General features: G+C 42.4%; 4 protein-coding genes across 4 annotated transcripts; 3 read left to right on the top strand and 1 right to left on the bottom strand.

Moving 5' to 3' along the window:
* Positions 1–26,545: 26,545 nt before the first annotated feature.
* slc25a47a (solute carrier family 25 member 47a) lies at positions 26,546–30,358 on the bottom strand. Its single transcript, XM_080490327.1, has 6 exons — positions 30,188–30,358; positions 29,582–29,625; positions 29,426–29,497; positions 28,858–29,037; positions 28,493–28,757; positions 26,546–27,909 (listed from the first exon to the last, which is right to left on the bottom strand). The coding sequence occupies exons 1-6, from the start codon at positions 30,222–30,224 to the stop codon at positions 27,602–27,604; spliced, it is 906 nt and encodes a 301-aa protein (XP_080346453.1). The 5' UTR covers positions 30,225–30,358; the 3' UTR covers positions 26,546–27,601.
* Positions 30,359–31,558: 1,200 nt separating this feature from the next.
* LOC308126045 (mitochondrial basic amino acids transporter-like) lies at positions 31,559–38,499 on the top strand. Its single transcript, XM_080490144.1, has 4 exons — positions 31,559–31,989; positions 34,342–34,385; positions 34,539–34,622; positions 35,446–38,499. Exons 1-4 carry the CDS (start codon positions 31,962–31,964, stop codon positions 36,214–36,216), a joined length of 927 nt encoding a protein of 308 aa, XP_080346270.1. The 5' UTR covers positions 31,559–31,961; the 3' UTR covers positions 36,217–38,499.
* Positions 38,500–41,675: 3,176 nt separating this feature from the next.
* Positions 41,676–43,955, top strand: LOC308126186 (uncharacterized protein). Its single transcript, XM_080490370.1, has 7 exons — positions 41,676–41,795; positions 41,906–42,172; positions 42,260–42,556; positions 42,643–42,690; positions 42,774–42,875; positions 43,190–43,236; positions 43,343–43,955. Exons 1-7 carry the CDS (start codon positions 41,738–41,740, stop codon positions 43,451–43,453), a joined length of 930 nt encoding a protein of 309 aa, XP_080346496.1. The 5' UTR covers positions 41,676–41,737; the 3' UTR covers positions 43,454–43,955.
* A 4,103-nt stretch (positions 43,956–48,058) lies between these two features.
* vrtn (vertebrae development associated) lies at positions 48,059–50,780 on the top strand (the record flags this gene model as incomplete). The annotated part of the gene is made up of 2 exons (XM_080491201.1): positions 48,059–48,370; positions 49,032–50,780. The coding sequence occupies 2 exons, from the start codon at positions 48,059–48,061 to the stop codon at positions 50,778–50,780; spliced, it is 2,061 nt and encodes a 686-aa protein (XP_080347327.1).
* Positions 50,781–52,837: the final 2,057 nt, after the last annotated feature.

Here is a 52,837-nt window from a genome sequence, read left to right as displayed (position 1 = left end):
CTTCTCCTTTGACTATAAGAAAGGATTTCAATGTATTGCCCTGAACAATGAACCTTTCCCTCATTACATCATTCATGCCGGTTGGGCTTGGTTTCTACCACCGTTTACAACAATACTGGGCTGGATTTCTCCCCCTCTGGTCCGTGCAGTATTATGCAAGATACTGAGAATGAGTGCCTGATTACAGTTACTGGATACTTCTCTAAAACGTTGTGGAGTTACAACCTGTTACTCTTATTTACCCTGGATGTCGTAATAATGAGCATATAGCTTTATCGTGCAGTCGTTACACATTAGCTGCGCTGTCAGTGAGTACAATAGAGAGGTGGACCGGCGAGGTCCTGGAGAGCCGCTGCGTTGCACGTTTCTAATGTTGTCCTGATCGTAACGAGAAGGTCATTAAAGCATCACGATGACACATCCATTAACTTCAGAAGAGTTGGAGGAGTATTATGACACTCTCCGTCTCTCCCCCCCTCGCCCCCAGAATAATTGATTCAGTCATTTTTTTTTAAGTTTATCACTGAAATTTAAAATGTAACAAAAGTGCTGTTTATCACGAGCAATCAACAAGTGAAACGATGGTAAAGATGCGTTTTGTTTTGACATCTATGTTTTCGGTCCACTCACAATTTATTTAAATGTAGCCAATCGCAAATTCATCTCAATATACTGCTGACAGTAAGCACATCAACCTATTAAAAACCACCTATTTTGAGTTGATTTTCTGTGATTATACGAACCCAAATGCCAAAGTTTATCTTCTCCAGAGCACGTCGCCTACATCTTTGTGCTATACAGGCAGTTAAAGCTAAGATCCTCTATAGTTTCTTGTGAAGTGTGTGAGCAAAACCCGACAAATACACATTGAAGTGAAAAATGTGAAAACCTCTGGGAATACTGGGTGAGCAAAAATACACCGTTCTCGCGGAGGGCGGCCCTCGAGGGCTTAAAGTAACACCATTATATACCCATTTAGGCACATAATACAGTGATAGAAAAACTTACAATTACAATCTAACCTGACATTTCTACATGGCTTCATTACGACGTGCCTCCAAAGGAACATTACTAATTGTAAGTGATTAATATATTTAGTATGACTATTTGGTTGACTGAGATGAGATTAAGATTGCTCAAGACAGCAACGTTTTTATATGCGATTCAAAGTAATGCTGTTCCACATCTGGCCCGAGGCACTCTGGTATTTGCTAAAAAGAACGGGTGTTTCCTGGGTTTTATGTGCCTTAGTGTCTGGCTAAATGTGTCAGATAAACATCTTGCGAGCAGTGGCCGTCGGAGAGAACTGAATAAGGGAACCATGACACTTCCTCCTCCGTCCTACACAGAACTGGATTCCATGTGTGTGCTGTAAATGTCACACAGGGAGTTCATGCAAAGTGGAAAACACAACACACAAGAGTACCTCAGGTTATGTGTCTAATGTCACAGCCGTGACCTGTTTATGAGGATCATTTCTCATCGACCACAAAACAAAGAGGAAATCAACTGCCTCCGAAATCCAGACTGAGGTTCAAAAAGCTCCGCGGACAGCAGCTCTTGTAATAATAGCCTCTAAAAATGATGCACACAGTAAACAGTAAAACAGTCAGATGTCATAAATTTCCAGTCGTGGGAGAAAAAAAAAAAGGTGTTTGGATTATCAGGCTGGAGATGAGTCACAGCGTGCATCATTACGACTGCCTGTGCCCCTGTTTTGTTGTCATGTTTACGAGAACACGCTGTCCCGGTTCTGAGGTCACAATATGTGTGCTTATTCTGAATGACCATCTGACCTCAGCTCACTCCATCTGCTCAGAGGAAATCGGTCAACTGGCTTAAACTCCACCCCCCCCCTCTTATCCAGGGCCAGCATTCAACACCCATCACGCCGACCGTTGCCACCGGTCTCCAAAGAGTTGCATTTAAAAGGTGGGAATTATGTGATTTGCAGGTCTGAGCTAAACAGGAAAGCGAGGATTCGTTGAAACAAGCTGGAGTCTCGGTTCCTTGTTGCTCAACCACTGTAACAAGTAGTCGGGGGCATAGTTAAGGTGCACTCTGGGTTTTCTCTTATTATGCAACAATCCTTTTTTGGAGGAGGAGGAGGAGGATGCCAGGTGGTCTGTGAATGCAGCAGAAAATTACTCAGCTGCAACAGCCGTGAATCCACTGAGCAAACATGCCTTTGCTTTTCCTGTCCTCTTTTCTTATTCTCTGTCCTCCCCTCACCTCTCGTCTCCTCCTTTCTCCGTTTTGTGTCCGGTCACATCCTCTCGTACGCTTTTTTTTTTGGCTTGTCCTCCCCTACCCTTTCCATCCGCACTTTGTCCTCGGCTAACCTTCTCCGCTTCCTCTTGGCTTCTGCCTCACAGACGGCTGAACCGCTCGCTGTGTTACCGAGACCCCCTCAAACAAAAGCACATAAAATGCGACACATGAAATACGGTTCCCACAGAAATCTCATACGCGATGCAATGTTTCATACATCTGTACAACACATATACGAATTCCCGCCGAGGCATTTTAATGGATGTTGAAACATTTGAGGGCCATGTGTAAACTGTGTGGGTGGTTTAACTCACCCACCATTCCTCCTGGACATCCCACCGTCTCCTTCCTTTCCCGAACCTCTCTCTGCTGGAATTCGCGTCTCGTCAGGTTCTCACAGGCCAGATTTTTTTTTTTTTTTTCTTTTTGTTTTGGACCCAACGGGAACACTTTGAGCCAGCCAAGGGGACATGACCCCATTGTTGATTCCTTTGTCAGTTGTTGTGTCCTTTTTATTGATGTGGGTTTTTTTGGGGTTTTTCGAACAGCGTCACCACAGCGGTCCCACGGTTCACCTGAACTGACCCAGGAAAACACACAAACAACAGCGAAGGGAAAACACTCTGACGTAACTCTCCTTTAAGGCAAATTCGTTACTGAAGAACAAGAACTGGGACAACGCATTACTAAATGATTTGATATTACACATGGCAGCACTCTTTCAACAGGGACAGGACATTTAAATGAAAAACATGAGTCAAACGTTTTAATAGAGATCCAAGAGCATCACTGGAAATATTTTCTGTCGGGGGAATTAACTGTAATTTCATTGATATTAACGTTGCAAAAAAAAAGGAATAAATAGAAACACTGAAAGTTTTTTTGTGGTTTCGGATTAAACCACTACAACTACTACTGAAATAAAGACATAGATAAACTTTATTTATCCTACGATGGAGAAATTGCAGCATTACGGTTAATTGGGTGAAACTGATTAATAAGAGCAGAAACCCGAAATAAATATGGAATAGTGTACATAAGAATAAGATAATATGGACAAGGATCCTACAACATTATGTACGTACAGAAATGTGTAGTGGGTGGAAAACCGAAAGGATGACGTCCACCTAAATTAACATTTAACCGAAAGAAACGCTGACACCATAAGAATGGCTCGAGTCCCGACGGAAAAATCCAAATACATGGACTCAGGACGGCAAAATATTAATCAAACTTAGAGTAACGCCAGAAGAGGGGAGGGCGTTCAATGAGCTGGACGAACACAAATAAAGAAAGTTAATGAACAAACACAAGAAACTAATATTCATCCATCTCCATCTGAAGATGGTAAACAACAAACACAGGATGTAGAAAATAGCATTGGTTCAGAAAACCACCCAGTTTGTAGCGTCAGCAAGACGTGCAGTTATTACACAGAAAAATCAGTCCAGTAAAATACTTGAAACAAATCATAAACTGTCAATCATTGACTTAAATGGCATAAGACTATATGCTGACTTCAGATGTCTGGGACAAAATGAAAAATCTATCCAATATCACAGCCATGTCATAAAATTACATTAAAGAGGAGACGGGAGCAAACAGTAGAGACTAGGAACTGGCAGATCTACAATGTTGGCACTTTTTGAAACAAACAGAAGAAATCACAACCTGTATTAAAAAAATAAAAGCTCAATTGACCAAATCTGCAGGAGACGTTTGGACATGATCACTTCATAAGTAAATACACACACACACATACAAAAAAACTTAATACATAAGTTTGACAAACTAACAAATTATCACTAAATTTGGAGACAACAAACATTGTGTTGTTCGGAGAACACAAGACAGGATGATCACCAGTACGCACAAAGAGAGAGTTAAATAAATTCCTTGGCGTGATCGTGGACCGTAAAATATGCTGGAAACCACATGTCGGCCATATTAGAGCAAAGCTGGCAAATTCGACACATATTGGATTTACAACCACTTCTCTCTCCCTCACCGACCCTACCTTACTTGTGCGGAGGTCGGGGGGAATAACCACAAAAGCACCCTGCTGCCGATGTGTGTGTGTCACAGAGAAGCACAATGAGGGCAATTAAAAATGTAATGCGGAGAAAACAAATGAGACAAAGTCAAACGCCGTGAAATATTTGGACTTGATCACATTTAAGAAACAAAGCTCGAAAAAAAATGCAAGATGCAAAAGATATACAAATAATTATGATGGAAGTAGATGGTTGCTGTAATTTGAGGACCCGTACTAATATGTATGTGCAGATTCTACAAATTGTACCGTACTTTTGGAAGTCCAATTTTGATTTACTCTCAGAATGTCACTGCTACACAACCTCTAAGGTTTGCTTTATTCAGGGCAGGAGGTAGAATTTCTACATCATCATTTACATGAGAAAAGATGTAAGACATGCTTTTTTTTAATTTTTTTTTTATAAAAAAATACTTGAAGGGCACATGGCAGGACACTTAATCACAAACAGTAAATACAGTGCACAAACAGAATAGTACATAAAAAGTTAGAAAATCGATTACAAAAACAACAAGCACTGTCAACAGTGTGTTTTTTTTACACAGCCTGTCCTTCAAAATATTACATCATTGTTGCACAACAGAATATATTAAAGAACAAGATAGACTCCCCTACAATCAAGTTCTAAATACTGAATGAAAGCGCTATTACCTGCATTGCTTGCACAATAGTAAGTGACACTGAGCACACCCTTCATTCTTTTTACAGATTTATGAAATGGAGAAGGACACACTTTGGCAGAAGCGTTTCCTCCTCTGGCCGCCGCACTCCAAGCCAGAAAATCTCGCTGAACTTTGCCTCGTTCATTTTATTTACTGTAACGTGGTGTTAGAAGGTACGCTGATACATGTGTTGATGTGGTGATATATGTGGAAGCAGGACTGTAAAATCTGATATCGCTTGCGGCATAAAGTCGTCTCGCTATTGAAACGAGTCTGACAGCCTCATGAAGTTTTTATCGTTCAAACTTTATTCTCGGGGTACGAAAACACATTTTGCTGTCCGTCCTGTTTGCAGGGTCCCTATTGCTCAATTGCCCTGCTGTTTTAAAGAAGTTATGCAGAACTCCCAAGCACTCCGGGCGGTTCACTGACTTTCAAGTAACCGCAACACATCTGGTTATCTTATCTGCCCCACTAACATATGAAGGCACTTGTTCTTTCATGGAGTTTGCATGTGAACCAGATTTCATTCCTGATTCTCGAGTGTGCCGGGATTCCACAACTGAGACGATAACGTGGGGAAAACGTGATCCCTCCCAATAGTAGTCGGCATTCTTGTGCCTTACGTTCTCTGTAATTCACAATGGACGTAAGTGGCGGACACACATGTTTTTGTCTTCACACCACATAAATATGACCCCAAGGAAAGTTACCATGATATCAAGATGTGCAGTACCTCTCCCTGCATGAGGTAGCTTTTCATGGGTCTCCATCATGTGTTATAACTGCCATAAAGAATTTATATGTGGCGAGGACAAAGATTCGTGCACATATATGTTTCTATAAAATCTTACAATTTTTATGAGGACAGAAACACATAAATTCTGAGGCTTTAGAGGAATGTAAAGAGCATTCTTGCTCGTGCAGATGAGGCCCAAGTTTAAACTGTCGGTTTAGCAGTCCCCGCGGCCGACGTTTAACCAAACACTCGCGGACGTTCAGTCCTTGAGCTCTCCAAATCACTCTCATTTAGTGTGGGTGAATTGCTAGTGCAACTTCTGGCTGCTTTAAGAAAGGAAAAATAAACATTTGCAGCAGTCTTTCTATGCTGAAATAGTTCTCCCTCATTCATTGAATGATCTTGTCTGCCTGCAGAGCTTCAAATATAAACGTTTCAAATGATGGAATTGATTGAAAACATCGCCAGTTGCACACAAGAGGCAATCAGAGACGCGTCTGGAAGATAATGACCCTTAAAGTCATCACATATAAAGTGATATCTTTTGGGAGCGCTACACTCGAGACTGGAATTTGCGAACTTTGTTTATGCTGTCGCATATTTTCTGTCTGGAGCAGATGTTTGGCTTTGTGTTGAAGACCATGCTGTTCTGTACATTCAGTTCGTCCAGATATGACAAAACAAGAGCGTGAGTAGTGAGTCAACTCAGGATCCAAACTAACGTGATGCCGGAACTTACGACGCTGCACAAACATGAAGGGTTGAGTCAACGCAGAACAGAAAGTGATCCCTGCGTCTCGGATTAGTCCTTCTTACGTGAAACGTGACTGCAGAGTGCACGGATTCTCTGCCGGGGTTTTATGACACCTCAGCAAAAAGCCTTTTTTTTTTTTTCGAACAAAAATACTTATTAACTGTTGCAGAAGAAGGAAATTCCACATTAATGTTGGTGGGGGGATAAACTAATTAATTTCCTCATGACTATAAAAAAGCTGTGGGAAACAAATTTTCCTCCGCATTAGAGCTACTCTCAATTCTACACATATATATCTAATCAAATAATGTTACAATGTATATGATGATAATTGTTGTTCAGACTGTAATCTTGAAATTGGGTTGGATAAAGGTACAAGAATGAACTCCATTCATGAGCAATAATTTCATTTTTTTTTTAGGGGGGGGGTGATTCAAAGTTTCCATAAAGGGTCAGCCAGGGCCAGTCAAAGCGATTTGCATGTGTATGAAGGCTGCCGGAGACTTGATCCATACAGTTTTAAAGCTTTACATACACACGGCTTTGCGTATCTCATTAATACAAATGCTTTGCATATTTCCCCATTATAATACAGTTATCAGTTTGTCCTATTATTTCTTGTTGTAATTTCTGCCTATGGCTCAGCTTATGGATTCACAAGCGGTGACCTAATTTCGGTATTAAGTTTTAGTAAGAAAAACAAGTAAACTTTGTAATGCACCCAATTGGCATTAATTCCCCTGACAAGTGATTTGAATACCCCCCTTATATTAAACAATTGTTTGCTTTACTAGGTTTTAGCCTAGATTTCAGAAGGCACGCCGGGATTTACGATGTACAGTAGTTCTACTACATAGGTACTTATTTGATAGACGCAGCTAATCACCCTCATTTTAATTCACTTGTGTAAATGTGCTTTAGCAGCATGTTTTCTGGAAACTCATGAAAGCCCTTTAAAACGCATGGAAAACGACAAGGTTTGTGGATTTGATGTCTAAGCGGTTTTCAGCGTTTGCGTTACACAAGATGTAAAGACAAATATCAAATGAAAAACGAGTATCAACACGAGCTGCCACAACAACTGATTTCTATCGCCATCATTTGTGTCAATTTCCTTTTATTTGTTGATGCAATTAGTGGCGTCCATGTTCTTGGCTGAAACCCAACCATGTTGCTGGTGTCCTCAATGACCCCCCCCCCCCCCCCTCTGATGACACACTTCCTGCTGATGTTCTTTGTATTCAGTTGATATCCGTGGAAGTTAAAGCTTTGACCTACTGTATCTTATGTGAACACATGGCCACAGGCTCTGGGTCAGCTGTTCAGAGTGATTTGGATCACTTGCAGTAGCCGTCTAGTTCTGTTACGGAGATAATTTTTATATACTTGGAAAAAAAATCGGGTTGCACTGGCTTGAGTGGACAATTGGAAGCAGATCTGTGAAGTGAAGCAACGCAAACGGCACAAAAACACCAGTCCCGAATGGTGTCATCGTTTTGCTGCAACAGTTTACTTACTGGAAGTGTATTGATCCAAGCGAGCTCTAATGTAAACCAGAGGTTTCCAAAAGCGGTAGATGATGAGGCCGCCCCCAGAGAACATGAAACACTTTGTCCTTCTTCTAAGTAAACTTGTAGGGTTTACTAGCATTTTTTTTTGTTGAAAAGCGAGCAGCTCGTATTTATTTCTTTTTCACAGTGTGTAGGGGTCGCCATCCATCACAAAACACTCTAAACTCTTGAAACCGTTCCAGCCTCCAATTGTTGCTCCATCTCAAAGAATCAAGTAGCTTTATTTTCATTATATGTGTTATATAATACAGGTGCTGCTCCCTTTGTGCTTCGATATAACGTTGAGAAATAGCACACAAAATATAAATCTACAGGTGTAAAGAGTGCACAAAGACAATATTAAATACACCGGAGAGTTTATAAATAAACCAATGAACAGGATTGCATGTGAAGAGATGAAAACACACTAATGTCCGGATCTGATTGCCGAAGAATAAAAAAACTGTTTAAAAGCGTGGATGTGCGGGTCTTCATCGACCTGTAGCGCTGGCCAGAAGGCATCAGTTGGAAGAGGCGATGAGCAGGATGGGAGGGGTCTTCCAGGTCCCTCTCAGAGGACACCGTCTCTCAGTGATTCTCTTGATGACTAATTCACGGATTCTTCCAGTTTTGGTTGTTCGGCATCCAATGTAATTCTTCCAGCTTTTACTCTGGTGGTAAAATATAGTATGGCAGAACTGAAGTCAATGGCACAGCTAAATGTACGTCATCCTTTCCTCTTCTTGTTGAGATGTTCTTTCATCCATAGAAATGTCAGGATGTTCCCCAGGTATTGACGAGTATCCTGCTGTAGTACAGCACTTCAAAAGTCTCTCATTCCGTTTCCTACCTCTGATGTTTGTGTGTGTGCTGCTCTTTTTGTTGTTGTCAGATTTTGTTTTTGCGTTTACCTTTTTCTTTGATGTAAAACATTCAGTTTGACATTTCCGAATCAGAAGCTCCTCTCAGCCGCTCTGCTGACTCCGGGTTCACCTCAGCAACAGCGAAGACACGCTCAAACTTGAAATAAACACATTTTAGGATGTTAATGGGAAATGAAGAATTAATCTGGGTTCCCCTTTTTTGTACGATAAATTCACCGGTGTCTGTTTTTTCAGGGCTTTTGTGAATCAGATCTGAGAAATGTGTTAACATGTGTGCTGTTATAATATCACATACAATTGTAACAAGTTCAAAATTATCACGATTTTATCTATTTATTTTTTAAACACGCAAACCTTCTGTTGCCTTCTGGGTGGTATATAAAACATTACACATCCCTTCATCCAAGCTAGTACTGGGTGTCATCCGCGTAGCAAGTGAAATTGAAAATTATGTCTAGAACTGTTTATCACGGCTGTGGTGTGGGTGCGCGGTAGCAGCATTTCGAAAAGTTTTCACTGAGATGGAGTTGGCGCATTTTCAAAAGGCTTCACCTTGGGAGCCGTTTTCAGAGAGTTGCGTTGTCAGTGACTCCGAGCACGGTTGTTGTCTGATTCCCCAAGACGCGACCGTAGTTTTCCGTTTTCACTTGAAGAGGTTGTCGTGTGAACGGAGCCGACTACCTTTTTCCCACCGACGCCCTGAAAACCCCAGTTTTCTCTCGCTGCTGCGCCCGTAGACAAAACCGCAATGAAGGATTTCCATTTTCTCTCCAGCCAAGATTTTGTACAGGGATCTTTATTGGTCAGCGTGTAATGGTTTTTGTATTCTACTGTGGACCACACACACACACACACACACACACACACACACACACACACACACACACACACACTGTTTAGATGTGTTTGCTGACTTAACTTGGTGTTTAAGACCAGAGTAACGGGGAAAAAAAGTGCATTTCCATAATTGATATTTTTCTTCCAGAATTGAATTGTTTGTGCATTTCATGGAGCTCTAAATGACATGCATGTTTCACTTTAAGTGTAATTTCCTCCCGCTGGGTTGTTTTTCAGTTTGATCCATTATTCCGGCTTTGCAGCGTGGTTGCTGTGAATCGCTCGCCCTGACTCACCACTTTAACACACCATTAGAATATGAATGCTGTGCAAAATGAAATAATGGTAATGTGCTCCAGCACAGTGGACGTGGGTCAATCTTTTTGACAGAATACTCTGCAGATGTAATGCTTCTGAGATATTGGAGAACATGAACTGACGCGACAACCTGCATTTCATGACTTTCACAGTGCTTGCAGTGACCTGTGATGGGAAAGTACACACTATACATACATCTATCAATCATCTCTACTACTGATTCTCAAATTGGAGGATGTGCACTACCGGTAGCACAGAAACTTCCTCTAGTGGCACATGGGGCATTTTATTTACCTCTTTCCAGCCATGACACCCGTCCCTTCCCCTTCCACAAACGCGCCTGCACACAGACAATGTGAGTTTCTCTGAGCAACATTACTATGGCAAACCGAGGCGACTGACAATGACAGCAAAGATACTGTAATGAAGTGATTTGTCATGGCAATGCTACATGGAGACCTCAGCATTTTCCCAGGTGGCACAATCTGGACATGGTTTGAACACTACTGTTCTATACCACTTCATCCAAGTCAGCATTCGCAGCTGACGACAGACAAAGACAGAATACAGTGTGGACAGGTTGCCAGTCCATGACACATATAGTACCTATGTGCGTACACGGAAGCAGCAGAAACTATGAAACAAGTGTCGGAGCTGCTTCGGAATCTGTAAGCAAGTCGTCTTTGTATAATGCAGCCAAATAAATGGAAAGCTTAAGTCAAACAACAACGACTGGTGAGACTTTCAAGTAATGCTCCTCCACTGCATCCTGCTGAAAATAGTTTCATCAAGGGTGTAATTGAGTGAAACTGAACTCTTTATGGGAGTTCATAAGGACTTCTTCCCTAATGAGGCTTGGTGTGGTCTCTTTTGGGGGAAAAAAAAAAAAAAAAAAGAAGTCCCATTGTTGTCAGAGTGATAATTAGAAAATAAAGCATTGCACGTTCAAATACAGGAGACAAATTGAGCAACACAGCAGAGGTTGAATCGGGTCAGAGAGAAAAAGGGGCACTGCGAGTGGGACGCACCCCCACACCAAATTAATTTAGTCCAAATCAATCAGTGTTGCTGTTTGTCTTTGGCCCAAAAAACAACGATTATTACAATTAGAACTAATAAGGCCTCCTGTTAGTTTTTATGTCCACGTGATGAACCAAAAAAAAAAAAAAAAAAAAAGTACCTGCTGGATTGGACGGTGATGAAACCGGGCTTGCACATGTTTTAGTTTGAAAAGAACCATCCAAGCAGATACAGGTTTTTTGGGAGTATTTATTGCCTGGTTGTTTACATGCAGAGTCTTTTATGATTCAAGCCTGCTGCGTCAAGCATGATGTACGAGCGGCGCGTCTGCTTGTGCGGTCTGTTTACTTTTCAAGCTATCTCGCTGGAGCTCGCTGACTTCATCTCAAACTGGAACAGAGAGAGTGCGAGCATTAGGGATAGCTGAGAATCAGAGGAAGATAGCTTAAGAGTGAAAAACCTGCTCACGTACAACTGTACTTGAAATAGGACGAATCCGTGCGTCCCACCTCTGTTATCTTTTTCGGCCAATCAAGTTCTTCTTCCTCATTTCCCCTGCGTGTTATGTCAGCCTGCTTCATTTTCTGTTTACAATTACTGCAAATGTATTTGATGATGCCGGCTTCTTCACACAAACAGCCCATTCATGATGACATGGACACCTTCAACATCTCACAGTCTTGTTCTCTGGCGGTTACTTCTCTGAAATGCCCGAGCGTCATCTCTCTTTTAAACTTGAGTTCAGCTCGTTTGTGGCCGAGGACAGACGAGATCTACTTGTGCTCCTCTGTTTCCTTTTTTTTTAGCGTCCTGGACATTTCGTCCTTTTCCTTAATGTGCACTTTTAGTTTGCTCGCGCTCTTCTGAAATGTCTCCTGCTCCTCTCAGCTCAGATCTCCTCCTGCTGTCGCCCCCTTCAAATCACTCTCTTGTTCGGTTGCCAGGTTCTTCCCTTCAATCCACATTCATTAAATGTCCAGATGTCGTTGTATTTGACATGATTTATATATATATATATATATATATATAAAAAAACAAATAAAGCAACAGTAACAGGTGAACACACAACCTTTTCGTGTTTGCGTATCAGAAAAGTTCCACGTTTACACAGCAATGGTTTGAAAACTACGTCCGTTAACATGGAAAAATGCAGAATTGCTTGAAAAAAATGTAGTTAGCAGATAGGGTCACTAGTGGGTGCTGCTGTTTGTTTTTATAATCAAACCACACACGCATGTGAGCAGAGAACAATGTGCTAGAGACAGTGAGTACATGGACATTTGTATGGACAGACAACAAAGTTATTAACAATTATAAAACTATGGTCTCAGTAGAATATGGACTGGGAGTCATGACACTGGGGATGCCGCTGTGGTGGTTGTTGTCCATCTACCCATGCATGTACAGAAGGACTATTTACTATAACCGCGGTGTGCATGCGCAGTAGCAGCATTTTTAAAAAGTCGCATTTTCTTCCATTTCCAGAAAGACGGAGTCAGAGCATTTCCAGAAATGTTGTGTCTTCTGCTGTTTAGACGGCGGCTGAATTGGAGGTTTTTTGAAAAGTTCCACCCTGGGAGCTGTTTTCAAAAAGTTTTTCCAGTGGCGCCGATCATCTTTGCCATGTAAACAGAAGCTCAAAATGCAATGAAATTTTTCCGTTTTCACTTGAAAACCTAGTTGGGAAATCATGCCCATGAGCACAGTAACTTCTTCTGAAACTATTCTGAAAGTATTACATCGGTGTATTTCCTAACATGATGATTTACAAACATCTGAAGCCATGAGCTTTACAGTTTGTACACTTTTCCAGCTCACTTGGACGTCTTTGGTGCGCTTTCTGGCAAGTGGATTCACCCTGAAAAGAATTAGAGATAAACTATCAGGGTTCTTCCTCTTCAGTTACGATTGTTTAGTCGACATCAGATGGAGAAAATATTGCAAGGCATAATTTAGCGTGTGAGTAAGTGTGAACGTCTCAGATTTGAGGTCAGTGTCCTTGTTTAACCTGCTCCCAGTATAATCTGTCAGCAATGTGCAGACCAAAGAGCAATATATTAAAATGTACAAACCAACTGCAGGTCAGGTGACACACACTGCAATAAGATACTGTAAAATACCATAGTTTACTCAATAAATTACTGTGACTTTCACTGCTGCATTTCTTGTGTACATATAACATGAGCAGTTTCACCGCACTGCTTCATATGTACAGACTTATTTTCATCCATATCTAATACCAATTAATGTATTCATGTACACAGCATTATCTGACTGTGACCATGTGGTGGATTGGAAGCTTTGACATAATCTGGGAAACGTGGGCTCCGAGCGTTTGAACAATAGGAACATGCTAAAAGAGTAAGTGCCGTGCAAATTGGCATTGTTTCGGACTTTAGAAGTGGTCACAGGCAGTCCACCAAAACGTAAATCAACAAAGCCCTCCATCCCGGGCTAAAAATAAACGGGAGCAATATGAACTCGCTCTGCTTATGAAGCGGTTAGTGTTAAGCCTCAAGCTCCTTGCAATTTATACAGATCTGATCTCCAAATGAGTAAAACACAGGCAATTTCCACATTATTGAGCTCCTGCTGTTTGCCCACACAGATGACTCAGTCCTCTTCTTGTCTCATTTTCCCTAAAGGATGAAAGAAATAAAATAAAGTGGCTGTTGGTCAACATTATCCCACAAGTTGTGCCTCGACATTGTGAGACAATGAATAAATCAATTGAAACAAACAATGAACCAACCACATATTTGTATTTATTAATTTGCAAGGTTTTCATTTAGACGTTCAATTCAATTCATTCCCTTATTTTGCTTTGTGAGCTGGACCGCAAACAAAGACACAGAACATGGCGAAGGTCTGAATTTTAATCAGGCTGCCAATACCTCATAATGAAAGCCATCTCTGAAGGAGCGTAATCGTTTTCCTCTGCCAACTTTTACGTCCTCAATCAGCTCTGAATGAACCCTGAAAACTCTGACGTGTATGCCCAATGTATTGTAGGATCAGACTTTGTTCCTTTTTTATCTGTTTATTAACCACTTCACTTGAGCCATTTGGAGATTAATATTATGTAAATGACATGTCCTATTCTTTTATTGAAGAAGAAAAAAAAAAACCCCAATTACTTTAATTCTACTTTAATTCTGTCAAATTTAATGACGTTATTTCAGGATGTATTTTTAGATTCCCTGCTCAGTAAATGTCAGCAGACCACAGGGAATTCTTATATTGGCTGGTATTCCAACTTTACATAAGGTTATTAGAAAAAAAAAAAGATATAAAGTTTTTAATCAAACAATGAGGTCAATTGTACCAGCAGCGGCCCTATAGCTTAGTAAACAGAGAATACTATTGACAGTTGCATGGAACACTGATAATAAAAAATGCATGGGGATGCACTGCCACATAATGACCACACAATAAACTAAATTGATACCGCCGGTGCCAACTGTGTATAATTGAGCATCCCAGCAGTCCGGAGGCATTTGCAGGAGATCTGATATATTCAGTAATTAATTGGGTCCAGATTTTTATTTTGATGTTGAGTGGAGGTCTGCTTCAAACAGACGTTCGAAGCTGCACGGAGAGAAACAAAAGGTTGAGGCCTCACGCGGTCTTCCAAAAGGATACAAGGCTTCTTTGTCAAGAAGCCCAATTTCCTCCTGAGCTGTGTTGGAATTACAGGGTTCATGTGAGTGCAGCAAACCGCCCCTATCCCCGAACACCCTCAGGGAGCCCACCACATCGTGTCCTTTTTCCATTGATTACACCACTGTGCACTGTGTGGAGTAATTTCTATATTAATCGTGATTATGTACAGTGTACTGCAACGGCCGTGGATGTGAATTGGATTTACTATAATCCACTAAAATGCTTAATTTAATAGCATTATAACGGCACATTATGAACCGCAGATAAAACTTTGTGTACTGTACATTTCTGTATTACTGTTTCGCAAGGCTCACATTACTTATCTGTACTTTTGCACGTGGATTGTAAATGAACAGCAAGGTGCCGTTCAGAAAGACCAGATGGAGCAAAGTCCAAAGGAGTCAAAACTGGAACGGAACTCGCAGAAGGTATGTCGGGAAAAACATTGAAAGTAGCGTGGTGAGGACATCCCAGGACCTTCTTGCAGAGAGGAAACTGTTGAGCAACATGCCTCCCACTGTATTTAACAATGATGGGGACAGAGTGTCTCAGCACATTATGAACTATACAGGTCAGGGCTAGAAAATAAACAAGAGAGAGACAAAGAGGGAGGGATGTTGTTGGATTTCAGATGTTACCAAAAATTTGAAGTTGGGGATTCAATGAATGAAGTGAATATTAAAAAAAAATTGAGACGCAAACACGATGCATCATAACGACATAAAGAACTTTCTGCCACTTTAGTTCAGTGGAAATGTTGGTAGTTGTGTATCTGCATTACACCACATGAGAAAATTATTATTTTAATTATAAATATTGTGGCCAGTCAGGGAAACGTGCTCACTGTGAAGCTTTACAAAGTTTAAAAAACTTTATTTGTAAAGCACTTTTCATACAATAACAACGTCTGCAGAGGTTTTTTTTAATGTTAAAAACAGATGCTCCCACCTCCTCCCACCACTCCATCCATACGGAATAAGTAGAGATATGAAGAAAAAAAATAAGGCGGAAAATTTTGTTGTCCATAGCTGAAAAGTTTTGGGAAATATCTTTACTTACTTTTAAACTGTTTTCTTTGAAATATAAAAATTACAGATTTATTCTTATATTTCAGGGTTGTTGAACACATTTTATTTCAGTGGCCACATACAGTCCAATTTTTTATCGAGTCAACCAACCCAGTAAACTAGTACCATAATAACCTTTGAATTTAAACTTTGAAGTTAATCTTTGATGTGGCTCAGAGTATACGTGATGAAAATGTTTTTATTTTTTGCAAAACCAAAGAAAAATCCACCTGGAATTTACTGCAATGACAACATACAGGCAATTCTAATAAATCCTTCTGGAGCAAAATACAGTGAAACGCCATGAAAACCTTCCCAAATAACTGTTGCGTTATGCATGTTTTTACAAACTCGCCCTGACAGCGCAGCTGTGACGGCTCGATAGAGGTAGCAATCTCTCATGGCAGCATCATCGATATCTCAGTAAATAAAAATGATGTAATTATGCATTTTAGAAATACATTTAACATCTATCATGACTTTTTCTGACAATATTAGTATGTCTTACAAACACACAAACGAGGCCGTGTGTGGCTTCTGAACTGACAACTTGACAGTCTCCTCTCGGTGCAATACACACTCTGTCCCAGTCACAGGTTTCACCAAAGACATATAAGTACTCAGGAGACTTTTTTTTTTTCCCTATTCATATGACTTCAAATCCTCGTGTGTGTCGTCTCGATGTGGTTTACAAAGTGAGGTCAGGACCTTACTATGAACACTGAGTTCTTGGCATCAGTGAGTAGGAAAAACAAAAAAAACGCTCCTTTAACAGGAAGAAACCTCTGACAGAACCAGTCTCAGGGTGGGCGGCCATCTGCCCCGACCAGTTGGGGTGAGAGGAGAGCGGAGACAGAAAAGATGGGAGTGGGTGGGAGGGGGTGTAATTTCTATTCTGGATTTCACAGAGAGCTGGTGCACAGAGGCTAATATTGGAGAATGGATATCTTCTCTTTTTAGTACAGTCAGTACATTTTGTATGATCCGCAGACGTTTAATAAAACATGTTTGAAGCCTACCCGTTATTCGAAATCACAGGATTTCAGCCTATAAGGAAGGAAGAAATTCTTTCATTAATCGACTCACGTGGAGACTGGACCCCATTAAAATGTTAACCTGTATGTCTTTAATTGACTCGAGCACCCAGAACCCAGCGGGACATTGGTAACGACTGTATCACCAAGCCGCCTTGACATGAACTCAATGTAGGCCGATAGAAACTCAGCCCGGTCTGATCAAATAAACATTATGCAGCATTGTTTTTGCCCTGTTCCCCAATAGGCCTTTACTTGCACCGACAGTTTACAACTCTCAATCTGTTCGCTAGTCCGCTGGCTTATTAACGGCATACTTGTTGCGATTTTGTCCGCTGAAACTTCCACCTCGGCACGGCAACTGATTAGCCCGTGAATGAGGGAATGTGTGCTCAATCCATAAGTTCAGGGGAGCTGTGTTCCCGCTGTATCATGCTCAACTTTAAGCTTTCTAATGACTGCCTGTGGCACTCGTCTGACCTTTTGTCACCGAGTCGACAGAATGTATAATACATGTTTTTAGTACACTTGACCTAATCAGTGAGAGATTAAAGTGGAGGGACCGGGTCAGACGTGAGGTATTTACCTTAAGGGAACAATACACCTTGTTTTTTACTTCTTTCTTTTATGGCACATGGCTCAGGAGCTGGCGAATACACAAAATGGATTATACTTTGTTTGGAGCCACAAGGTCATTTACAAAAATAAACATAGTGTTGTTTGTTGAAAGAAAGAAAACAAATGTAGAATTTCTGCTCATCTTTATAAAGCTGCTTAATCCACTGGTTGGGTGTTGGGAGGATTGAGCTGATCCCGGGTAAAACTGGGAAAAGGCAGTGTAAATCTGGGATATACACACGCACACACACGCACACACGCCAATAGTGCACTATACCGCTCCGTCCTCTGACAAGCATGCAAGTTCATACAACGGGTAGATCAGTGCTATACTGAAAATATTTCTTGAGATAAAGGCCGTCATGTAGAGCAGCGGTCAGTACGGCGGTGACACAGTGGTTATCTCGCCTCACAGCAAGAAGTCCGGGTTCAAATACTGGCCGGGGCTTTGCTGCGTGGAGTTTTCATGTTCTGTGCGTGACTTTCCTCCAGGTTCTCCGGTTTCCCCCCGCAGTCTGAAGCACATAACGGCTGTGAGGTGAATTGGTCACATTGTATGGTTGAGTGTATCTCTGTGTTTCTCCTGTGATGGACTGCCGACCTGTGCAGCGCGCATCCTGCCCTCGCCTACAGTTAGCTCGACTTCAGCGTCCCGTGACCATGAACAGGATAAATTGTATGTAAAGCCGCTTTATAAAGTACTATGGAGCATTTTTCTTCCCTACGTTACGAGTTTAGAGTCTAATTGGGCAACTTAAGAAATGGGGTGTGTTCATATGAAAATGAGGAACAACAAGCCAACCCAAGTGAAATGTGAAGATAAAGCGCGGGCAATATTATCATCACCCCGTGTTAGTCAACTTATCAATCGAGTTCACTTACTACTGTGTTTTGGTAGCAATCAGAATGGATTTTTTTCTTTTTCTTTTTTACTTTTAATTTTGAAAAGCTGCTTGCTTCATAAAGTGCATCATTAACACATTTCCCAACGTCCCAGAGGTAGTGCCCCCCACCCCACCCCACCCCACCCCACCCCCCCTCATCAGAAATCAAAACTATACCACTTCCAAATTATTCATGAATACACCGAATACACCCCGAGAGAATATAACTAAAAAGCAAACACAAATCAATCACAAGTGTAGCAGTGGTTGATTCTGTACAGACTGTGCATGTTCTCCTTCATGTTGCATTATTTAACGGCTTGTCCTGAAGAAGCCTCTTTAAGGGCCTTAAACATTTTCCAAGACATATAAGAAAAACCTGTTGACCTGATTTAATGGCTTTGACATGTTCACCCAGCGGGTTTAGTCGGGGGCGCTCCAGTTTCATGCTGCGGTCCAGCGACATGCATTTGAGGTAAACAACTGTGATAGTGAGGACAAAAGGCCACATGGAAGAAAAAAAAAAAGAAAAAGTCTGACTATGCATTGTCCATTATACGTTGCAATGTTCTCTTGGTAGAAGATGTAATAATGTCATCAGCTCACACGGTTGAAGCACATGTCATTGTGTTGTACTGAACAGCCTGACTAATGAGGGGGTGCGGAGCATTTCCGCTGCCAATAACGGTCTCAGCACGTGGTTTGAATGTTTGGGGTTTGTGTCCCTTTGGTCCTCTCGCTTGAAGCATGACCGGAGTCAAGACCCTCCTGTGAGCCGGAGTGTGACTGACCCGGGGTGAACCCTCTCGCCGCTGCATCGGGCTGTCAGGCTGAGTAGGCGAGCAGAGACGCCGCCGTCAAGGCTGCCGCGAGACACTCTTTTCAGCATGACGGCTCGTTCCGCTCTCCTTCTCGTTTACGTCTGATATATATTTAAATTCTGCTTGTCTTCACCCTATATTCATGTCCTTTTGCGTCCTCCCCCTCCCCTCTCTTTTCCACTCTTATCCTCTGCTCGCTGCCGCGGTGCTCCGTCCTCTCCGAGGTCCCTTTGCCTTTAATAACTAACTTCTCTTCTCTCTTGCGCAGTTCCCTGTTTCTTCAGGCGCTCTGCACATGTTGCTTGGCTGAGTTCATTTCAGTTTTCCTTGAGCACACTCTGTGCCAATATTGTTGTGCGGCACATGAAACCTGTAGTTAATAATGCCTTGTCTGCTGCCTCTGTGGCACATGTTCAAACACCAGAATTATGATTTGTGATTGATGATGGCGGTCACGGCGTGCGGGTGATATAATTCCCAGCTTTAGAAGAAATATATAAATAAAGCGAACGTAAGTGGCTTCAAAGCCATATTGTTTGAAAGAGCCACAGAGAAAGGAAAGAGCATTCATAAATGTAATGTCGTGATCCATATGTGACCATCTCTTTAGCAAGTCAGTTTTTAGGTCTTTGAATTGAGAAGCGGCTCACCTTTTTCATTCTCCGCCTGATCACTGAAAGCCTTTAAAAAAAAAAAAATGAATAAAATTCTCCATTTATCTCTTCCTCTCATCATCTCAAACTGTGGGTTCAGCCTCATCAAATGTTCAGGTTGCAGAACTCCGTCCAGCCTGTGCACCATCTGTCATCCTGTGCATCAGTTCAAATGCCATCAGGCAACAGCATTTACAAATGACACTTAAAGAGATATTCACACTCGATGTCACCTTTCACTTCTGTTTTTTTGTTTGTTTTTTTCTATTACAACGTGACAAGCCTGTAACTAAGCAAATCTGGATTCTCATTCAATTAAATGAGGAGGGGTTGGATTCTCAAGTCCACCTGGTCTCGTGTTGCGGTGACCTTGAGCGATTCACCGAATCCAAGTAAAACTGAATTGGGTTCGCCTTGGGCAAAAGGCTCGAATATGAGGAGTTTAATGATTTCATGGCCCTCCAAGGTTGACGTTGGTGGTGCGAAGAATCCCCAATAATAAAACACGGGGTCACCGTCCATGATGTAGCACTGTAATGAAAAAAAAAAGAGGCGTTTTTTTTTTTTTTTTATTAAAGTCAGCTCCCATAGCTCAGTGCCCTCTCTTCTCCCCAACACCAATCGCTGAAATGCACAGCTGGTCACATTTCAGACATACCAGTGGCTGTCAGAGAGCAGATGGACGGATAAAACATCAAGACCGTGGCCTTATCTCGCCACTCTGGGTATCCCAGCAAGACAGCATTAGCATCATTTCGTCAGGTATACAACGTTCAAAGCGGCAACTGTTTGGTGAAAGCAGGCTTTCCTGATTCACCTAAATTCAAATATAAATTTGAATTTAGGTTTCGACAGTCATTGTGGAGACATAAACACAATTCTAAAAAGAAAGAAAGAAATCTTTCGCTGACTTAACTCTTGTGACGGCAAATGTCACGCTTATGTATTTTCTTTCTTTTTAATTTATAGATATATGCATCACTTTTTACTGCTTTATAAACTGCAATAAAAAGTGATGCACTGAGGCCGCTTGCTGAAGAGGCATGAACGTGTGAAGCGAATTCACCGAACGCTTCATGCAGTTTGATTGCAGGCAGTTAAGGTCCGCTTGTAAGTAACGGCAATACTCCCGGCTATCGAAGCAAAACAAATCACGGTGTTAATTCAGTGTCAACACGGAGCCGCTCAGTGTTTTGCATATTTGTGTGTACTCTGAACCAGTTCTCCACTTGTACAACATTATGCAAATAAGCACATTTCTGGGACACGTGGTGGGAATTTCACACTGAAAACAAGTTGTTGTTTCCCCCCCCTTTTCTTCAACACTTACGCATATTGTGAAAACGTGATCTGGACGGTTACACATAAATACAAGACATATAGTACGTCTAAAAAAATTAAATGAGAACATGCAGACCTTTCCCAGATGTTTCATGGAAACTTGCACAGAAAAGATGACCCAGCGCCAGCGTTTTTCACTCAAGATCGGACAGTTTAAAGGAGGTTCATTCTCAGTCCCTATGAAACCTTAATAGGTTACTGGGATGTTTGCTATTAGGCGCGTTTACTCCCCCACCTCAGTAATCAGCAAAGCTCTGGAGAAAATTAGGTATTTATGATCAAGTTATGGTCCCTTGAAGTTTCTTATTATGGACGACCTTAATTGGATGTTTGGCAAAATCAAACGAGCTGAAAAACTTCTGTTGTGAATTAAATCGGTCTCCGCTTGATTCCAAGAAGACCGAATGTGAAGAATCTCTCCCTGTCGCTCGAAAACGCTCATTCAAATCCCGTCTCGTCGTCTGTACTGGTTGTCACGGCTCAGCTATTTATGTCAGAGCTGACAGAAAGATGGAGAGTCGCACTCCCCCCCCCCCTAACCCTAACCCCCCGGTGATTAATTGAGACTAAATTATTAACAACAGTAATGCGCATTGATAAATCTGTCTGGCAGATGTCTCTCCTGCTGGAGCCCCATTGAGACACATGCAGGGGCAGTGGTCAGCAATCTCACCTCACAGCAGAACAAACAGGGAGGCCCCCGAGGCCAAACGTCTGGACTTCTTCCACGGACTCCCGGAGTGGCAGGACGACCCGACCGAGCTGCGGAATGCCGGTACCGGCCCGACTCAGTTTTGCGTTTTGTCACGAGACGTACCGTCCAGGGACAATGTTGACATTGCGCATGATAGATTGACCTTCTGTCCCGTCGACTCTAAAATTGTAGGTGTGAATGTGTGGAAATGTGTGCGATCATCCGTCTCCCTGTGTTTGGAGCAATGCTTTCTCACTTAGTCAGCTGGGATCATGGGTGAGAGGTATAGAAAATAGATAGAAATGGAGAGAAACCAATAAATGTGACTTAAGTGCTTGTAAATTCTGGACTGTTCGACTAAAATCTAAGATCCCCTGATGACAGCAGTCAGGATTCAGACTTTATCAAATCACTGAACCAAACTGTTTCAGCTTAAATTGGACTGAATCACAAATCAAACCCATCTGATGCATTGTTCTGGAGCATCCATTATACTGTCTCCTGCTACTTACTAAAAAGACACATCTGCTAACTTCTTCGTCTTCTTCTTCTTCTTCTTTTTAACAGTGTGGTGAAGTCAGCTTAAATCTTTTCATGGGCTGTAAAAGTGTTTAGATTTATAAGGGCCTGCACTTTTCTTCTCTCATCGTGAAGCCAACTGAAGCAGAATGTAATGCACTCCTAAGATACTTGGCTGCAACTGGAAATACTTTTCTTAATGGGAATGATTTTATTGTTCCTGAAGCCAAAAAAAAAAAAAAAAAGAAGAAGATTTTTCAGCAGAATTAGATTTAATTATCCAGTTTATACGCATTACAATAAACCACAACAAAGAACCGAGAAAGTTTTGTTTTTATTTCTTAGTGATTCTGTAATTTTGTTTTTGTTTCGTTGTTTTCTTCCGTGTGCTTTCCACCCCGTCTCACTAATACTCACCAATACAGGCATTTACCAAAAGTGTTCTTGTCTAGCAAGCACGGCGAATAAAGCAGAAGTTTCTCCGGCTGTCAGAAGGATTTACTGTTTATTTGCTTGACTTTGCAACTGTTTAGAAGCAGAGGATTATGAAGTACAACAACGCCCCCACTCCTCCGCCTGCCTCCTGTTAATTCATGGAGGAAAGACAGTGGACTTGTTTTTTTTTTATTTCATGCAAACACATTTTCATCCTTCCAAGAAGTGTTCTCGTCCACATGAAAACACTTGTTTGACCAAGACGGTTTTATTTTAGAGCGCTTTTCTTTATTTTTGCCCTTAACGGCAGAATTCCGTCTCACGTCCTTGTTTCATCTTGCAACCCTCTGTTTTTTAATGTTTTCCATCCGGTTCTTTTCTCCCTCCGCTCCTCTCCATGTGTCATCCTTGCAGTTACTCTTCCTCCTCATCCCTCCCACCTTTCCATTTTTTTTTTTTTTTTTTTTTTGTGCCGATTGATGCCATCTGAGGTTGCAGGCCCAGGCCTCCGGAGCTGCAAATTTACCCAGCAGCACACGTCACTAACAGGGGAGAGGAGAGCAGAGCTCCCAAAATAGCCCAAACAGCAATTGGTGAGAGGGGGCCCAAGTGGTGGTTACCAAGGACCGATTCTGACAACAAAATGAAGCTTTCCAGACATTATGTGAACACCCATCATTAATGAGTCGCCCACACACAACCCCTGCTGGTTGATTTATCATGTGCTTCAGCACGACTTTGGACGGCCATTAAAAGTCCCGAGATTTGGTTTTTGAAGCAATTACTCACTCTGAACAATCACCCTGGGGGGGGCGGGGGGGTGGGGGGTGGGAGTCGGTTGATTCTTTTGCTTCTGCCTTTTCACAACAACTTCCAAAGAAGGACCCTGTCATACGGCGGGGGGTGGGGGGCACATAAAGGACTCCTCTCCTCTGACATAAGTTATAGTTAAAACTCATCCTGCTGATTAGCTTGTTGCAACCACCAACAAATGAGCCACAAATGGGGCAGTAATTGCTTGTGCGCTTGTTTCGTGCAACAAAAGTGCTACTGTCTTGCTTTATTCATGCATGCATGGGGGACAGACAGCCACAAATCCATTAAAAATAGCCGTGCGAAGGTGTCACTCGACGCCAGTCATTTTTTCTTTTTTTTTCTTCTTTTTTACAAGCAACCAGCCCATATATTCATTGACTGAGATCTTTAGACGCATAATTGTGGCTTGTTGTTGCATAAGGAGGGAGAGACATGCAGGGTTTAATTAAAAACAGCTAACAAAGGCAACATTCAGGGGGCTTTTCTTGTTTCGCAGAACGGAGCGCAATTCCGAGAATTTTACCAACTATCCCATTCTGGTCCATGAATCCTGGCGGAGACTTGGGACCGAGATAAAGTGCTCTGACTCGACAAGCCCCGCTCTGTTTCATGTATGATAACTCTGCTGAATCAAAGGCCGTGAGCTGCACATGGCTCCTCGCAATTGCTCTTTTGAGTAACTTTTTAAGTGATTCTAAAGTAACTGCCATCTTTTCCAAAGAGGAGTCGAGTTCGAGGCTGTTCGTCGTCTGCAGGTGCAGTGGATGTGTAAAAGTGGAAAAAGAAACGCAGACGCACGAGATTGGACTTATGAGAAGGCTCTTTTTCTACTTTGTTTGCTTTTGTTTACGGTATTTCAATCAGCGCTGACTGAAAACAGAACTCCCGGGGCCTCACCCGACATGACCTGGCTTTATCCACGCAGGAAATCTGCCATTCGTTAGGCAATTAAAGAATCACTGCTCTTTATAATGGATCTTTATTGCACCCGTGGTGGGAGAAGCATGAGCCAATTACACATGTAGAATAGATGAAACCGTTACTTTAACACGTATCTCATGTAGAGTTAATAATCACCAGTTCCCACAACAAGTACTACTAACAAGGAGGATGGAGTTGTAGTGCCTTCGGGTCAGAGTGGCGGTGCCACATTTAAAACAGCCTTTAAAGTCTCTCCAGGATTCCACTTCATATTGCTTGTGGGGTAATGTGATTACGTAAACCATTTCATTAAACAATAAGCTCACATGCCTGTCTAACTCAGTTTGGAAGGATATTGAGTACAAGTTCAATTCAAAAGGCTTTCAAACAGAAAAATATCTCATACTCATTTTTTCTGTTTCAGCCAGTTTTTGAAAAAGAAAATTCTCATTTCTCTTCTTAGTACTTTAAACTAAAAGTTATACCTCCATCAATATTCAATACCACTTTATCTAACTCACCGGAGCAGATCCCAGATAATAACTATGAGCAAAGGCAGGTATCACACTCTGCAGAGTCCATCACAGGACAAACATTGACAGTCACACACATTCACAGCTTCAAATGCAAATGTTTTTGAATTATAGAAGAAAACCAGAGAAAACCCGCAACACACACACACAGAGAAAGCATGCAAACTCCAGGCCAAAAGGCTCCAAAGCCCATAACTGTAATCAGAAACTAAATAACACTTTCATATCGTTCGATCTCTGTGATGCACTTTATGCCTCAATTTTGACTTTACGTGATGCCAGAATTTATGATAATGAAAACCTCTCGGGTAGTTTCCTATCGTATATTTCATCTGTGGGCGGACAAGTTAGATCTATGACACAAACCGCTTGAAAATATTACCAGAAAACCTGTCTCAAATATGCTATGGAAATATGCATTTTCCATATTTGATGGTTTAAATATATCCGCTATAGCAGAATTGATCTCAAACAATTAATCACTGTAACAAATGTGAACAGTTTTACTTGGATTTTTGTTTATTTATTTGCTGTACTGGATGTTATTTTTTAACTATAAGTCGTAAAGCGTTCATGACATCGACAAACGTCAAGAACTACCAGAGAAGAGATAAATAAAGCTTTGAGCCCATCTACTGTTTGTTACGGGGCCCCCAGGACCACAGATAAGATTTGCCAGCTTTTCTCAACACTGTCAAAAATTGCAAAAAAGCAACTTCCACGTATTCCAATCATTAGAAAATGAATTTACTTTAGGCGGGAAACGGACAAAAACGCTCTCTCATTGGAAAATAAACCCAATCAAGCTTTTATTGAAAAGGTTAAAAAGAGCTGGAGTAAAACAACACAGCTATATTACCTTCTGTATGGTTGCGACCACAAAAATAATATTATTTAAAGCCAGACATGTGTGTTAGGTGGTATTTATAGAGGAGTTCTTGTGCTAGTCGTCTATTTATTCTGGTCATACAGATTAACGCTCAGAAGCGTTTAGTGTGTTACTCCTTTTAACCACCAGATGGCGACAGATCTCCATAAAACAGCTCAGCCCGCATGAAGCGCTCCGGTCTGGGAATCAGCAGCGTCTCTCACTTTACTGCATTTTTACCGTTTTATATGACTTAACTTGTAATCCATCAATTTTTTCCATTCGTGTGATCACTAAATTGTGAATCTTTTGATAAAGTAGGCAAGTTTGGCACTTGCTTGCATGTGCTAAATTCCCCCAAACTGCAACTTAAAACAAAGTTTTTTGCATTATATTTGTACATCTACCTTAATGGTCCTGCTTATTTTGTTCTGACAACACATACACATGTATGAGAGACTGTGTGAACATTTGCTTTGTATCTACTCGACCACCGAGTATTTGGGATATTATTTGGAATTAAAGGTGTATGCTGTATGTACTGTATGTATTGCGTATTTGAAGAAACTAGAATGTCCAATACATCAAGGAAAGTTTTGTTAACACAATATATAATGTGTTGTTTCAATACTTATATCTGATCAGATAGTTTACAGTCAAGGTACATTTGCCAACAAAATATTATCTTTCGTAGATCAATTCTTTTTGTTGTGACGCTAAAGCAGGAATATCTACATCAATAACTACATAAATACATTTAATTACACAATTGCTTTATTGTGGAAGGCACAAACATTTTCAGCATTTTTCCACAAATACAATATTACTGACACATCTTTTTTCACGACTCCCTGAATTGACCATGTTTTCTTAAAAAATAAATAATTCAGTTGCGAAAAGTTTACATTATTTAATGACTCTGTAGCTGGGTCATTCAGCAGTGGACGTTTATGATATGTAGGCACGTGGCACCGGGCCTGGATGAGAGACACGCTTGCAAAACTGTGCGTACTGCAGCTCAGCGAGAGTTCAGGACCTTTGATGGTCCTAAATTAGACGCAGGTGTAGAAGTCTGTAAAAACAAGTATTGATATGTCTGGGCGATCTTGTGCAGCTCATGGAGGCGAAAGAGGACCAACGAGGTAACGTAAGAAGACGGTCTGGGTGGCCATCTAGTGGTCAGACAGATTCCAGTACAATTTGATGCCCACGGACGGCCGGCCATCCATCCATCCATCCATCCATCCATCGTACTGGAGCATAAAGGGTAAAACCCAGGATAGACTGTAAATCTATAACAGGTAATACACAGAAGCACATAATAACAAACCCGTATTCACACCGACAGTCATTTTAGTTTAGATGGTGGAAGAACTCGTGTACAACCCACACATGCAATCCCCCCATAGAAATACCCTGAAGAGGAATTGAACCCACATCCGCCGGCTATAAGGTCGAAAGTGCCCCTCACCTGCACACACTCACCTTGTCGTCCCCCCCCCCCCTCATAGTTTGACTCTGCATTATTCGCTATGTAACAGACGATGTTGCTCAAAAAGTACTGCAGTGTAATGTAAGAACAAAAACTCCACGTGAAACAAAGATGGGTAAGGCGATCTGAAAACACTGGAGGTGGACGTTGCCGCTCATTCGAGCCCGACCCGAGGAGGGTTCTCGGGCCCGTCTTGTAGAAAGCCCGTGAGGACCTCGTAAGTTAAAAACACCACCATGTTCACGGGGAAGGCGCGCAGACAGTTGATGCCTAAGCTCCGGAAGAACACGCCGGGTCCCTCCAGCCTCAAAGTGTCCGTGATGCAGTGGACAAAGCCCCTGTATCGCTTCGTCCCCTGCACTCCGTCCATCTGCAGACGGGCTTTAATCACGTCCATGGGCGTCCCTATCGTCCAGCCAGCCATTCCTGATATCCCTCCGGCAAGCATGACACCGGCCCAATCTGAGGGAGGAGGAACGAAACAGCAGCGATAAAGACGATTCCGACATTTACGTCAAGGAATTTGGAGGATAACAGGTCCACATCGTGGCATGAGGGAACACGTAAAAGCACGATAAATTACACATTTACATCCATCATGCTTTTTAGTGAACTTTCAAAAAATAAAATAAAAATTACACGATTACAGGTTACAGTTGAGGAAATATCAATAATGATGGTATTCATATGTTATCTTCTTTAGAACTTTCTTTTGTTTTGTTTTGGGTTTTTCTTCTTAAATTGCACATATTCTAGATTATTCTGTGGAATTTATACGACGGGCATAACTGAGCCGCCGGCTTCAGCCTGTTCCCGTTCTTGCTCATTTAAAGTGAACAGTATTTATTGATGTATATATATTAAATGTGTTAAATGTTGAACAGAAATAAAGAAACCATTCATTCATTCATAGAAATAATATTAAACATTTTTTGTTGTTGCTGTATTCCTGTTTGAAAAAAAATTTATTTATTGAAATTTATATCACATTTAGAGGTTTTAACTAATATACTAACACACAGACACACCTCCTCCTTTCACTCACCCACTCTCCTCCCGCTGCGTTCGGACAGCCAATCACAGATGGTCGTGTAGGTCAGGAAGTACGTGGCGAACGACGGCCCGTCCCGCAGCACGAGCGGCAGCGCTCCTCTGTAGAGCCCCGTGACGCCCTCCTGTCTCACGATGCTCAGCAGACAGTGGACCGGACCGCGGTACCTGGGTTTGGTCACGCCGCCTCCGGCTCGCTTGGACTCCATCTGACACTGCAGACGAACCTTCACGATGTCACCTGGAGACATCACCGATATCTAAAACAGTGGGGGGAGGGGGGTCAGCTGGAGACATTTTGAAATCCATCACACAGTTTTAACTACATGACGAGAAATGGTGTGAACTTGTTTCTGCTACCTGAGCTATACCGCCTGCCAGCCCCGACAGGAAGACCTCCAACTTGGTGTGCGGACCGCCGCATGCCCCTCTCGCCTGGCTCAGACACTGCAGGCAATTCCTGTATGTGCCAAACACCACCGACGAAGTCAGCGAGACGGTGGTGAGGGGTAAGGACATGCCTTTAAAGAAGCCATGCACCTGAGGGAAGCAAAGAACACGCATTCAAAACTTGCACAGTGTTGTTCTGCTTCAACGGTTTTTGTTTTTCCTCTTATTATCTGAAATTGGTAAAACTGTGGAAACAGTCTGGTAACATTCTGAAATTGTTATGTAATAATCTGCGACACGTTCTCTTTAAGTGGGCCTCATTCCTACTATTGTGTAAGCTCAGCTGGTCCTCAGCGACATGTGGACTTCATCTGACCAGCACAACCTTTTCTGCCTACTCACCCACTGGTGGGCCTGTTTCCTAGGGGCTGCCATACAGCATTCTGTTGTCTTTTATTTCTTTTTTAAATCAACACGTCAGACACATTCGGGAACATTTTACTCTGAATAGTATCCAGACTAGTCCAGTTGCTCTTACCCCTTCTTTGGAAAATGTGGCCACTGCACATTGATAAACACCGGTAAACTGCTTCTGGGTTTGGATCCGGACCTGCAGGCGTCACAAACAGTCACGCTGAAGTTGCGTTTTTATTTTCCGTTGTTAAATCACAAGCAGACCGTTGGCATAACGTACCTTCACAGTGTCCAGAGGGTAGCCTACTGCGACTCCACATGCTCCTGTGAGGTTTTGCAGAGAAACGAGAGCATCAAGGACACAAGCAAGGCAACTGGATGATCAAGGTTATGATCTTCAACAACACTTCTAGTTATGAGGCAGGCGGGGAAGGCAGAGGTGAAGTTTCAGAGGACGCATCTACATGTATGTTTCTGGGAAAGCCAGTAGGTTTGGAACACTGGAAAGTTTCGTGTGTGTGTATTACATATAACAGTGTAGTCTCGTTTTTAAATACATCTGCTCACGCTCACACACACACACACACACACACACACACACACACACACACACACACACACACACACACACACACACACACACACACACACACAGTCAGTTCAGACCAGCTTGACAGAGTCTGACTTGTGACAGATATCAGTCAGATGATCTCATAAGTAACAGAAATGGCAGCACACGTGCGTTTTGTAACACCGCGTCAAGCAAAACACGCGCGTTCAGCTCCCCCGGCTTGCTCTGTGATCTCCTCACATTCTGCCAGAGCACCAAGCGGCTAATGCTAACGCCACACAAACAAACTTGACATTATTCCGGGCAGAACGTTACCTGCAAACGATCCGGACACAAAATCAGCGATATGCATCCCTTCACACAACCGCCGACCGGCAGACACATGACAGATGTGAGTTCATTGCTCTCCAAGCATGCGCTGCTGTCCGTAACCTTGGGCTTGCTGTTTGCTGATGTTACGTGAGCGTCACTCAGCCCCCTCCGATTAAACACACGAGTTCCGACTTCAGCCGAACGGAGCCGAATGATTCCGATTGTACTGTACACCGGAAACGTTCACTTTAAAGAGACGTCTTTAAACTATCACATATTATGTATTACACTTTATATATATACACATATACTGTAAAACTATAATAAACTATAATAATTTGTGTTACATTCTCATTCTCAGTATAAACGAAACTATAAATAACAATACATTTCAAAAGAGGTTAAATCTTATTTTTATGTTTCTGAAAATTTTCGGTGAAATGTGATATACATTTTCGATTTAATCAAGTGCCCCTCATACATTTTTTTTTAAAATAATGATATCATATTCCATGAGTCAACAGTGAACTACACCTCGGTTTAGAAAAGGTAAACTTTTAACAATTTCATCTATTAATAGTATTAAGTAGAGCAGGGTCTCGAGGGCCTCGGGGGCCGGTGTCTTGCATGTTTTAGGTTTCTCCCAGTTGCAACACAAATGAATGCAATAAAGGGCCTCATTACTTGGCGTTTTTTGCAAGCTTGACGATGACATCAACATCAGATTGAGGTGTGCTGAAGCTGGGAGAGAGCTAAAACGTGCAGGACACAGGCCCTGGAGGCCCGGAATTGGGGAACTCTGAAGTAGAGTGTTCATTTAATACTCTACAAATTATGCACATTTATGTATAAATAAACAAGACCTTCCAAACACATTCCACAACTTTTTCTTGCAATCATTAGACATTCACTTCATCCCAACAAAGAACCTAAAAAACTTTTATTTTCCACTCTGTCGTAACCTTCTGGGCTAACTTCGTCGGTCACCCAACTTTGTTGGTTGCTCAACATTCGTTGGCTAAGGTAATAACAAAATGTCATTGCATATCTGAACTTAATAAATCAAAGTTATTCAACATACAATTTGAAATAATGGATAGATTTATTCTCAAGGATTAAAATGTGCGTATATGTCATATCGAGATCAACATACATCTTCTTCTTCTTCTTCTTCTTCTTCTTCTTCTTCTTCTTCTATTATTGTTATTATTATTATTATTGTTATTATTATTATTGTTATTATTATTCCTCTCGCTCGACGCCTCACGCGGCACGTCCTCCTTACGTAAAATGACGCCAAGCAGGCGTCGGCGTAAACTCTTCGCTCTGATTGGCTAGAAACTCTAATAAAGCCGGCTTGAAGCCCGCCCCTTTTACTGTGACGCAGCCCGTCTGTCAACTGTTAAAAGCGTCGGGTGACGGGGAAGCCACATAGACTGTAAACAGCAGCGCGGTGCACCAGGGAGGGCGGGCAGGCCAACGGAGGAAGTTTATCTTACTGCTAGAGAGGAAACTCTGTTTGTGGCTGGAGAACGCGGGTCTCTAGACTGCTGTAGTTGGTAAACAAAAAACGGCCCATTTAGTGCTAGCTCGTACTAGCCACCTGGCAGGCTAACTGTAAGTGCATTAGGTAGCTTCCAGGACGCGCCACGCTCTGTTTTCAGGTGAACTAAGGCGGAAACGGTATTTGGAGGGGAAGCCGCTCCTAAATTAAGCTTTTTGCCCGCGTGTAAGATCTTCTAAAGAGTCCCCGTTTGCTGATTTTTGAGACACGGTGATGGACTTCGTTGCTGGATGCATTGGAGGTAAGTCATTGGTTGCAGTCACCTTGAAGTAAGGCTTTCCAGCTGGGATAGGTTTCCTTTTCAAACTGGAAAAAGCCACAGAACTGTTCATCATGCTGATGTTGTGCAAGAGAACAAAATGATTGGTTGGTTTACCAGCCTCAGGCACTGAACTTTGCACCTAAATCTGTTCAACTTTGATCAGGTCCCATCAAAGATGGAGATTAATTGATAAATCAACTGATTTTCCTGATTCAAAAGTCTGTCGGTCTAGACTCAAAGTTTGGATTGCAAAGTTGTGTTGTGGCGTTAAATTCCTGGATGTCATTGGGCTCATGGGTATGGTTATTTAATCACATGTGCTATCCAGGGCTGTGCTGTTGTTTACAGAACTTCCGTTTTTCTTTTGTAGTTTTTTTTTTTTTTTTTTAATCCTGTCCTGAGACAATTGTCAGACCCTGTCTAAAATAAAAACTCTTCCAGACTGTTTCTGTCAGCAAGTTGCACACAATGATGTGATTTCTTAATGCATCTTTAAAATGTGGTTTTGACGTGGGCGTTTTAAGTATTTTGAAACCTTAGTTACATTATCCAAGTGAGTTTCACAACAATCAAAATTATCAATCTTAAAGTTCTTTTAAACTTAGTTTCAAGTGTTTTGACTTGTTTTCCAAAACATCTTCTCCACATATGGAATGCATCCCTTTTTTACTATACATTATTAGTTTGATTGACACCCACACAGTGCACATATTTTGAGGTTTCGGTGGGTTGGGAGTATCTGCCCTGTGGAGAAATGCTTGCTCACAGGAGGAGCTCCGGCTTCCCGCACGCATCACTTGTTCAGCCTCATGCAAACTGAAAGCATGCAGACGCTACACAAGGGCAACCGGAGAGCTCCCAGCTTTAATGGCTTGGCAGTTTTAAGTTTCCACATGCCGTACACACATGGCGTGAATCAGTGCACACCCCTTCGCCGACCAATCCCAGGCTTTCTTTATTTACAGTGGCTGACGTGCCAAAATCATGTGCTTCCCTGCATCCAGGGAGTCCATCTACAGTCAAATGACAACTTGTTGCTGCCGATTAATCGTGGCTTAGTTTCAGCTCGAAGAACAAGTCCTCACTGAGAGTAGACCTATTTAAAAAGACTGGCTGTGTGTCCATCGGGGGAAATTCTTCTTGAAATGATGCAACATCCTTGTCGGCTTGTTTCTTCTTTTCTCAGATCATCGGCTCATTGAGGTCAATGACTGCTTATCACTGTCAAACATGGCACCTGTTTGTGTTCTTTTCTCCAGCTTACAGCAGGGACTCTCCTCCGATTGGCTCTTTTTACAAATGTGTCACGTGACAGAGCCGATGTTTATGTAGGATTAGCACGCTGTGTTTATTTACCCTGGTGACAGAGGTAGGTCAGGAACTAACTACTCCATTCTGTCATTAAAACAATTTGCCATTGTCGAAGTTCTTTTCACCCAACAACATAAAATCTTTAATTGCTGTCTGGAATTAATCTAAATTATTACATTGTTGTGGCTGTAATAATCACCTCATACATCCCACAATATTGCCAATATAGTACATACCCGTGTATTTAGAGACACGATAACAAAATGTTTTTAGGCAATCTGTATTTGGATGAATGAATTGTAGAAATTTCAGGACATCTTCCTCATTTCAGATTCAATCAGAACTGGTGACTTATAAATGAAGTGTGTAAATGTTTTAGTACAAACTTGTGGTTGCTCAGTGTTGTAATAGCAAATGTAGCGAGGGAGGCACATTTCCTTCATTATTATTGCTTAACATTCAAAGATGTCCTTCAGAAGATTGTGTTGATGAGGGGAAAGAGTTACCTTTAAGGTAGACATGAGTAAAATAGACATAAAACTAATTAGCAAGGCCTGAACTCTGGCTAAAATTCTTGAAAGGGTTAGAAAAAAAACTGACTCTCTGCTTTCTGGTAGTGAATTTTTCTCTATCATAAATTGTCTAAGTTATAGTGAAAAAGGCTTGTGTAAATCCAAACCCAATCAATGCTGTCATTCAAGATGGACAAAGCAGATTTCCTGACATCGTTTGACATTTGATTTAATTTGTGAGAAACTGTGATTCAGTGCACCGCTCTGTCCTGAAAGTGAGGAGCTGCGCCTCAAATCTTGAATTATGAGCATTTCTGGAAGGAACTTAAATATTTTGAATATTGCAGGCTTTGTCTGTGTACGATTTTTTAAATTTATTTATTTATTTTTTTTTTTTCACCCCACAATTCAAAAACATGCGTTTACGGCAATTGATGAAGTGTGGATAAAAAGCTGTCCCTGTCTCTGTAAATTGAGTAAAATGAAGTGATATTGTTTTTGTCTCAAGGTGCTGCTGGAGTCTTGGTTGGACACCCGTTCGACACTGTAAAGGTAGGTAATGATAAAGTAAATCAGCGATTTACAATTTCTCACTGTTTTTTAGCGTTTATCACAAATGTCTTAATTCCTTGCCCTCTTCTGTGACCGCCGGTTTAGTTTTGCAGGGCGACGTTGGTGATCAACAGGTTTGTTTCTCTCTTCCAGGTGAGACTTCAGGTCCAGAGTGTTGATAAGCCTTTGTACCGGGGGACGTTCCACTGTTTCCAGTCCATCATACGACAGGAGTCGGTATGTGCTTTTCTTTCTCCTCGTTTATTGTCTTTTAACCAACCAACTTGTCAGCTGGCATTAAAACAGATTATTTCAAGTTAATATTCAGGCCCTGTGACGTTACCAAGTGAAACTCTCTTTGAAGTAGATTGAAACAAATGTGTTATTTTTTTTTGTCACTTGTCATTCACCTTTTGTGAGCCTGGCTACTCACAATGTCACCTGTGCAGAAGACATGTTTGTCTGGACTATCTTTAGCCAGGTCTCACTTTTTATGGCTGACCCGAATAGCTGTGCTTGGTGTTCGGTTTGAAGTCGGTGAACTCAACGTGACTTGATATTGGAGTTCTGACCGAACGAGGCACCTTGAGGAGGAGACACTCCTGGTGCCAGTTAGTGTTGTTTAGTTCACATTTGACCGACAGTATGTAATGTTTAACAAAACATTTTTCTGCACCAGCTCAAATATCTGTCGACCTAAAGTCTTGTAAGTGAAGTGTAGATATCTTACTGAATGCGTTGCTTTGGGTAAATACTCTGCCTGAAGCACCTGGTTGGAGTTTAGATACGTACATTTTTCTTTACATCTTCATCTGGCCGTGTTATATGTTAGGAACACTAATGAAGTACATGTTAAAATTATGAGCACAGACTATAATGTGGTTAACCTACTTTGTCCATGGGTTGCATAAGTACATCTCATAAAAAAAAAAAGGACGTGTAATTAAATCCGATGTTGCTGACGCTGTAGGAAATTAGATCCTAAATGTGTTTGTTTATTTAAAGAGAAGCTCACTTCCAGGAGATGTGGCACTAAATGTGATTCTTCTCGTCTCCTCAGGTGTTGGGCTTGTATAAAGGCATCGGATCCCCCATGATGGGCCTGACTTTCATTAATGCCATCGTGTTCGGTGTCCAGGGAAACACGATGCGATTCCTGGGACATGACACCCCCACGAACCAATTCCTCGCTGGCGCGGCGGCAGGCGCCATCCAGTGCGTCATCTGCTGCCCCATGGAGCTCGCCAAGACCCGCATGCAAATGCAGGGTACCGGAGAGAAGAAGTCCTCGAGGAAGTTGTACAAGAACTCCCTGGACTGCCTGGCACGCATCTACAGGCGGGAGGGGATCTGGGGTGTAAACAGAGGCATGGTAACCACGCTGATCCGCGAGACGCCCGGCTTTGGATTCTATTTCCTGTCCTACGACGTGCTGACACGCAGCCTCGGCTGCGAGCCCGACGACCGCTACATGATCCCCAAACTGCTGTTTGCTGGGGGCATGGCGGGCATCGCCTCCTGGCTCTCCACCTACCCCGTCGACGTGATCAAGTCTCGGTTCCAGGCGGACGGCGTGGGCGGGGTCTACCAGTACAGCAGCATCGCCGACTGCGTGCGGCAGAGCGTCAGGAGAGAGGGCTACATGGTGTTCACCCGAGGCCTGACGTCCACCCTGCTACGAGCCTTCCCCGTCAACGCGGCCACCTTCGCCACCGTCACACTCGTCCTCATGTACTACCGGGAGGCGGAGGGCGAGGCCAACGACTGCGAGCCGGCCCAGCCGAGCCACCATGCACAGATCCAGCAGCAGGCGCAGCCCTCCAGCCTGTGAGCGCGCCGAAGCCTCAAACTTCAATCCGGGCACTTTACAGGAGCGGAGCGAGACGAAACCTACAAAACCTTGATTCGTCCGACTCGGCTCCTCTTTCATCCAGTCATTCCCAGTGTTCAGTCAGAAAATGTCTGTAAGCACTGCTTTTTACTTTAACATTGGCATTCAAAAGTTGCGTGTTGACAAAGGAGGACATTGGTCCTCGATAGAAGATATGACGTTAACTGACGAGGGAAATAGTAGCTTAGAGAAATGTGGGAGGTTTTTAACGGTAGCTATGAGAATTATGTGATTTCTAATACAGTGCTGATGGCACTTTTTACTCCTCTCACCCCCCAATCGCCCCTGTTCATGTGGTTGGGTGGAAAGTGAGGCCTATACACTGGAAACGGTCTGCTCCATTTGTTATATTTTTAATTGTGCAGCATTTACATGCATATGTACATATCTTGTTGTTTTTTTTTTATGTATATTGGAAACATTTTTCCTGCCTTATATTCTAGTATTTTTCTGAGCGAAAGGAAGGTGACGCACATGTTTGTACCTGTACTGGATCTTCTGAGAAGTCGAGTGAGGGGGAACCGATGTAGCAAAACTTGCCACTGTTGTCTGCTATGAAACCAAAAACCACTGCAGCTACAGTCTGATCACTGAAGCCCCATTAGTCCCAAACCAAACCCGTCTGATCTGAAAATCTCTTGGAGGCTTCAATATGTGACTGGAGACGGTGGTCGGTTTCTTGTCGCGTCTCGGCGTTTGCATGGCGAGTTGTCTTTAACCTGAAGTCCGAGTCCAGAAGTAAGACATGCTACTGCATGGGGCACAGTCTTTCTCCCGCAATTTTATGACCTTTATTATATGTCCTCCATCCTTTAAAAAAGGAAACTCTTTTCTGGTCTACATCTGGATGAGAAGAAGCTCGAGTTTGTTTTCTTCTTCAGTTTCATCTTAAACGCTCCCAACATGACAATAGTAAAATATCGCTGGTATCTCTTTCATCCTGACTCGTATTTTTAGTCCTCCTCTCCCATGGAGCTGCTGTTTGATCGTCCATGAAGTGCATTCTGCTTGGATACAGAGATCTATTTTTGAACAGTGACCACATTTGTACTAAGAAGTTTTTGATGCGACGTTCTTCGTGGAATTTAAAACAAAAACCCGAAACAAATTAAAACGGCATAGATGGGTTGAAATGCCCGTTACATTGAGATCTGTCCAATAGCTAAATTGCACATATGACCTACTTTTTTTTTTCTTTTTTTTTTTTTTTTGTTGGTTTGCTTGTATTGTGTGTGTGTGTGCCTGATGTGGAATTTAAACGCAATATTCTAAACATGTTTGCATGACTAGTTGATATACTGTACCTTACCTGGACTGAGGCTTTAAATTGTCTTTTTTATTTATTTTTGAGGTGATTCATTGGGACAGGTCTTGACCTTGAGCGCGGGGAACTGGGTTCAAATCCCCCAAAGAAAACTTGAGTTTTCTCTGCAAGTTGCAGTTACTTGCTCCCTTTTATTATTTTTGAGGTAAGAAACTCATTTGTTAGTGTTGTGAGTGGGAATGGTCAGCTTTGCTTGTGTAGAGTTTGTTTTTTTTTGTTTTTTTAATTTGAGCTTTGTTGCTGTAAAGAAACCCAAATAGGCAAGCTGCAGTGTCGATGTGGGGACACCAAATAGCCTGCACTCCCAACAGCTGTTTCCAGGCTGTCTAAAGCTGGAACACTCCCATCTTAATACTTCTGTATCGACTCCAGTATGAAAACGGTCACAGCTGCACTACAACCTCAAGTTTTGCTGAATGTATTGCACTCACGGGTTTGAAAGGAGGAAATAAAAAAAGGTGGCTTGGGGAATCCTGTCTGATATTAAGTGTCGCTCCTCTAAATGTTTGAGATATGTGATGAGGATGGAAAGTGTTCCAGTTTGCTCGCGTTTAACTCTGAATTCCAGCTCTCCCGACGGCGACTGTTATTTCTGGATAAAGTTGCGTCACAAACGGTGATCGACATTAGACAGCTAATACTTAATGTGGCTAATATGAGGGATGCAATATGTATAGGATGTAGCTGTTAATATTGATCGCGCATATATATATAAAAAAAAAATTCTATATTTTTCATTGTAGGGTAGTGATTCTGTGAGTGTCTGAGTTTAAGCGTTTTCTGAGGTCCGACTTTGATCCGTGTGAATTTGAGCTGTTATACGCAAGAGATTTTAAACTGAGACATATTTTTTGTGTCAAAAAGAACCAATTTGTCAGTGAGAATCTGTACGGATGGGCAAATAAAAACAAAACCAAAAGACGCTCGACTGTTCTGTTTATTTTTTCCCCTTTCATGTTTTTACTTCAATAAATATTTGATGTATTGTTCCTTTGTAGTGGGTCATATTGCATATTTTGTCAAAGTGATTTGATGGATGGGCAGCAGTGAAAGGAAAGTAGTGTTGCGTTGACAATAGATAAGAGGCTGAGCTGGAGGCGCCAGAAATGAAGATGCTGAGATTTACATTGGGAGCGACTGCTCTGGAATTAAGAAACAAATCGGAGAGACGGCGACATATGAGGGGCTTAAAAATGAAGCTATAGAGACTGGGCGGAGATGGTTTGGACGTGTGCCGAGAGGTGATGGTGAGTATGTTGGTGATGGAGCCGCCGCGGGATTCATGGAGATAGCTGTGTGTAAAGGATGAGGTGTGATGATTTGAAATATACAAGTCTTCATATATAGTCTATTATCTATTTGCAACACATTCAGTAATAAAAGTGTTTTTAAATGCACATATTCATAGTTTTACCCTCCGATACATTTTTGCTCAGCACAACAACACTTCCTCTTGTGTGATATTGCTTAACTAACCTGCGTTCAAGCGTGCTCTCTCTGAGCACGTGAAGCTTTTCTACACGCATTGCATCAGTATTGGCGTTATTGTTTTACTCGATTGTCTCAAACTAAAAATAAATATGAATCCCTTTATTCATTTCAAAGCTCATTTCAACTCGTGTTCTTTCCAGGTCATCGTCATAGCTTTTTGATTTTTTTTTTTAATAGCCTATTTAAAACCCACCATCTGTGCAGTCGGCTGAGGTGTGTGTGTGTGTGTGTGTGTGTGTGTGTGTGTGTGTGTAGGTGTGTGTGTCCTCCTGCTGTCTGGTAACATCATTAGTCGAAGCTTCAGCGGAGGCCAGCAGCACTGCTGGGTCAGAATATCAACTGAACTCCAGTCAGATGAACTCCGTGGTGCCATAAACAGTTTGGTCACGTGCATGCACTCCTCAGTACAGGTGAATATTCAAATAGCATGGCGCCGGCCGGGCAGACTTGACTTTGCATAATGTCTCGGGTCTACTTGTTCCTTTAGGACACGTTAACAGATCAGTGCCGTGACAAACCTCTCTCCTTAAACTGAACGTGACCTCATTTTCTGGACCAAGATGGATCCACAATCGATTATTGAGCAGTGCATTAAACAATGAAAACTGCTCAAATGAGAAAAAAGATTGACATATTTCAGTAAGTTTTATCATTTATTGTTTGATCAACTTAAATACTTTCTTTAAAAGGAATTTTTTTTTTCCCTCAAACCTTATTTCATCCATATCGGGGTTGTCAGATGTCTGAGACGGTGGGAAAAAAACTAGAAATCTTTGACCGTCAACTTCTCAATTGTCCACCAGGAGTCACTGTTTTGTAAGATTAACACTCATTTTCACAGTTTTCTGTAGACAGGCACCAAACAAGTGCTTAAACCTTTGCGAAATGATAAATAATATATAAGGGATATAACTCATGATGTTTGATTAAACAATGTCAACATGAGTACTGCAGTAAAGTACAATAATGATAATAATAAAAAAAAGAAACTAAAAACGCTTCGATGTCCCAAATAAAGAGAGTAACAAAATTAAAGTGGCCAATGACTCTATGTACAAAGTTTTGTTCTTTAGTAGATGGTCCTGTGAGGTTCACGTTGAAACTCTTTAAAAAGGTTTCTGGAGAAAAACCCCCGTTATTAAAAAAGTTCTGTGACATTGGCTCATGTTTGAACTTTTTTAATATGAAGCCCAGTAGAGAGCAGGTAAGAGTTCAACTGTTATTAAACCGCAAAGAGAAAGAAGAACATTTATTTAAAGTTAGCTTTATGTTTATCTGAATGTTTAAAACAATGAAAATACATCATGTTAAACACAAGGAAAATTATAAGATTATAAGATATAAGATGAATTAGATGAAGACTTTAAAAGTATTACCTTTTGAAATACTCAGGAATAATTAACCTTTAACATGCTTTTAGATATATTGTTCAAACTACGACATAATATCAAGTTTTTGACTCAAAATAATAGTTCAATATGTTGGCATTTTAACCTGCATTTACTCAATTCTGCCACTAGGGGACCTAAAAGTACAGCCCACTGACCTGACTGACTTCATCAGACTCAGGCATAAATAAAACAATGACTTTGTACAGCTATGTACCGCACTCACCACTTAAGTAACCGCACACATTCACTAGCATGCTCTCTGTAGATGCTTTCTTCTTCTCTTTAGTTTCAAAGGCCACATCTCCTGACGGCAGGAAACAGACTTCACCGGGTGGCTGTCAACCTCAAATGACAGCCTTCAGATCAGATCTGTTGAAGGTTATTCAAAGCCCTGCTTTGAGAGTGTTTCTTTATTAATTGTTTCTTTAAAAAATGAAACGGTGCACTGCAGGGATTTCCCCTCATTCAGTATAGTTTTTGAATTTCCAAATAGCGACTGCGGAATCTGCAGATCACAACAGGCCACTGAAGAGTAAAGTAGTCATCGCACCTACATTGATCTACCAGATATATCCTAATATGGGTATTAAAGAATCAATCACTGATCGTAAAAAGTTATGTCTTTTTAAACATATCAAGAAAAAGGTTTGTACATTATACATGTTTGATGGATATGTCTTTTGACAGATCTCCATTTACTCGTTTATTCATCCTGGGTGAATTTGCTTGTATACTTCAGATCATTGTCTTGCTGAAAAGGTTAAATCCATGCACAGAATTGCATTTTCCTCAAGCGCTCTTTGATCGAATACAGAATGCAGTGAAGAGGCCTCCACCATGGGGATAATTCACATGTGTGAGGAGGGCAGAATATTAGACATCCTGACTCCAGCTCATCGGAGGACAAACACGCAGAGACGACATGCAAACCCGACTCAGATATCTTGGAAAATACAACTTGAAAAAGGGCACGTATCGAAATTAAAATGGCAAAGTTGTTCGCTGTCGTGTCTGTCGAGGGCAGAATGTATGAGCCGATGACATTGGACAGGTGCTCTGATGATTAAAGCGAGTATATCTTAGAAGAGTCAACATCACTCCTTTGGTGAAGCGCGAGGTGAAGCAAACTAAGCTGAGCAATAATTTCCATGTGTGCTGGTTGAGGATGTTGAAAAATGCAGGAAGTGACATTTGCGTTGAGCCCCGAAGAGTGGAGACGGCGGCCCTTTCCACAGAGAGCCCATTGACTCACAGGATGGCCGGAGGCGCTCACATTGCGACGAGGCTGCTGCTGCTCTCTTTCATCAGAACAGGTACAGAGAGAGACAAATGAATCCAATTCCTTCTTGTTATCTTGATTTGTTTTTTTACAATCCTATCTTTTGCTCACATATTCGGGCCTCTTTCCTCTCTTTTCCTCCAGGAGTAAATGGAGATGACTGTCTGATATGTGCAGGAAGGAGCTATAATATTGCATTTCCATGTGGTGAAGATGTCTGCATTCACAAATGGTATTTTAGCACGAGCGTAGCAAGTGATTATATAGCGCTCGTCAGTAATGGAGAAATCCAGACATCTAAATTACTGGATGATGGCTCAAAATGCACTCTGCCTATAGAAGATCTCACAGCGGAGGATGTTGGACGTCACCGCTGCCAACAAAGGCCCGGTGCCTTCGTTCCTCACAGTGGTGAGTACTGTAAAGATTAAAGCCTCTTCCTCTGTGTGGGTTGATAATAACAAAGCTGTGATTTTTTTTTTTTTTCAATCCCCTCAGCTGCTCCGGTGTTGAACCTGATGCCTGGGAAAACACTGTCTCTGCAGTGTGTTCTCCTCGCCTTCGTGGCGCGGGGACAATGCAATACCGCGCTGCAACCAGACATCAGCCTGACGTGGGTGGATGAAACTGATGCCGAGGTACAAGAGGACTCGGAACATCAGATAAAACGACGGTCTCCTTGTGATATAACTCTCGTCCTTACACTGCAAAGCGCAACAAGCAAGAGGTTTAGGTGCCAGATGACTACGGGTGAACAAGTCCAGACATCAGGGGAACTGTGGGTCCAATTGAACGGTTTGTTTGTGGGGTTTTTTTGGACAGGAGATTATGGAATCTAAATGTAGGAGAATGAATAATAACAAGAACAATGCTCTTTGTAGGCCCAAGAGGAAGGAGAAGGGGATACGTGGTTGAGCGTGACCAGAAAGGTAATTCCAATCTGAAAAAGGCGTTTTGAGCTCATACAAGGTGACGCTTAACCATCTAAAATGAACGTATCGGTCACTTTCAGATGGGAGCCAGGATGTGATCGGGGCCGGCGTGGGGGTGGTGGGGTGCGTGGCGTTGACGACCTTGTTGGTCGCGGCAGTCGTCGTGAGTCGAAGACGAGCGAGTAAGTGCCCCCCCAAACTCCCTGCAGGCAGAATCTGGTGAAATCACTGGAGAGTTGAGACATGTGAAGTGAGCTCTTTACGAGCACATTGCACAAGTGTTCTTTGTGCTCTTTTAGGCAACAGCTTATGTCCAGTGTTGCTGGTTCCTCTTTAGGGGCTTTGGCAATTTTGCGGAATCATGGTGGAGCAGTGGTCCAGGGTTTAACCTGCCTTCACTCGTAGCCAGCTGGGATCAGCTCCAAGACTTTGCAACCATAAGATGAACAGATTTATGCATTTTTTATAAACTTTTTTTTATATTTGTTTATCTCAGACAGACCGCCGCCTGAAGAGCCATTAAACACCGGCAGTGCCAACAATGTAAGTTCTTCAATAGCATAAAAAGCAATATCTTTAACTTGAAGGCTTTAAATCACCAAAATAAATCTGAACACCACTAAAGGTTTGTATGTGTGTGTGTTTTCAGGAAGTGAATGCGGACGACGTGATCTACGCAGACATTATATTTCCTGCTGGCCGTCAGGCAACATGGGCCCCCGAGCGTGAGCCCACGGAATACGCCTGTGTCCGGTACTGATGGTGAGCTGTCCAAACTACGAGCTGCGAGTGGCCGTAAGCAATTACCTTTGAAACTGTGAAACTTTCTGTGCCTGGCACAAAGCTGTGAAATTGCTTCGATAGTAATGTTTGCTTTGAATAATGCATTTAACATTTTATGTCAATAAAAGCGAGGTTTGGTAAGAATAATCAGTCTGATTGTGATTTATCCTTTAATATGATGTTTGATTCGGGTGATTCGTGGTTTGTTTTTCCCTGAATTTCTCTCAGAATTTTACAGGACTTTCCTCCAGTCACCCTGATATGGTGATGAAGAGATTTGAACTGTCAACTCACGTCATGATATTCCCTAGTTCAGACCTGTGAACACCCAAACGTGTTTTCCAGCTTTCGTTGTGATTCTGAATTTTCCATAAGCTGTGACTGTGTATGTGTATTTATGCAAGTTAGTCCTATGATGACCTGATGATTTGTTTGTAGTAGATGGATGCAGAGGTGTTTATTAAAAATAACCTAAAGTGTAACTGTGTGTAACTTTTTAAAATATAATCCAAGGTCAACGAATTTATCATATAGTCGGTCGAGTACGATAAAAACACAACAACATGAAATCCTTATGTTCAAACCTTGGGGTGAGGATTGATTGTGAATTACATGACAATCATAACAAAAGAGAAAAGTTTCCTTATTTCCTGCTGTAGACGATGTTTAATGTCTTCATTTTCCCTCGAAATGCTGCTCCCGTGTACCTTTATCTCTCTTCGATATACAATGTAGAGACCTGTAGAGGCCTCTCCTACACTAATCTAATCTCCATCACACAAACACTATATTGGAAAAAAGATCTCGTCATATTTCCCTCTCCCTTCCCTCCCAGGCTGGCGTGTAACAATAACATCATATGCAGGAGTATGAAAGCCACTTATTGCATTTTGAAAACATCTGTTCTCCTACAGTCTCCACTGTAAAGGTGGCGCAACATCAAAGCCAAAGACACGGCATGGGGTCAATCTAAGTTTGACTGGTTGCAATTAAATTCCGAGATTTCAGATATCTGACCCGAGTACAAAGCGAGAACGCTCTACGCCCCCCCCCCCCCCCCCCCCCCCACCCCACCCCCCCCAGTTTACGTTGTCAATCAACTGACATACAAATGAGGCGGAGGAACTTGTAGAACGCGTCGGCAGACAGCATTGTTCGAAAACTGTGAATGTGTTGTCCAAATGACTCTGCGGTTAGTTTTGCTCGAGGCCGGACGGTCCAGTCGGTGTCTGGTGTAGTGTTAATGTTCAGTTACCTGGTTTGCATAGCGCCTGACTTTGGGCCCCAAACAGACATTTTGCGAACACTCACCAAATAAACTGTGTGCGGACTACAGTTCACTCTCTTTACCTATCTCTGTGTGCACACACACACACACACACACACACACACACACACACACACACACACACACACACACACACACACACACACACACACACACACACACACACACACACACACACACACACACACACACACACACACACACACACACACGCACACACACAGCAGGTAAGTGACTGCCGGAGCCAGTCTCAGTGTTGCCCTATTAGCATTTTAAATGCTTGCAGCCAGCCCACTACTGTGTTCACAGTGCAGTGCAGCGCAGCTAATCTACACACCTAAGGCCTGTGATTTGCTGTGGCCGAGACTCTGCGGGGGTTGAGGAGATGGTGAGGACGCAAACACCGACGTGAAAGTGGATAAAAGACGAGAAAGCACTGCAACGTGAGGAGTTCTCGCTGAATACCGCCGCAAGTAGACACGGGTCTGCTAATCAGTTGACAATGTGCACTTTCTTTATTTTGGAAGGTAAGAAAGAGAAGAGGCGTCACTCCCAATGAAAAATGCAATAGACGACATTAACGTATACAGCTGAATTAACTAGAATTGTGTCATTCATTCTATAAGTTTTGGCTACTTAGATAAATATACAGCCCCAGGTCAGCAATAAAAAGCTTTAGGATGCAATGATGGAGAGATGTGTGACAAACTGGATCAAAGGTGTTGATGCAAGAAATGAAATGATCTGGACAGAAACAGGCTGTACTTTTCATGCAGCCTTCAAAGGTGAGATGAGCAGCCTTCCTCCAAGCACCTTTCCTCTCCGTCAGACGGCGGAAGAGATGGCTCAAACTGTGTTCAAGGCTGAACCGATATATGCAGCAATAATTCAAGGAATATATTTCTCAACATACGTTCGCCAAGGATTTAGCATCCATCACGCATAATATGACTAAAATCTTATAGAATCTAACATTTCTGTGGACCAGAGACGAGTTAGAAGCATATTAGATGGCCGTGACGTATATATTCAGACAGATGATGCTGTGAAGACGCCATCCATGCTGTCTTGTACAAAACAAACTTATGTAATAGTTTTTTTGTTTTGTTTTCGGTCATCATCTTCCAACTCCCATACGGTGCCTGTACTATTTTAAATGTGTTATACATTTGATGTGATTTGCACATTTTGATTTTGGTAATTAATCTTCCTGCTTTAAGTATATTGGATTGTTATTTAAAAATATGTCTCGAAAGTAGTTAACTTCCTGGGAGGATTATGTTAACGGGATATTCTGTATTGTACTGGGAGTTGAAAACAGATCATCTTTTAAAACGAAGAGATGATTTTCAATGATACTTTGCTGAGTAAACTGTCAAACACTTTTCCCCTTCCCTTCAAATATAAATCTTCGTCGGGCAGCGTTAAGCAGCTTGAGATGACTTTTTTTTGTTGTTGTTGTAAAACTGCGACTGTTAAAAGACGGATAACAAAAGAGACAAGTGTGAGCGGCCAGAGGACAGGGTGTCTATTTGCATGATCTTAATTTGCAGCAGCAGGTATGCAAATCACTGTGGGCCAAATAAAAAAAAAATAAAAGGTGTCAATTCTTTTGTAAAGGCTCCACATGGGCGACAACACTTGCACATTGTACAAACAGTAGATAAGCTTTAAAGTCAGCACTTTGGAGCCCTGCGAGAATGGGCACCAGCAAGTCTGAGGAGGGCTTGGAGTGGACAAACCAGCGGGGGCCAAATGCTCCCCTCCCCTGGTGTGTGTGTGTGTGAGTGTGTGTGTGTGCGTGTGGGTGTGTAAGTTAGGATCTACTGTAGGCACTGAGGGGGTTGGGGGATAGCTCCCGGGATTGTTGTGCGTGTGTGGAACAAAAGGCCTTCATTATTGAAAACCTGCAAAAGGGCAAGGGACTGAGGTGTTAAAAGTGGAGGAACCGGCAGACTTCAAGATCAGGAGGCTCGCTCTCGCGAAGCCAACACCCTGTCCACGCGTATCCACTCTAATCCACAAACTTTAGGTTTTTTTCTTTACTGCCTGCGGACCGAAGAGAAATCATAAAATCCTGACGTTATTATTGCTTAGAAGAGCAGGCTCATTTCTGTAAAAGTCCCACCAAGTCCACCATGTATCAGGAGCTATAAAAACATATATTTACACTTTTTAAACACTAATAAAATGTTTTGTTTTTTTATGTCACTAGAATACTTCCTGGTTGTGCTTTCCTTGCAGTAACACTTGCCAGACAACCTTGGAGATGAACTGTGGTCATCAAGAAGTGATGACTCTCACCAGCAAAAGGGGAAGAAAAAAAAAACTCCAAACTGTTGGGAAAACCCCAAAGTATCGATACCTGCGAAGCCACGCGAGTTATTTCTGTGTTTTATGTGATCTGTGACACTTTGGCTTTTGTTAACACTTCACATTGAAATTGACCCTGGCTTGGTGATAGGAGAGGAGGAGGGGAGATGAGGAGGAGGAGGAGGAGGAGGGGGTATTTCACAGGACAGAGACAAAAAAAAAAAAAAAAAAAACCCAGGCCGGCAGTTTCCTGATGGGAGGTGCAGATCATCAGACTCACCGGAGGACAGGACGCGCGGGACCAAAACTCTCCGTCCGGGATCTCCTCCACAACTCTCCACTGAGAACACCAAACTACTCCCAGCCAGGCAAGAGCATGAAATCTAGGCTTGTTTTAGCAGTGCGGGTTTTCGTGGCGTTAATTGGATTGTCGTGTTTTTCCTGCTCTGTAGGTGGAGATCGCGTTCCCGAGGCTGAGGTAAATGGATGAATCGGGCGTTTGAATTTACGCACGGGTCAATAAAACGCACATCGTGGCGCACAGTAGGCCGGGGCTCCAGAACTGCCGGTAATGACTTTGAATTTGGATTAAATTACTTCATTATAAATAAGTCAGACTTCTTTTTAATGACGTTATCAGCAGGCCTAGAAAGAGCCACGATTTTCCAGCAACACACAACCAAGAATGTGTTAAGATTTTAGGTCAAGCAGGTAAGAGGCTGAACACTCTTTAAGCTTAGTTCTCTTTTGTTATGTTGCAGTAATTTCGCCTTAAGTTGAATGTGCTCATTTATTTCTGTGTCACAGCAGTGTTTAGCTGCAGCTCATATGTGAATCAGCCACAATAATCCAAAGCATGCCAGCAAAGGCACAACAAATGTTTTGATGAGCTCTTAGAATAATCTTCTGTTCATCTCAGATTAGAGATTTAGCTGTTGCCTCTTTGTTTCCCTCTCATTTTCTCCCCTCAGATCTCCAGGTATGATTCAAAGACAGGAGGTTGTACTGTCTGTCCTGAGGGAGCTGCAGGAGGCCACCAACACCTCCGGCCTCAATGCTGTGACCCGGGTGGCCCAGGAGGTGGATCAGTTGCTTGCTCCCTTCCAGCTCCCGAACGCCCCGTGCAAGGATCTCCCAGAATGGGCGCGTGTGGACGACGTGGCTCGCAGCCTGTACCCGGCGGATGCGCCACTGGGCCTGCTGCCCCTCATCTGTAATGGAGAAGGCAACTTGCTGTTCGACGCAGTCAGCATGCTGCTGGTGGGAAACACTGAGCTCAGCTTGGAGTTGCAGGTGAGCACGAGTTCAATGTACAATGTCAGAGCTTTCACCGCTTAACCCCAAACCTGTAGGTTTTCTTGGTGTAATTATCAGTGTTTTTTTGCTTTGAGTCCTAAATTCTCATAATTGCTTCTAAGTATATGCAAAAAAAAACAAAAAACCCCAATGGTATTTGCAGATGCTGCTATTCATTGCATTAGACCTGGAAACACAACATGTCTCTTATGAGTCAGTGTGCTCAGTAATGAGATAATAATACAATTTTCCTTCAGAAATCCGTTTTGACCTGTAATATAAATGTTTTACAGTCTTAGTTTGAACCGAACACACCATCCTGGTGTAATTCTGTATGATAGACCCAGCAGAAGAGCTTTTTTACCAATATAACTCTATAAGTCTCAGCGCGATATCAATATATAGTTCAAACTCTACTTCATTACTCCGTTTTGATTTGCTGCTATTGCATATTTTAAAGTTCATAAATTCTGACCAATTTAAAAAAAAAAAAAAAAAAAAAAAAACTTGACGCATCTTTGAAAGATTACACAGCTGAGATGAAAGAAAATACTCCTACCAATAAGGGAAATAACAATGTCCCACATGCATTTTGTTCCCCCCATTATAGACTCGTAGCATCTACATCAACATGTCACTGCACTTTCTCCCCTCATAGGTGCGAACTGTGGTGGAAATGATGCTGTGGAAGAGATACTACTTGTCCGAGATGATTGATTCTAAAATGATGCTTCAGGCTGTCCGCTTCAGTCTGTGTGCAGACGAGTGTCAGGACATGCTCAACCTGCCGGCGACGGTCTTGGAGGCCATCTTTGATGCGGACGTGAAGGCTTCCTGCTTCCCCGGCTCCTACGCCAACATGTGGCACATGTACGCTCTGTCGTCAGTTCTCCAGTTCAACATCTACTCCATCTACCCCATGTTCAACTTCAAGATCAGGCCCTATTTTAACCGAGTCATACGCCCCAGGACCCTCCCCGAGGACTTTTCCCCTCCGACCATCCACATCATGTGGTCCGGCCGGCTGCAGTCCGAGTTCGTTTTCAAGCCGAATCACTTCGTTGCCCTGGTTCAGACGAGTGATCTCGCGTTTGGAAGCCCAGCCAGCGAGCAGAGGGTGTCGCCGACCACAAGCGAGGAGCTCCTGAACAGAGACTTGCAACTTTCCTTCGACAGCCTGAAGGACAAGTACAAGATCGCCAAGAGCACCTTCTACCGTTGGAAGAGGCAGACGCAGGAACACAGCAGGAAGTCGGCAGCCAGGTACGACGCCAAGTATTTCCTGCAGGCGTGTTACTTGGAGGGCAAGGCCATCCCTTTGCACCAGTTTAAGGCGATCTTCCCGGAGATCTCAAGGTCCTCCTACTATAACTGGAAGCACGAGCTGATGAAGTCCGGAGGGATTTTTTCCACTTCAACTGAAGAGACCAGTCCGGGAGAGAGCCCGGAGCAGGAGGCCTGGTCGTCCCCCGAGGCGAAGCAGGATGACCCGGACCACCATGACAGCGTGGCCAGCATGTTTGGCCTCAGCCTCAGCAAGGTGGACGTGGAGCGGGCCCAGAATATCGCACAAATGCAGGAAGCCAAGCGCTGCTTGCAAAAATGTATCGCCATGAAGACCTCCTTCCCCTTCAGGATCTTCAAACGAAGCTTTCCGGGAATCTCGCGATCGACCTACTACAACTGGAGGAAAGAGGCGTTGCTGTTTAACAGAGGTTACAAAGGCAGTGCTGGCAGCAGCGAGGACAGCTCCGATCCCGACAAAAGCCAAAGTCCGAAAAGTCTCTTGCCTTTGCTGTCTAACATTACTCAGCCCGGGCAAAGAACGAGGGTCTGCAGACAGAAACACAAAAGCTTCAGGATGGCGTACATTAGCAAAAAGCAGCTCAGGGAGGCCGCAAAGTCTCACCTGCTGAAGTCCAAATGCTCCCTCACGAAGTTCAAGCTCAGGTTCCCGTCCATGTCCCCTTGTTTCTACTGGCTGTGGCGCAACGGCCGCAAGCACAAGAAGAAGGCCACCCAGAGAGCGGAGGTCGAGGTCCCCCGAACTCTGGAGAGAACAGAGACTGAAAACAAGATGGAGGGGGGCTTGGAGAGTCAGAATCTGCTTCCATTTGCCAAGAGCACGACGTACCACTGCAGTGCCCCCATGCCACCTTTCGACGCCTCCCGCCCAAAGCCCGCGGTTCACATAGCAGCGCCCATACGCGAGCATATCTTCGCAATGGACGTCGTCGCTCTGGCCAACTTCAAGGCCAAGGCCAAGCTTTTCCTGCAGCAACGCTTTGAGGAGAAGTCCTTCCCCTCATTCAAAGAATTCAGGTCTTACTTCCCATTCACCCCGCGCTCGACATACTACATGTGGAAGCGAGCTTTGCATCATGGGGTGTCCCTAGTTCATGGGTAAGTGTTTGCGAAGCTTCTCCCCCATTTCAAAGTGGCCCTTCTGAAGGAGCATGTCCAGAGCCTGGCAGATGAATGAAATCGGCAATTTGTTTTGAGTAAACTACCTAAAGTGTGTTGACTTTGTGTTCTCAAAGAGTGGAGAAGGAAATAAGCTCAGATCACCTTGACTTATGTCCTTTCTCGGCCTTGCCACCAAAGTCATCTCCTTCCTCCGCATTTGCATGTGTGAGAGAAGAAATTAAGTCATTCTAAACCCTGCGTGTTGCCTTCCAGGCAAAAGGCAGTTCAAAGCCAACCCTTTGTGGTATTTTGTTTGAAGCCATTTCTTGACTGTTCTGTTAATCCTATTTAGTGGACTCTCTTCTCTTTTTTTCCTCACCACATTTTAATAATTTCTGATTCATTGGTTCTGTTGCTGGTAATGTTTATGTCGGGCTGTGTTAATTTTTTTTTATCCCCCCCCCCCCCCCCCCCCCCTACAAATGTGACGACAGTCTCTATACATGTTTGTTTTAACAACCTCTGTAAACAGGATTCTGAGCCATTTGCATTTCTTTTATATAATCTGTTAAAAAAAAAACGAAAATCCCAAAAATAATATTGTAAATGTGCTTTCTTTTGTTACTTTTTGCACCGAAGCGATTCCAAATACATGATTGAATGTATCAAAAATATTTAGTTTTATGTTTTTAGAAGTACAGAATGTGAATGTAAAAGAAAATATTTCAAATGTCTTGCTTGTTCTTTCACTGAAGAAAACTACCTAAGTGTCTGCAATATGCGATTTGCAGTTTTAAGCTACTTTTCCAACACAGACGGCTGTGTTTGACAGAACGACCTCTGTAGAATCCAATTCACTTGACATTTGTACTCTTATGCTGCATGTCAATAAAACTTTTTACTGATATCCAAACTTTGGCCTATTTTTTTTTTCTTCTTCTTTGGTAGATCTGTGAATTGCTCACAAAGATTGAATTTTGCTCTCCAATATTCAGACGGACAATATTTACTTACAAATTGGTCTTAAAGATTCTGGGGGGAAAAATAATGCAAAGAAAAATTAAAACTGGTGCTTAAATTGAAAGTGTATCAGATTCCTTTAAAATCACAAATGCAATCTTTCATCGTATAATTCCCTTTTTATTTCATAAGTAAATGTAGAATTTATAAACATGCGCTGAAGTAATGTTTTGTTTTTTTCCCCAACCACTGATCAGCAGGTCAAACGAGAAACTTGGAAGAAGGGCCAAGCACTTTCGGTTTGGTTTTGAAGTTTTTGCTCGCAGCAGCTTTTCTGTTCAGCTATTGTAATGATGCTAATGATGTTGCTGGTCAAGAACGGGAAGGAGGGAGGGGGGGATGGGGCTAATTGTATGCATGGAGACAGAGGTGTTTGAGATAAGGCCAAGAACGTCCCAGGGTTCGGGGGGAGGGATGGAAGTTTCCAGAGGACGGGGCAAAGGATTGAGGGAGGTGCGTCTGTACTTTTTCTTTTTTTTTTTTTATTATCTTGCATCTGTATTGAAATGATTGTGCTGATCAGGTTGCATTGCTTTATTCTTTAAGTGGATAATTGCGTCTCTCTTTAACCATCCATTTGGTATTTTTAACTTTTCAATTATTTAATATCTTTAATACTATCGGCTTCGAATTCAATGTAGTGGAGCACCTCAAATGTAGCCTGAGAATAATAAACACAAAAACTAACCTTGATCAGAACTAGTAGACGGGTGATGATATAAAAAAAGTCTCTCGTTCAAACCTGTTGACAAAAGGAATTGTTTTGTGAGGATTTAGTTTCTTCTCACCAGCGTCGTTTTACAAAGATGTGCACGTCAGGCCAGTTGGTGACTAGATTGGCCGTACATGTTCAAGGTGTACTTGGCTTCGGCTCGGTGTGATCCTGGAAAGGCTCCAGTCAAAATGGAGGTGATCAACGGATACTTGTCTGATCCTGACACTAAGAACTTGAGCACAGACTTCTCGTTTGTGCATTTCTCTTCTACATCAAATAATACAGATTTAAAATGTGATTATATAAGAGAAAACTTACTTTAC

This window comes from Lipophrys pholis (genome assembly GCF_963383615.2).
Source record: "Lipophrys pholis genome assembly, chromosome: 21".
NCBI lineage: Eukaryota > Metazoa > Chordata > Actinopteri > Blenniiformes > Blenniidae > Lipophrys > Lipophrys pholis.
The sequence above is the reverse complement of the archived record's forward strand: the minus strand, read 5'-3'. Positions and strand labels throughout refer to the sequence as shown.

Coding starts and splice junctions, on each gene's coding strand:
- slc25a47a (XM_080490327.1), bottom strand. CDS start 30,224: ATGCATATCGCTGATTTTGTGTCCGGATCGTTTGCAG. Junction 29,626..30,187: donor TGTGTCCGGATCGTTTGCAG/GTAACGTTCTGC, acceptor AAAACCTCACAG/GAGCATGTGGAGTCGCAGTA. Junction 29,498..29,581: donor ACCCTCTGGACACTGTGAAG/GTACGTTATGCC, acceptor TGACGCCTGCAG/GTCCGGATCCAAACCCAGAA.
- LOC308126045 (XM_080490144.1), top strand. CDS start 31,962: ATGGACTTCGTTGCTGGATGCATTGGAG. Junction 34,386..34,538: donor ACCCGTTCGACACTGTAAAG/GTAGGTAATGAT, acceptor TCTCTCTTCCAG/GTGAGACTTCAGGTCCAGAG. Junction 34,623..35,445: donor CCATCATACGACAGGAGTCG/GTATGTGCTTTT, acceptor TCGTCTCCTCAG/GTGTTGGGCTTGTATAAAGG.
- LOC308126186 (XM_080490370.1), top strand. CDS start 41,738: ATGGCCGGAGGCGCTCACATTGCGACGAGGCTGCTGCTGCTCTCTTTC. Junction 41,796..41,905: donor GCTCTCTTTCATCAGAACAG/GTACAGAGAGAG, acceptor CTTTTCCTCCAG/GAGTAAATGGAGATGACTGT. Junction 42,691..42,773: donor GGTTGAGCGTGACCAGAAAG/GTAATTCCAATC, acceptor GGTCACTTTCAG/ATGGGAGCCAGGATGTGATC.